The sequence below is a fragment of the Triticum urartu genome, chromosome 5, assembly GCF_003073215.2.
Source record: "Triticum urartu cultivar G1812 chromosome 5, Tu2.1, whole genome shotgun sequence".
NCBI classification, from domain to species: domain Eukaryota; kingdom Viridiplantae; phylum Streptophyta; class Magnoliopsida; order Poales; family Poaceae; genus Triticum; species Triticum urartu.
Genome location: NC_053026.1, coordinates 501,000,406 through 501,060,469, shown reverse-complemented (window position 1 = coordinate 501,060,469; position 60,064 = coordinate 501,000,406). Strand labels below are relative to the sequence as shown.

The 60,064-nt window shown below is 45.9% G+C and overlaps 5 protein-coding genes, 1 long non-coding RNA gene and 1 pseudogene across 19 annotated transcripts; 3 read left to right on the top strand and 4 right to left on the bottom strand.

Moving 5' to 3' along the window:
* The first annotated feature begins 2,471 nt into the window (after positions 1-2,471).
* Positions 2,472-5,639, top strand: LOC125510129 (wall-associated receptor kinase 5-like). The gene is made up of 3 exons (XM_048675219.1): positions 2,472-3,348; positions 3,984-4,124; positions 4,522-5,639. Exons 1-3 carry the CDS (start codon positions 2,472-2,474, stop codon positions 5,637-5,639), a joined length of 2,136 nt encoding a protein of 711 aa, XP_048531176.1.
* Positions 5,640-8,318: 2,679 nt separating this feature from the next.
* LOC125556451 lies at positions 8,319-9,884 on the top strand (annotated as a pseudogene).
* A 9,699-nt stretch (positions 9,885-19,583) lies between these two features.
* LOC125510128 lies at positions 19,584-22,491 on the bottom strand. 11 transcript variants are annotated; one of them, XR_007284514.1, is made up of 6 exons: positions 22,041-22,489; positions 21,612-21,747; positions 20,861-20,935; positions 20,701-20,778; positions 20,324-20,439; positions 19,584-19,879 (listed from the first exon to the last, which is right to left on the bottom strand). XR_007284514.1 is itself a non-coding variant. In XM_048675217.1 (2 exons), the coding sequence occupies exon 1, from the start codon at positions 22,365-22,367 to the stop codon at positions 22,041-22,043; it is 327 nt and encodes a 108-aa protein (XP_048531174.1). In that variant the 5' UTR covers positions 22,368-22,486; the 3' UTR covers positions 21,760-21,903. The 11 variants fall into 11 exon arrangements, 1 of the variants encoding a protein (XP_048531174.1); XR_007284510.1 differs by having other exon boundaries at positions 20,701-21,297; positions 22,041-22,491; XR_007284507.1 differs by having other exon boundaries at positions 20,861-21,747; positions 22,041-22,490.
* Positions 22,492-25,236: 2,745 nt separating this feature from the next.
* Positions 25,237-29,200, bottom strand: LOC125510127. Of its 4 annotated transcripts, none has more exons than XR_007284504.1 (6): positions 28,201-29,200; positions 27,964-28,083; positions 27,627-27,800; positions 27,370-27,530; positions 26,122-26,244; positions 25,237-25,564 (listed from the first exon to the last, which is right to left on the bottom strand). It is a non-coding gene; the product is annotated as an uncharacterized LOC125510127 (long non-coding RNA). The 4 variants fall into 4 exon arrangements; XR_007284503.1 differs by having other exon boundaries at positions 26,122-26,213; XR_007284505.1 differs by having other exon boundaries at positions 26,122-27,530; positions 28,201-28,330; positions 28,419-29,200.
* Positions 29,201-31,446: 2,246 nt separating this feature from the next.
* Positions 31,447-34,156, top strand: LOC125507237 (putative serpin-Z8). Its single transcript, XM_048671884.1, has 4 exons — positions 31,447-31,778; positions 32,457-33,492; positions 33,597-33,727; positions 33,835-34,156. Exons 1-4 carry the CDS (start codon positions 31,465-31,467, stop codon positions 34,154-34,156), a joined length of 1,803 nt encoding a protein of 600 aa, XP_048527841.1. The 5' UTR covers positions 31,447-31,464.
* Positions 34,157-34,321: 165 nt separating this feature from the next.
* On the bottom strand, positions 34,322-37,848 carry LOC125510125 (transcription initiation factor IIB). Its single transcript, XM_048675216.1, has 7 exons — positions 37,334-37,848; positions 36,507-36,531; positions 35,813-35,942; positions 35,585-35,715; positions 35,421-35,509; positions 34,755-34,831; positions 34,322-34,659 (listed from the first exon to the last, which is right to left on the bottom strand). Exons 1-7 carry the CDS (start codon positions 37,684-37,686, stop codon positions 34,526-34,528), a joined length of 939 nt encoding a protein of 312 aa, XP_048531173.1. The 5' UTR covers positions 37,687-37,848; the 3' UTR covers positions 34,322-34,525.
* Positions 37,849-39,078: 1,230 nt separating this feature from the next.
* Positions 39,079-42,804, bottom strand: LOC125510124 (ER lumen protein-retaining receptor erd-2.2-like). Its single transcript, XM_048675215.1, has 6 exons — positions 42,405-42,804; positions 40,864-41,063; positions 40,121-40,261; positions 39,977-40,057; positions 39,413-39,537; positions 39,079-39,322 (listed from the first exon to the last, which is right to left on the bottom strand). The coding sequence occupies exons 1-6, from the start codon at positions 42,625-42,627 to the stop codon at positions 39,274-39,276; spliced, it is 819 nt and encodes a 272-aa protein (XP_048531172.1). The 5' UTR covers positions 42,628-42,804; the 3' UTR covers positions 39,079-39,273.
* Between the last annotated feature and the right edge of the window lie 17,260 nt (positions 42,805-60,064).

Sequence of the window (60,064 nt, the reverse complement as noted above, 5' to 3'; positions counted from 1 at the left end):
CTAGGATTTAGGGTTACCAAACCCTATCCCTCCGTCGCAAAATCGCCAGCCCCGCTGCTAGCCATCCCGACCTCCAGCGTCAAATCTCCCTTAAATCCGCCGTTTTTCCTCAACCCCCATGGCCGGTGCTGCTCACGAGCGTGGCGGTCGTGGCACGTCGCCGCCGCGCAAGCTCACCCGGCACGACGCCGAGGTCGACAGCTCCAGCTGGCCCGCCATCGAGCCATGGCGGTCCGAGTAGGTGTGCGATCACAGCCGCCTCCCCCGTAGTGGTGGGTAGAGCCCGTGGGCCCGCTTTTACGAGATCCACGATGTCCTTTTCCTGCACACCCTAAGGTGCCGGGAGGTGGATGTAGAGTTCTTAGCTGCGGAGCGCGTGGTGGCGGCCGGAGAAGAAGGCACCGCCTGCCGCAAAGGAGGATCAAGCTTATGCCCACGCGTGCCGCAAGTCGGCTCGACGTAGAAGTTCTACCTTGGCATCGATGATTGAGTCGGTCTCCCCTAGGTTTACTTTGTAGTATGAACTTTGTATTAGCTATGTACGAACTTGGGGTGTTTGATGAACTTTGTATCATGAACTGGTTTTTACATTTGTTGTACCTCCTGCAAAATCATTTTAGGCGGAATTATACCGGATTGCTAGAGATGCTTTTGTGGGTCTAAGAGCATCTCTAGCAGATCCCGCAAGCCAGACGTGCTACAAGAACATATCCCGCATATGATACAAATTTAAACAAACTATTTCGTGTTAAAAACATGTCGCCGGAGTTCATCAAATCAACATAGCATAGCATAGCATACGGGAGTTCACACACATAGCATAGGTAGTTTTTAGTACAAACCATAATTAAACATAACGGAAATTTAAAAACACATACCTTGAAGATCTACTCGTCGCCGGAGTCCTCGCTGGAGCCGTTGTCTCTACCGTGGTTCGGCGGAGGCTCGTTGCCATGCAGAGTGTTGTACGTCAGCATGGAGTAGAGGGTTGCCTGCAGAACTCCTTCAGGAGCGCCGGCACACCCGCGACCGCAGCTACATCTCCGGCCGTGGCGTCCTCCTTCGCGTTGAACCACGCGACCACCATCTCCCTATGGCGTTGTAGTGCCGGATCAAAGATGTTGCAGAGGTGACGGAAGTTGGCCCAGCGCCGGCGCTGCGGGACTTGGCGGCGCGCAAGCCACGCTTGCGCGCCGCCTCCCTCTGCTTGTCCGACACGGGAGGGCGGAGGCCGGAGCCGCCTGCCTTGTCGTCGTTCCTGCGCTTGTGGGTGATGAAGTCGTTGCGGCCGCCGCCTCCACCGCGGCACCCAAAGCTCCGGCGGTCGCCGAAACCCCTGCCGCCTCCACGCTCCGCACTCGCCGTCGCCATCGCCGTGAAGATCCGTTCGAGCAAACCGCGGCAAAACGCTGCCGAAGAGGGATGATTTGTGGCGGAGATAGAAAGGGAAGAAATGAGAGGGATACCCTAAATTGGCAAGGCATCAGCATATATACCCCGGATGTGAGGGCGGTTTACTGACCTCCCGTAAACCTTTTACGGCCAAGCCGTTTTTGCGGTATTTGCTCGGGCCGAATTTTTTGGGCGGTCCCATAAATCGGCCGGAAAAACGTTGTTCGCCGGGCCTTAAGGGATTCGTTAGAGATGCTCAAATCTTTGCTTCAGTAGACCCCTTTCCGGAATTTCTCAAAAAAAAAGTAGACCCCTTTCCGGTTACGCAAAAAAAGTAGACCCCTTTCCATTTCTCTCTTCTACCCCTCAAAAAAGTAGAATCCCTCTTCTGCAGCCCTCTTCTACACCGCCGGTGAGGTCACACGGCCTCTCTCCCTCCCGGCACACTACCACAGGTCCGGCGCCTCCCTGTACAAATCATGCATTCGAAGCTCGCCGCCTCGCCATGGCGCCCTCTGCAGTGGGGCGGCGTCGTCGGCGTGTCCCCGGACACCCACGCGCATTTCCGCCTCATCGACACCGCATCCCGCCGCCGCGCTCCACCTTGCGCCCTCCCTCCGCTTCCCGCCTCCGAACGCTCTCTCTGTAGGTATAGCTCCCAATCTCTCATCCAAATCGAACAATTAATACCGCCAAATGTTTTCTTCTGAGTGTGCGTATTATTTTTATCTTATCGTGCAAAATTACTAAATTAGTGACGAGGGGCATAGAGCAATCCAAAAGCAAGAAACATCCTTGAATCTAGAAATATATAGAAATAGATGAAGAGACCTCTCCTAGTATATGTTGTTACCTGATATCAAGCCCACAAAATCTCTGACCAGAATTTTACCTAGCTTTGCATTCGCAAGATCACAGTCCTCATCCTCTGACATGTACCTTAAACACAGCTCAACACTGTTATAGTTTTCCAGGTTGTTTCTACGTACAATGTATGTATAAACAAAATAATACATAGAATTTCTCAGTTGCAAGTTTTAAAATAGTTAACAAATGACTGTTTTTTTCAGGGAATTAACATGGCGTCAGTGCTACTGCTCGGTGTCGTTGCGGTCATGCTGCACCTAGCGTCTATATCAGCGGCACAACCTGACCGCGGATGCAGAACACATTGTGGTGATGTCGAGATCCCCTACCCATTCGGCATCAGTATTGGCTGTGCTATGGGCCAAGGCTTTGAGATCAACTGCAGCAGGTCCGTCGATGGAAATGACAAGCCGTTCCTTCTTGGACGGGAGATTGTAAGCATATCGCTGTCCCGTGGTCAATCCCGAGCTTTATCATGCATCCCATCATATTGCTACAATCCTAGTACAAGAACAATGGATAGCAAAGTTTGGGATTTTGAATTAAGTTGGCCTTATCGGTTCTCAAACGTGGACAACAAGTTCGTTACCATCGGTTGCAACACAATTGGGTACATCTACAAGACCAACGGCATGACGAGGGATGCAACAGGATGCGTATCGGTGTGTGGGAGCCCAGAAGACCTGACAAATGGCTCGTGCGTTGGTGTTGGCTGCTGCCAAAATGTTGTCCCCAAGGGCTTAATGGGCTACAACGTCTATTTCTATGATGTGGATTATGTCAATAAAACAAATAGTTGGTACTTCAACCCATGCAGCTATGCCGGCTTGGTGGAAACAGAGGCGTTTATCTTCAGCTCCGATTATGTAACAACTACAAGGTTCAATGATACCTACCACGGCCGCCAGCCGGTGGTGCTTGACTGGGTGATTGGAAATGCAACATGTGAGGCGGCACGCAGAAACATGTCTTCCTATGCGTGCCGTGGCGGGAACACCGTTTGTGTGGATTCGTCCAATGGCCCAGGGTATCGTTGCAACTGCTCCGTCGGATACCAAGGGAATCCTTACATCTCGGGCGGATGCACAGGCAAGTTCCTCCTTGCTCAGCATGGATCTTTAGTTCGTAGAATTTTTTTAGAGCAATCTAGAGAACGGATTTCTGCAATGGACAGATGTGTATAATAGTATAAAAAAAGTCCTTCTCAAGCATGCAGAAAATCTAAATAGAGAAAGGAAGTTCTTAACAACGAAGGTTGCAGATCAAGTTATATATGTATTACGTCCGTCCAAATTTTTTTGCCTTAGATTTGTCTGGATACAGATGTACTGTATCTAACAATAAAATGTGAATAGATACATCCGTATCTAGACAAAGCTAAGGCAAGAATTTTGGGACGGAGGGAGTATAATTTTGTTGTAGTAGATCAGTAGATGTATATGTAAATGGGAAAAAAATTAGAACCAACTGCCAAAAGAAGGGAAAAGGAGAACAAACAATTATACTAACAACCTATTGTACTCATCTCATAATGATCAGTTTGTTATAGTAGACTCGATGTTCATTCCACTAGAACTGCAACCCAGTTAACTGAAAAAAAAGTCTAGATAAGTGTCATTTTATTGTAATCTACTGATACTCCAATGTTCGTATCTGTTTATCTTTATTATATTATCTTCGAAATACTCAAGTGGGACAGGTATTTTGTTTGATTTTCACTGTAGATGTCAACGAATGCCAGCGCAGTCCAAGCCCCTGCCCTGAGTCTGCATCTTGCGAAAACATAGCGGGAGGTTACCATTGTTCATGTCCTTTTGGCAGCAATTTTTCAAATGAAACAAACACTTGCACCAACCGGTTTATAGGTAAACCACCAGAAGTTAGCGCTTTGCTTTATTCATCTTACATCCACTGATGCACCGTTTTAGATTCTGAAAAATGATCTCCGTGCTGTAATCTGGTAAATATTTTGTGTTTTAGTGAGAACAGCAGAGTTGTCACTGTTATACTCTGTTGTGTAATCTGGTAAATATTTTGTGTTTTGGCAGGAGCAGCAGAGTTGCCACTGTTATGCTCTGTCACAGACGGAATTTCTTTTTTGCTTTAACTTAGACTGGGACAAGGTGTTAGTCCTTTGATTCTAAAAAAACAAAACAATGCAATTGCAACTATCACTGGCAACAAACAAACAAAAGATAAGTAGTTACATAGAAAAAGGGAAACTTGTATGCCTCTAACTATTATGTATGCATACTTTTGTAGGAATTGTTATTGGACTAAGCTCTGGTATTGGAGTTCTGTTTCTTGCGTCAATTTCAGTTTTGTTGGTTCAGAAGTGGAAGAGAAGTACTAAAAGGCGAGTTCGGAAAGCACACTTCAGGAAAAATAACGGCCTTCTCTTGGAGCAATTGAACTCATCCGATGAAAGTGCCGCACATAGCAGCAAATTATTTTCCTTGGATGAGTTGGAAAAGGCAACGGATAATTTTGACTCCACGCGCATTCTAGGCCTCGGAGCGCATGGTACCGTTTACAAGGGGATTTTATCAGATCAACGTGTGGTGGCCATAAAGAAGTCCAAAATGGTCGATCAAATAGAGATTGATCAATTCGTGAACGAGCTTGCCATTTTGTCACAAATCCATCACCGAAACGTGGTAAAACTATATGGATGCTGCCTTGAGTCGGAGGTGCCCTTGCTTGTGTACGAGTTCATCTCTAGCGGCACGCTCTCTGAGCTTCTTCATGGTGACCACCTGAGTGCTAGAAGCTTGTTAACCTGGGACGATCGTATCAGAATCGCTAGCGAGGCGGCAAGCGCTATTGCTTACCTCCATTCCGCTGCTGCAACACCAATTTTTCATAGGGATGTGAAATCTGACAATATACTCTTGACGGATAACTTCACCGCAAAGGTTGCAGACTTTGGTGCTTCAAGATCCATTTCCATCGACGAAACTTGTGTGGTCACGGCAGTGCAGGGTACATTTGGATACTTGGATCCTGAATATTACCATACATGCCAACTGACTGAGAAGAGCGATGTTTACAGTTTTGGTGTGATAATCGCTGAGCTCCTTACTAGGAAGCAGCCAATCTTCCTCAATTCCAGGGGTGAAAAGCAGAACTTGTGCCACCACTTCCTTCAAAGGCTACAGGCTAACACTATGATGGAGATCGTCGATGTTCAAGTTCTCGAGGAAGGTAATGACAGGCAGATCAGTGAGATGGCCGCTCTTGCGAGGGCATGCTTGAGGCACAAAGGTGAGGAGAGGCCTACCATGAAAGAGGTGGAGCATAGACTGCAGCTCCTGAGAGGCAAGATGTCAATGAAGAAAAACCATGAGTTGGAGGTGGACACTGAAGCCGGGCCATTGTAACCGTCGAATTATTTCACATATTTCACCATATGCTTGTTTTTTTGGACTGACTTACCTAGCTAGCCGAATTCAAATCAGACTCTTTTAGAACAATTTTTAGTATGTATCACGAATTGGATTGGTATATACCTATTTCAGTTGCAATTTACTGTATAATGCATTCGGACTCTGAAACCATAACCGACTTGGCCCTCCATATACCCGCCAGGTCGGAGTTTATTTTATTTTTTTGAAAACCACCTCATATTGATTAACCAAGATTGTTATTACAATCATTCATTACAAAATTCACCACGCGGGGCGGAACATTATTAACAAGAATACCATCCGATCTATTATCGAAACTAAACTTTGCAATCGTATGGGCCACAACATTAGCCGAACGATTAATCTTGGAGTATTTAAAATTATTTATAAGCTTTGATAAACTCCTCGCTTCCTTTTTCAAATCTGCCATTGGAGACATGTGTCCTAATTCATTTGCAAGGGACGCAACCACAAACGCACAGTCAATCTCCAAAATTATAGGATTGTGAAAGGTATTCCCTTCTTCCGGGTTTATTAGGCCTCTCAGCATCACAAGCATGTCCTTTTTTTATAAGGTCTTGCTTTGGAAAGATGCATGCATGCAACCATTTCATTGGTTGTATTGAAAGCCATTATTATTGGTGCCATGGCTGGAAAATTAATACACTTCATGCATATTTTTTCATTGGCTGCATGCATGTGAGAGAGTGCATTGGGAGTGGAATGGAAGAATTAATGTGAGCAAATTACTTTGTGTCTTGGTCTAAGAGAAGTTGTCTTTAGGCCTAATAAACCCGGACGGAGGGAGTAATACCTATATATAGACCCGCAATGCATGCTCGGAGTTCCGCCTCCTCCACGCTTTTACAAAGCCCAATGTAATCCCAAGAAGAGACGAGGACCTTCCCCGAAGAGTCCCTGACCATCACACCCACACTTGCAGCGCTAATGCTCTTCACATTGCTTGCATCGACATTGATCTTAATATACTACCTCCGGTCCTTTTTACTCCGCATATTAGAGTTGTGTCAAGTCAAACTTTGTAAACTTTGATCAAATTTATATTAAAAAATATCAACATCTACAATATCAAATATATATACTATGAAACTACATTTCATAATGAATCTAATAATATTAATTTGACATTGTGAATGTTCATACTTTTTTCTATAAATTTGGTCAAAGTAGAGATGCTTTGACTTCAGACAAAACTTATATGCAGACTAAAAAGGACCGGAGGGAGTACTCCGAAGGAGGGGGTTGCCATAACACCTGAGTTTCCATATGATTAGGAACAATTTTTAATCCAGACAACAGATCTTTACCTTTATTTTTGAGTCCACCTCTGGGCAGGATTGAATTGCGACAAATGACGACAAATAATTCTTCACAAAATTAGCTGAGGCCGAGACAAGTTCCTTCACCTTACCAAATATCAAGTCATTCCTCAAGTGCCAAGCTCTTCAGAAAAGGAAAATAATTTGGTTATGCAGAGTAGCATTCAATTGGTCCAAAAGAATAAGAAACCAATCAGACCCCGAATGCTTAAAAACCTCCTCCCCAGGAAGATCCCATATATCCCTCATTGTCATACACAACGCATATGCCTTAGGGCACTTGACTAGCGCATGAAACTTATTTTCATCTTCCACTCCACAAATAAAACATGTACTAAGAGTGGCTTGGTGGTGCAGGACTCTGTTTACCTGGACGGCCAAGCTGTTCGTAGCGACACACCAAGCAAAAATACGAATCTTCTGAGAAACATTGGCCTTCCAAATAATATCTTAAATCTTTCTCTCCCCCAACACCGCGTCACTATATTGCCCTTCATCTTCTTTACGTTCCTTTAAATTAAGCATAAGCATGTACGCGCTTTAACTAAGAATAAACCATTTTTCTCGAAATGCCAAGCTATAAAATCTGCTTCCCCTGACAACTAAAGACGTAGACTTAAAATCTCCTCTGCATTATGTGGATAAAATAAGTGCCTAACCAAATTCTAATCCCATCTCCTCGGTCCACTCAAAATTAAAGCAGACACCCATTTGATCTTGGTCCTGTTCTTTGCAGTAACCTTAAGACCAGAGATTCTTGGTAGCCAATTATCTCTTCAAATATTAATATTAGACCCATCACATACTCGCCAAATAACACTCGATTTAAGGAGGTCCAAACCATGCAGAATACCTTGCCAAGGAAGCGAAGTTGATTGTGGAAAAACAGTGTCAAGGATATGCCCCTGAGGATAATATTTCGCCTTCATCACCTTTGCGCATAAGAACTCGGGGTTAACCACCAATCTCCAAGCCTGCTTAGCTAGCAGAGCTTGGTTAAATAATCTGAGATCGCGGAAACCCATACCTCTCTCACCTTTAGGCCTAGTGAGTTTGTCCCAAGCCAACCAGTGAGTTTTCCTCCTATCCTCCTCGTCACCTGACCAAAAGTTCCTTATAATATGAGACAGCTCCTCACAAAGCTCTTAGAAATACCCATGGCATAAACTGGAAGAGACTGGAGAACTGATTTGATCAACTTTTCCTTCGCCCCACTAGATGCATATTTTTCAATCCAGTCCGATAAAATCTCAAGAGCTTTTTCTTTAGTTGATTCATGATCCCTGATCTCTGCCCATCGATGGAGTCCGGCATGGCCGATCTCGCCGCCCGCCTCACCAAGCGCCTCGCGGACGCGAACAGCGACCGCAACCTGGTCTTCTCGCCGCTCTCCATCCACGCCGTCCTCGCGCTCCTGGCCGCCGGCGCCGGCAGGGACACCCTGGAAGAGATCCTTCGAGTCCTGGGCGCACAGTCCCGCAGCGAGCTAGAGGCCTCCGTGGCGCTTCTCCGGGACGGGCCCCTTAGGGACAGATGGGAGTCCGGCGAGCCGAGCGTGGCGTTCGCGTGCGGCGTGTGGAGCGACCTGACGCAGCCGCTCAAGCAGGCCTACGTCGACGCCGTCGTCAGCAGTTACAAGGCCGATGCCGCCGCCGTCGACTTCCTAAGAGCTCCGGAGTAAGCGACGGCGCAGATCGACGCGTGGGCCGCGGCGGCCACGAGGAACCTCATCCGGTCCGCCGTCCCCCCGGGAGCCATAAACCAGGACACCAGGCTCGTGCTGGCCAACGCCATCTACTTCAGGGGCAAGTGGAGCCTGCCGTTCTACGAGCAGCGTTTTGACTTTCGGTTTGAGATTTTTTTTTCGCCCCAAGCCGAGATGGCCGAATTTCGGTCATTTTCAAAAATTTCGGTCAAAATTTGACCAAACTTTGACTAAAATTTGACCAAAATTTGTCAAATCGGACCAATTTCGGCCAAAGACAGATTTCGCCCCAGGCCGTGACGGCCGAAATCCGTTTTTTTCGGCCGAAAATGAAAACACAGTCTACGAGAGCTCGACCAAGAACAGGCCCTTCTACCGGCTGGACGGCACCGCCTCGACGTCCCCTTCATGTCGAACTACAACCGCCACTACATCGCCGAGCACGACGGGTTCAAGGTGCTCAAGCTGCGCTACAAGAGCAGCTCGCCGCCCTACACCAGCATGTGCATCTTCCTCCCGGACGCGTGCGACGGCCTGGGGAGCCTGCTGGAGAAGATGACGTCGTCGCCAGGCTTCCTGCGCGAGCACCTGCCGACGAGCATGGCCGTCGTCGTCGAGTTCGGGGTGCCCAAGTTCGAGCTCACCTTCGAGGGCAGCGTCACCGACGTGCTCAAAGACCTGGGGCTCGCTCTTCCTTTCGGCGAAGGCGCCAACCTCTCGGAGATGATGGAGGACATGCACGTGCAGGTGCAGGACGTCTTCCACAAGGCCGTCATCGAGGTGAACGAGGAAGGAATCAGAGCCGCCGCCGTCACGATGGCGTTCCCCGCTCCTGCGACGTGCTCTACGCTCCGGCCGCCGGTGGTGGACTTCGTGGCGGACCACCCATTCGCCTACTGCATAGTCAAGGAGGGGTCGCACGCGGTCCTCTTTGCAGGGCATGTTGTCGACCCCGGCAATGGCCACGTTCAAGCGTGCGTTCTTCGATGATGGCCCGGGGTCGCCGGTGTTGCCAATTGTTCCGTTTGACTGCCCGACGACATACCCAGGACCGCCGTATAGAAACCTCACCTCACAAAATCCAGCATATCCACGACCACCAAAAATGCTAGACTCGCGGGCCCCGTAAGGAGCTCAGCCTACGGATGGAAGTCACGGGATGAGGTGTTCTAAGTAGTCCTGGCCATGAGAAGTCCGGCCCGGCCCAACGCTGCTTCTGGGCCAGGCTCGGGCCTAGATTTTCAGCCCAATGGCCGGGCTTAGGCTCGTCGTTTTTGCGATTTCCTAAAAACCGGGCCCGATGGCCGGGCCCGGACCTGGGTTTTTTGCCTCGGGCTTGGCTAGGCCCCGGCCCGAAGCCCGGCCCGGCCTGAGGTTTGGTCAGGTATAGTTCTAAGCTCGATTGATAACATTTTGTAATGGTTAGTCCTACACTTACGGGGCATATGGCACGGGGGAGAGGCTACATACTAACTTGTCGGCTCCTTATTAATCCCCCCCCCCTAGAATTTCATTGGGGGCCTCACCACTAACCAATGATGGATTTACGCTTCAGTCCGTAACTCCTTCCGTGTCAAAACAGTTCGTAAGTGTAGCATTTCCTTTTTGTAATACAAAGGGAAGGGAGAAAGTGGTGGATGCCTCAGGCAACATTGCACTAGTTTTTAAGCACTAGTAACCAGTGACAGAGGTAGGAACCATGGGCATGGTATTCATTGAAATTTGTTTGTACTAAATACCAACAATATACAGTAAATATAGCTACAATATACACACACATCACCAAATCTTTGGTATTCATGTGAAGACCTAAGAAGACCCCTGATGCCACCCCTGCTAGTAACGATTTTGAACACTTTTTCTTTGCCCTACGAGCCACAACAATACATTGATAATATTTTCTTTTATCATAATTCCAGACTGGTTTTACTTCAGTATATAAGAATTCCTATAGTTGATCCATGGAGTCGGTTTTTGGCAAAATAATTATAGACAACAATGAAAGGCCAGCTGTGGAGGTTTTAGAAGAAAACCGCTGCTTTCCTAGGAGAAATCAACTCAAATTGGCTCAAAGAATTCTTTGTTGCAGCCTCCCGTCGGTGCCATCCCCGTTGCTGCCACCAAGCCCAGCCGCCCGGCTTTCTCTCTCATGTAGAAGTTATTTTGGTGCTCTGTTGATGCTTTTTTCTTTAAATCCCATGTACCTTTATTCAAACTTGACAACCAGTACATGCACAATATGCTTTGGATCATTAACTTAAGGAATTACATAAGTAACTCTTATGAATAAGAATCACACTGAAATCTCTCGGAGGCTTATTCTTCATGGTCACAAACTTTGCAATAAGAAATATTTTCAAAGACTCAATAAAGACACTGCAATCAGACCATCGTAATGGCATCGCCACCCATATACTTGCAGCAACTTCTCAAAGTTTCTGAAAGCCCATGAGCCGGCCAACCAAAAAGATGGGAAGCCGAAAAGTACTTGTATTTGAACCACAAAATCTCAACCAAAATATCATAGAAGCTCTCCAAATCCACGAAAGATCATAGAAAAAAAGCACCAGATACTAGCCCAAACTCATAACATGGGCATGAACACATTTGTGAGGACAAAAACTCAAATTCTACAAGATAGAACCTGCGGAGACAAGACATCCCTAGATCCATGATCGTTACCCGGTAAAGCAACATCACGGCAAGAGAAGAATCAAACGAAATTTGTTCTCAGCGGCATCACACTCTCCGCCCGAGCGCTGCCGACATAAACTATAAATTCATACTAATGTAACTTCTTAACGTGGAAAGAAGGACCCGAGTCCTCCCCGCCATGGTAGGTTGAAGGTGAGAGAGTCAGTTGAGATTGCAACAATCATAGTCGTCGCTTGTCTTCCGCCACCCACTTTAATACATCATTTGACACTCTCTCACAAGATAGGGAAAGATTACAACAGATGGGAGAGGTAAGAGGATGCGTTCTTTTTTTGGAAAACCGATAATATTGTAGTGCTTTCTTATATCCAACCACATGGGATAGGCCGGGCCCAAATAGAAGGAAATTGATATCCACTCCCCCCCCCCCCCCCCCCCCCCCCCCCCCCCCCGTGCGCGCGACACCGGGCCCATAAATCATGAGTTTTTCGCCCGGAGAAAACAACCCCCATGTCCACCATCAATTCTTCATCCAACTCTCCATCAACCCAGTCACACAGAACTATCTGACCAAAGGAGAATTCATCGGTGGAGAAGACACCATCATATTAATTGCTTCCGGATGCTGCCACACGACCTCTATGGCATCGTCGTAGGAGAGAGCCACGAGCCACACATCGCACCACCTCACGCCCGACCGACCATCGCTGCTTGTTGCCATAATGTGTTGCCACAGCTGGATGAGCCACACCGCAAATCTCATATCTAGGGCCATTGCCCCTAGGGCAGATCCAACTGTTTCTGATCCCTTTCTAGCTGATGTGGCCCTTGTCTCCCACGGCCGCGAACAAGAATGTCGCACCTGTGCCACGACACCATCTCCTTGGCCACCGATGGGTCAGATAGTGAAGGAAATATGCCCTAGAGGCAATAATAAAGTTATTATTTATTTCCTTATATCATGATAATGTTTATTATTCATGCTAGAATTGTATTAACCGGAAACATACTACATGTGTGAATACATAGACAAACAGAGTGTCACTAGTATGCCTCTACTTGACTAGCTCGTTGATCAAAGATGGTTATGTTTCCTAACCATAGACATGAGTTGGCATTTGATTAACGGGATCACATCATTAGGAGAATGATGTGATTGACTTGACCCATTCTGTTGGCATAGCACTTGATCGTTTAGTTTGTTGCTATTGCTTTCTTCATGACTTATACATGTTCCTATGACTATGAGATTATGCAACTCCCGTTTACCGGAGGAACACTTTGTGTGATACCAAACGTCACAACGTAACTGGGTGATTATAAAGGTGCTCTACAGGTGTCTCCAAAGGTACTTGTTGGGTTGGCGTATTTTGAGATTAGGATTTGTCACTCCGATTGTCGGAGAGGTATCTCTGGGCCCTCTCGGTAATGCACATCACTTAAAGCCTTGCAAGCATTGCAACTAATGAGTTAGTTGCGAGATGATGTATTACGGAACGAGTAAGGAGACTTGCCGGTAACGAGATTAAACTAGGTATTGAGATACCAACGATCGAATCTCGGACAAGTAACATACCGATGACAAAGGGAACAACGTATGTTGTTATGCGGTTTGACCGATAAAAATCTTCGTAGAATATGTGGGAGCCAATATGAGCATCCAGGTTCCGCTATTGGTTATTGACCGGAGACGTGTCTCGGTCATGTCTACATTGTTCTCGAACCCGTAGGGTCCGCACGCTTAAGGTTTCGATGACAGTTATATTATGAGTTTATGAGTTTTGATGTACCGAAGGAGTTCGGAGTCCCGAATGAGATCGGGGACATGACGAGGAGTCTCGAAATGGTCGAGACGTAAAGATCGATATATTGGACGACTATATTCGAACATCGGAAAGGTTCCGAGTGATTTGGGTATTTTTCGGAGTACCGGAGAGTTACGGGAATACGTATTGGGCCTTATTGGGCCATACGGGAAAGAAGGAAAAGGGCCTCAAGGGTGGCCGCACCCCTCCCCTTGGTCTGGTCCGGAATTGGACTAGGGAAGGGGGGCGCCCCCTTCCTTCCTTCTCCTTTTCCCTTCCCTTTCCTTCCCTCCTACTCCTACTACTTGGAAGGGCTCCTAGTTCTACTAGGAAAGGGGGAATCCTACTCCCGGTGGGAGTAGGACTCCCCTAGGGCACGCCATAGAGAGGGCCGGCCCCTCCCCTCCTCCACTCCTTTATATACGTGGCCAGGGGGCACCCCATAGACACACAAATTGATCTTCGTGATCGTTCTCTTAGCCGTGTGCGGTGCCCCCCTCCACCATAATCCTCGATAATATTGTAGCGGCGCTTAGGCGAAGCCCTGCGACGGTAGAACATCAAGATCGTCACCACGCCGTCGTGTTGACGGAACTCTTCCCCGACACTTTGCTGGATCGGAGTCCGGGGATCGTCATCGAGCTGAACGTGTGCTAGAACTCGGAGGTGCCGTAGTTTCGGTGCTTGATCGGTCGGGCCGTGAAGACGTATGACTACATCAACCGCGTTGTGCTAACGCTTCCGCTTCCAGTCTATGAGGGTACGTAGACAACACTCTCCCCTCTCGTTGCTATGCATCACCATGATCTTGCGTGTGCGTAGGAATTTTTTTGAAATTACTACGTTCCCCAACAGTGGCATCCGAGCCTAGGTTTTATGCGTTGATGTTATATGCACGAGTAGAACACAAGTGAGTTGTGGGCGATATAAGTCATACTGCTTACCAGCATGTCACACTTTGGTTCGGCGGTATTGTTGGATGAAGCAGCCCGGACCGACATTACGCGTACGCTTACGCGAGACTGGTTCTACCGACGTGCTTTGCACACAGGTGGCTGGCGGGTGTCAGTTTCTCCAACTTTAGTTGAACCGAGTGTGGCTACGCCCGGTCCTTGCGAAGGTTAAAACAGCACCAACTTGACAAACTATCATTGTGGTTTTGATTCGTAGGTAAGAACGGTTCTTGCTAAGCCCGTAGCAGCCACGTAAAACTTGCAACAATAAAGTAGAGGATGTCTAACTTGTTTTTGCAGGGCATGTTGTGATGTGATATGGTCAAGACGTGATGAGATATAAGTTGTTGTATAAGATGATCATGTTTTGTTGAAGTTATCGGCAACTGGCAGAAGCCTTATGGTTGTCTCTTTATTGCATAAGATGCAAGCACCAAATAATTGCTTTACTTTATCGCTATGCGATAGCAATAGTTGCATAAGCAGTAGTTGGCAAGACGACCATGTGATGACACATTGATATAGATCAAGATGATGGAGATCATGGTGTCATGCCGGTGACGATGGAAATCATGACAATACTTTGGAGATGGAGATCAAAGGCACAAGATGATGATGACCATATCATGTCACATATTTTGATTGCATGTGATGTTTATCTTTTATACATCTTATTTTGCTTAGTTCGACGATAGCTTTATAAGATGATCTCTCACTAATTATCAAGGTACAAGTGTTCTCCCTGAGTATGCACCGTTGCGAAAGTTCTTCGTGCTGAGACACCACGTGATGATCGGGTGTGATAGGCTCTACGTTCAAATACAACGGGTGCAAAACAGTTGCACACGCGGAATACTCAGGTTAAACTTGACGAGCCTAGCATATAACAGATATGGCCTCGAAACACGGAGACCGAAAGGTCGAGCGTGAATCATATAGTAGATATGATCAACATAGCGATGTTCACCATTGAAACTACTCCATCTCACGTGATGATCGGACATGGTTTAGTTGATTTGGATCACGTGATCACTTAGAGGATTAGAGGGATGTCTATCTAAGTGGGAGTTCTTAAGTAATATGATTAATTGAACTTTAATTTATCATGAACTTAGTCCTGGTAGTGTTAGCATATCTATGTTGCAGATCAATAGCTCGCGTTTAGCTCCCCTATTTTATTTTTGATATGTTCCTAGAGAAAACTAACTTGAAAGATGTTAGTAGCAATGATGCAGATTGGATCCGTGATCTGAGGTTTATCCTCATTGCTGCACAGAAAAATTATGTCTTTGATGCACCGCTAGGTGACACACCTATTGCAGGAGCAGATGCAGATGTTATGAACATTTGGCTAGCTCAATATGATGACTACTTGATAGTTTAGTGCACCATGCTTAAACGGCTTAGAATCGGGACTTCAAAGACGTTTTGAACGTCATGGACCATATGAGATGTTCCAGGAGTTGAAGTTAATATTTCAAGAAAATACCCGAGTTGAGAGATATGAAGTCTCCAACAAGTTCTATAGCTAAAAGATGGAGGAGAATAGCTCAAGCAGTGAGCATGTGCTCAGATTGTCTGGGTACTACAATCGCTTGAATCAAGTGGGAGTTAATCTTCCAGATAAAATAGTGATTGACAGAATTCTCTAGTCACCATCACCAAGTTAGTAGAACTTCGTGATGAACTAGGATATGCAAGGGATAAACGGAAACGATCCCCAAGCTCTTCGTAATGCTGAAATCGACGAAGGTAGAAATCAAGAAAAATATCAAGTGTTGATGGTAGACAAGACCACTAGTTTCAAGAAAAGGGCAAAGGGAAGAAGGGGAACTTCAAAAAGAACGGCAAGCAAGTTGCTGCTCAAGTGAAGAAGCCCAAGTCTGGTCCTAAGCCTGAGACTAAGTGCTTCTACTGCAAAGGGACTGGTCACTGGAAGCGGAACTGCCCCAAGTATTTGGCGGATAAGAAGGATGGCAAAGTGAACAAAGGTATATTTGATATACAGATTATGATGTGTATTTTACTAGTGTTCGTAGCAACCCCTTGGTATTTGATACTGGTTCAGTTGCTAAGAGTAGTAACTCGAAACGGGAGTTGCAGAATGAACATAGACTAGTTAAGGGTGAAGTGACGATGTGTGTTGGAAGTGGTTCCAAGATTGATATGATCATCATCGCACACTCCCTATACTTTTGGGATTAGTGCTGAACCTAAATAAGTGTTATTTGGTGTTTGCGTTGAGCATGAATATGATCTAATCATGTTTATTGCAATACGGTTATTCATTTAAGTAAGAGAATAAATTGTTGTTCTGTTTACATGAATAAAACCTTATATGGTTACACACCCAATGAAAATGGTTCGTTGGATCTCGATCGTAGTGATACACATATTCATAATATTGAAACCAAAAGATGCAAAGTTAGTAATGATAGTGCAACTTACTTGTGGCACTGCCGTTTAGGTCATATTGGTGTAAAGCGCATGAAGAAACTCCATGCTGATGGGCTTTTGGAATCACTTGATTACGAATCAGTTGATGCTTGCGAACCATGCCTCATGGGCAAGATGACTAAGACTCCGTTCTCTGAAACAATGGAGCGAGCAACAGATTTGTTGGAAATCATACATACTGATGTATGTCGTCGGATGAATATTGAGGCTCGCGGCAGGTATCATTATTTTCTGATCTTCACAGATGATTTGAGCAGATATGAGTATATCTACTTGATGAAACACAAGTCTGAAACATTTGAAAAGTTCAAAGAATTTCAGAGTAAAATGGAGAATCATCGTAACAAAAATAAAAGTTTCTATGATATGATCGCATAAGTAAAATATTTGAGTTACGAGTTTGGCCTTCAGTTAAAACCAATGTGAAATAGTTTCACTACTCACGCCACCTGGAACACCACGGTGTAATGGTGTGTCCGAACGTCATAACCGTACTTTATTAGATATGGTACGATCTATGATGTCTCTTATCGATCTACCACTATCGTTTTGGGGTTATGCATTAGAGACAGCTGCATTCACGTTAAATAGGGCACCATCTAAATCTGTTGAGACGACACAGTATGAACTATGGTTTGGCAAGAAACCTAAGCTGTCGTTTCTTAAAGTTTGAGGTTGCAATGCTTATGTGAAAAAGTTTCAACCTGATAAGCTCAAACGCAAATCGGAGAAGTGCGTCTTCATAGGATACCCAAAAGAAAATGTTGGGTACACCTTCTATCACAGATCCGAAGGCAAGATATTCGTTGCTGAGAATGGATCCTTTCTAAAGAAGAAGTTTCTTTCGAAAGAAGTGAGTGGGAGGAAAGTAGAACTTGATGAGGTAACTGTACCTGCTCCCTTATTGGAAAGTAGTTCATCACAGAAATTTGTTCCTGTGACTACTACACCAATTAGTGAGGAAGCTAATGATGATGATCATGTAACTTCAGATCAAGTTACTACTGAACCTCGTAGGTAAACCAGAGTGAGCTCCGCACTAGAATGGTACGGTAATCCTGTTCTGGAGGTCATGTTACTTGACCATGACGAGCCTACAAACTATGAGGAAGCGATAATGAGCCCAGATTCCGCGAAATGGCTTGAGGCCATGAAATCTGAGATGAGATCCATGTATGAGAACAAAGTATGGACTTTGATTGACTTGCCCAAAGATCGGCGGGTCATTGAGATTAAATGGATCTTCAAGAGGAAGACGGACGTTGATAGTAGTGTTACTATCTACAAAGCTAGAATTGTCGCAAAAGGTTTTCAACGAGTTCAAGGTGTTGACTACGATGAGAGTTTCTCACTCGTATCTATGCTTAAGTCTGTCCGAATCATGTTAGCAATTGCCACATTTTATGAAATCTGGCAAATGGATAAACAAAACTGCATTCCTTAATGGATTTATTAAAGAAGAGTTGTATATGATGCAACCAGAAGGTTTTGTCAATCCTAAAGGTGCTAACAAAATATGCATGCTCCAGCGATCCATCTATGGACTGGTGCAAGCATCTCGGAGTTGGAATATACGTATTGATAAGTTAATCAAAGCATATAGTTTTATACAGACTTGCGGTGAAATCTGTATTTACAAGAAAGTGAGTGGGAGCACTACATCATTTCTGATAAGTATATGTGAATGACATATTGTTGATCGGAGATAATGTAAAATTATTCTGCAAAGCATAAAGGAGTGTTTGAAAGGAGTTTTTCAAATAAAGACCTCGGTGAAGCTGCTTACATATTGAGCATCAAGATCTATAGAGATAGATCAAGACGCTTGATATGTTTTTCAATGAGTACATACCTTGAAAAGATTTTGAAGTAGTTCAAAATGGAACAGTCAAAGAAAGAGTTCTTGCCTGTGTTACAAGGTGCGAAACTGAGTAAGACTCAAAGCCCGACCACGGCAGAAGATAGAAAGAGAATGAAACTCATTCCCTATGCCTTGGCCATAGATTCTATAAAATATGCCATGCTGTGTACCAGATCTATTGTATACCCTACACTGTTTTTGGCAAGAGAGTACAATAGTGATCTAGGAGTAGATCACTGGACAGCGGTCAAAATTATCCTTAGTGGAATAAGGATATGTTTCTCGATTATGGAGGTGACAAAAAGGTTCGTCGTAAAGGGTTACGTCGATGCAAATTTTGACACTGATCCAGATGATTCTAAATCTCAATCTGGATATATATTGAAAGTGTGAGCAATTAGCTAGAGTAGCTCCGTGCAGAGCATTGTTGACATAGAAATTTGCAAAATACTTACGGATCTGAATATGGTAGACCCGTTGACTAAACTTCTCTCACAAGCAAAACATGATCACACCTTAGTACCTTTTGGGTATTAATCACATAGCAACGTGAACTAGATTGACTCTAGTAAACCCTTTGGGTGTTGGTCACATGTCGATGTGAACTATGGGTGTTAATCACATGGTGATGTGAACTATTGGTATTAGATCACATGACGATGTGAACTAGATTATTGAATGTAGTGCAAGTGGGAGACTGAAAGAAATATGCCCTAAAGGCAATAATAAAGTTATTATTTATTTCTTTATATCATAATAAATGTTTATTATTCATGCTAGAATTGTATTAACCGGAAACATAATACATGTGTGAATACATAGACAAACAGAGTGTCACTAGTATCACTACTAAGAAAAAGGCTACTAGCAGCGCGGGTAAAATGGCTACTAGCAGCACGGGTACCCGCGCTACTAGTATTGCGCTACAGCTAATAGTTAGTAGTAGCGCGGGGTAAACTCGCGCTACTAATAACATTTTACTAGTAGCGCGGATGTCACCCGCGCTACTACTAACGAAATAGTAGTAGCGCGTCTATAGTACCACACGCTACTAGTATCCTGAATACTAGTAGCGCTCCATTTCACCCCACGCTACTACTAACTAATTAGGAATTAAAAAAAATCCATCAATTCCATTTTATGCATACAATTCTAACAACTAAAACAAGCCCAGATTTATAATAAACTAGCAGCATTACACATCATTCCAAATCGAAGATTTATAGTAAACCAGGAGCATTAGAGCATATACATACATCTACACTTATTGCCTAGTCACTTATTCCCAGCTAGTGCAAACACAGTTGAAAGCAAACAAAAATGCATAAAAACACCAAACAGTGGTATTCTATCCCTCCAAATGATTTGCTCCCTCTCCATCCTTGCAATCATCATCTTCTCACTTATGTGCTTCTCCCATTTATGAATCCAAGATTTCTGTAAAGAGCAAAGAACAAATTAAATTAAATTTCAGCAGACATATATTTCCTTGCATGTTGTGTTGTACAGTAGCTACGGGAATAAATATACGAAGAGAAAAAAGTGAGTGATTTCTATTAACAAGAGATCGCCTATGTAATAGCTAGAAACAAATGAACCTGCTGCACCAACTCATATCATGTCTTACATTGATATTCTCCACGTGTTACACATATACACCATCAACTATTTGTCATAAAGTATTTGTCAATGACTAATTGGATTCTTTAAACTTCTAGGGGAAAGAAACATGCCATGGCCTTGCTCGCTGCTAACATGAATGGATGAAAAGGACATGCTTTGGAGTCTGGAGTACTTTGGAATGAATTTGAGAGTGTCACTTCCTGGATGCCACCATTTATTTTCAGTAATGTAACTGCAGTAATGGATGATCTCACTAACCTCTGTAACTTTCTTTGACTGCCGATTATAAGGGTTGTCGTCAGTTTTAAACATTTCCATCTGAGATGGGCTTAAGCCATAGAGGAATTGAGGAATGTTCTTGTAATTATCCATTACTGCAAGAAGGTTAAAAATAAAGCTTGAAGCCACTATAACCGGACCGTGAAACATGTGAATGGAATTACAAATCATAATAATAAATATTTCGTCTAGGCAAATTAATGAAGTATAGGATCCTGATTTCTCAACGAATTTAAGCATGTGAGATTCAGATCACAAACATTTTGTTTCTCGATGAATTTAAGCATGTATTAGACACAAGCACAACTTTTGCCAATCAGTGATGTGAAAATAAAAACGAGGAGCAGAGCATTTACCTGAGAATCTGAAGACGCAGTCCCCTGTATTCTCTTCCTCTCCTCCTTAGAAATCAACGATTCCACCAGAACATAGACCTGCAACCAGTGGCCGAGCGTGACAAGCAACTAAGAAGGGGTCATTTTTTAAAATGAATGCAAAAAAGGATGTGCAACTCACAACATGTTGTGCTGATAGTTGTTCTTGTTCAACACTTTCTTTGCCTCTCTTTCATTTGTAAAAGGACTGCATGTTCTACTATTTCAAAAAAAATGTTACTTCTCTAAATCAGGACATGGCTGACTGCACAGTACTGTGACTGACCGCTTGACAGATTTAACACCTTAATCAAGTTACTTTAATTTGTACAAACAGGTTAACCCCATGGCAATGGAAATTTACATGGCACGCAAACACATGGTTGAATGACTTAACATCTGATAATCTTAATCAAGTTCACAAGGCAATCAAAATCTGCACATCATCAGACAAGTGAGAACACTCGTCGGAATACCACTTTATCACTTGTCAGAACTGAACATTGCTTGCTCCTTCGGCAGCAGCCAACAGTTTACCGTTTGTCTGTTCATTGGCGCTCATCGCATTATGCGCTGGCCCTGAGGGTAGCGCACATCATGAGAAGGGGCATAATGCACATCACGAGAACTCTGCGCTCCTCCAGTTTTTACTAAAATATGTGCTCGTTAGACAGGCAAAAAAAGTGGCACAGATAATCAAAGTGCGCGTATACGAGTGCAGTGAAATGTGGCAATGGCAATATCAGCAACAGCAGCACTATTACTAGTGCCTGCTGTACTATCTTAATTAACAGTAATTTCACAGTGGCTTAATGAATTAAGACATGCACCACTCCCTCACTATTGCTACATATCTGTACTTACTAGGGTATGAATTATGTGCATGAGCATACCTTGGTTTTGCATCGTGTCTATATATCATGGGAAATAATCTCATCAGAATAAACCTCCCTAATTCCCTCTACAGGAAAGTCACTCCACTGTATCTCTAGTTTCAGTGTTTCACCACCGAATACAGATAATTGAGACCTGCAAAAGCCAACAAAAATTAGGACTCTACCATGAGAAATAATTTCTCAACAAACACTCCAGTTTCTTTTTCAAACTGATTCATAATGCAGTAGATGCAGCAGACGCAGCGGGCTGGCGTGCAGCGGCGATTCGCAGCCGGCGGGCTGCCGAAGCCTTGATGTAGCAGGATAGCAGCCGAGAACGGGAATTAGGATTTGGGGAAAAGACATAGAACTAAATCACCATTGACATTCAGAACCGGGCGCCAGAAGAACTACCAAACAGAATCAGAACAGAGGGAAGACGCATACCTACTGCATCTCGATGAGGCGTATCAGCTCCGCCATCACCCGTCCCCGCCGCTCCCGCACCTTCTCCAGCTCCTCTGCCAGCGACACCTTCTTCTCAATCGCCACCGCCGCCGCCCTGCTCTCCGCGTCAACCCTGGCAGCATACGACCTCACCGACGGCGGCGACGCGGCAGCCGCCGGTGCCTTCGCCTTCGATTTGGCAAGGACGGCGCCGCCCAAGGACAGGGAGGCCGCCGCGTTGCCGTCCCTCGGCTGCAGGGGGCAGCGGCGCGAGACGGGGAGCGGCGGGCGCGCGGCCGCCGGCGTGGCGCAGGCGGCGGGGGGCATGGGGGCGGACGGACGGAGGAGAGGAGGTGGAAGGGAGGCCGGCGGCGAGTGGGTTGGGAGAGAAGAGGAGGTTGGGGATCTGGATCGGGTCGCGTGTTTTTTTTTCGACAGACGGGGGGTGGGTGGTGTGGGACAGTTGGTGGGGTGGGAGTGTGGATCGGACCGGGATGGGCACGCTTAGTAGTAGCGTGGGGGTCTTATCTGCGCTACTACTACTTACTTAGTAGTAGCGCCGATTTTATATCCCTCGCTACTACTATCGCCTATCCCGGGGGCATTGTTGGAGACCATTTAGTAGCAGCGCAGGTTTATACCCCTCGCTACTACTATCAACTTAGTAGTAGCGCGGTTTTTATACCCCTCGCTACTACTAATTAGCAGTAGCGCCCAATTTTAAACCGCGCTACTGATAAACTTCTGTATATAAGGTTTTCACTATTAGTGTATGCCTCTACTTGACTAGCTCATTGATCAAAGATGGTTATGTTTTCTAACCATAGACATGAATTGGCATTTGATTAACGGGATCACATCATTAGGAGAATTATGTGATTGACTTGACCCATTCCGTTAGCATAGCACTTGATCGTTTAGTTTGTTGCTATTGCTTTCTTCATGACTTATACATGTTCCTATGACTATGAGATTATGCAACTCCCATTTATCGAAGGAACACTTTGTGTGCTACCAAACGTCACAACGTAACTGGGTGATTATAAAGGTGCTCTACAGGTGTCTCCAAAGGTACTTGTTGGGTTGGCGTATTTCGAGATTAGGATTTGTCACTCCGATTGTCGGAGAGGTATCTCTGGGCCCTCTCGATAATGCACATCACTTAAAGCCTTGCAAGCATTGCAACTAATGAGTTAGTTGTGAGATGATGTATTACGGAACGAGTAAAGAGACTTGCCGGTAACGAGATTGAACTAGGTATTGAGATACCGACGATCGAATCTTGGGCAAGTAACATACCGAAGACAAAGGGAACAACGTATGTTGTTATGCGGTTTGACCGATAAAGATCTTCGTAGAATATGTGGGAGCCAATATGAGCATCCAGGTTCCGCTATTGGTTATTGACCGGAGACGTGTCTCGGTCATGTCTACATTATTCTCGAACTCGTAGGGTCCGCACGCTTAAGGTTTCGATGACAGTTATATTATGAGTTTATGAGTTTTGATGTACCGAAGGAGTTCGGAGTCCCGGATGAGATCGGGGACATGACGAGGAGTCTCGAAATGGTCGAGACGTAAAGATCGATATATTGGACGACTATATTCGAACATCGGAAAGGTTCCGAGTGATTTGGGTATTTTTCGGAGTACCGGAGAGTTACGGGAATACGTATTGGGCCTTATTGGGCCATACGGGAAAGAAGGAAAAGGGCCTCAAGGGTGGCCGCACCCCTCCCCTTGGTCTGGTCCGAATTGGACTAGGGAAGGGGGGCGCCCCCTTCCTTCCTTCTCCTTTTCCCTTCCCTTTCCTTCCCTCCTACTCCTACTACTTGGAAGGGCTCCTAGTTCTACTAGGAAAGGGGGAATCCTACTCCCGGTGGGAGTAGGACTCCCCTAGGGCACGCCATAGAGAGGGCCGGCCCCTCCCCTCCTCCACTCCTTTATATACGTGGCCAGGGGGCACCCCATAGACACACAAATTGATCTTCGTGATCGTTCTCTTAGCCGTGTGCGGTGCCCCCCTCCACCATAATCCTCGATAATATTGTAGCGGCGCTTAGGCGAAGCCCTGCGACGGTAGAACATCAAGATCGTCACCACGCCGTCGTGCTGACGGAACTCTTTCCCGACACTTTGCTGGATCGGAGTCCGGAGATCGTCATCGAGCTGAACGTGTGCTAGAACTCGGAGATGCCGTAGTTTTGGTGCTTGATCGGTCGGGCCGTGAAGACGTACGACTACATCAACCGCGTTGTGCTAACGCTTCCGCTTCCGGTCTACGAGGGTACGTAGACAACACTCTTCCCTCTCGTTGCTATGCATCACCATGATCTTGCGTGTGCGTAGAATTTTTTTTAAAATTACTACTTTCCCCAATAGATAGAGCGCCGTCATGTGAGGGAGGAAGGGAAATGCGTTGTGATATACCTAGCGCCACCGCCTCGGCTAGCCTACACTGGTGAACTAACATCACGGTCCACCTAAGTTGCACTGCCCAAGGCTGCTCAAATGAGCAACACAGGGGTTACCCCCCACTATCGCCATTCGAAGAGCGGGCTTTATCGTTGGCTTTGTATGACAACAAACGGGGAGAACAAAGGACGAGGTGGAGGATGGTGGCAGGGGTGGCCAGGGGCCTAGGGCACCCATGCCGCCCTTGGAAGCGACCTGAGCCAGGCTACCTCCGACGGTTGGCATATCGTTGGAGCACATTAACATCAGGTGGATGAGGTTGCACCATTTTTAGCTACGACTTTGCGAGACTCCTCGGCAATGGCGATGAGAGCCCATCTTCAATGGTGTCGAAAGATAACTAAATCAAATTTCAATCACCATGTTCTTGATCGAAGCAAACTTTCAGTGTGTCATTGAAAGCAAAGTTGAGTAGCATTGGAGACAATTTTGTTCTGACGGGAGACAATTTGTGTTTCACAAGGAAGCAAACTATCTGATGGTGAAAGCACATTATGCTTATAATTAACTAGTAAGCTTGCACATGCAATGCACGTTTTGATAGAAATTCATTAGAAAATAATATTTAAATATATGAAACTTACATTTTTAGTTTACATATAGCAATATCTTACATGAGCAATGGTTTACCATACATCTCACATACTCTATGAATTTAAATCTTGATGTAATATGTACTTAACAGATTTTCCTAAAGCATATTGAAATTAAATCCGCCATCGCAGTTCACCAATCAAGAATAATCTTAATGAACACCCGAAACATTCTTCCTTCTTAACCCAGAAAAATACCTATTACAATCCAGACACCTATATGGGGCCTATCAGATCATCGCAACGAAAAAAATCGGATAGGTAAGTAAAAATTAATCATAATATATTTCTCAGAATATTACGACAGCTACAGTTCACCATCATATAGCTGCTGACACCATCGCCGGTGTTGCCCGAAAAAACACCCTCATAGCTCAATGTTCTCCTTGAGAACAATCCGCGGGCCTAATCCTCTTTTTCTGCATCTTTTAGCTCATATCGTTCCTTCTTTCCAGGCTACATGTTATTTCTAATCATAATCAGCAATTATAAAACAAATAATGTAAGCTCACATACATGCTATAGCATACATACTTCCATTGCAGCTTCATACACAAGGAATATAGTAAGCATGGACAAGCAATGCACGCCTCGACTGATGTTACAACCAGATATGCAAATTCTAAAGATATTATGATTACACTAAAAATATGACAACCAACCTATAATTTAAATGATTTTCAAGCAACTCAACAATTTAGCATCATATGCATGGAGTGAAGACACCTGATTACCTTAGTATGTCTTAATACACTAACCAATTCTTGTACAACATAAGGGGTGCATGTTGTATGCGGCTTCATTCTCAGTGTAGTTGATTAGATGCACCAAAATTCTTATCTCACAACTATACTTTAGGAGAACCACAGGTCATTATCTTTAGAGTTTTCATGAGGTAGAATAAAAAAATGAAATATTAAATATTCACCCTGCAAATTGGTTGGTTCAATTCTTTCTCGTTCCATGAGTGCACAAACCAAAAAGCAAAATAACCAGATAGACATGCTACGTACATTGGAAACCAATTGAAATCATGCAGTGTTGATTGCATGCTTGTTTGTCTATGGAACATCCGCCTTGAAAGCAATTCAGTGACAATTGTTCTCTGCAAAATCAACAGTTTGCTCGCTCCTTGTCTCAAGAGACAAAAATGAAATCAAATATATCTTGAGATAAGTAAATATAGAAATTTCATCTAAAAATATAATATAAAACCGATATCAGCCACATGAGAGTTCCATTTTGATTCCTACGACCTCATTTGAAATCTCAACAAATTAAAGTACATTATGCATATTCATCAATGACAAAATAATTCAAGTCTGTGTATGCTATAAAGGAACGAATCCGATCTATCTAAATATCATGAATAGAGAATCACAAACCTGCACACCCGCAAATATAGTATTTACAACAATAATTCCAAGGGAAAACAAGCTTTAATAAAAAAAAGGCTCCATCATATTTATCCTTCAAGTTCAAACAGAATCACTATATCAACACATGAACAAATAATCACTTCCTTTCAGATTTTCCATTCTGATTCATCACCACAGAACAAGCATATATTTCCAACATACGTGACCAAAACTACACTTATGAAATGAGGCAAAGTAGCATACGAATATTTTGCCAGGGTGTTTTTTGTGAAGGAGTATAAAGTCCTAATGTATAAGATTGTGCAAAACAAGCACCGGCGTGGTGGATATATGAATTCCTCTAAGGTTAGCTGATGGATGCAACTCCAAAAACCAAGCATGCTTTATTTTGAACAAAAGGTACATGCCAACTTTATTATAGACAGACATCAAGACAAGTGAATGATATGCAGACATTCATTGGAAAATAACTGCCAGTATGACAAGGCTTTTTGTCACTGGAATTTAGTCTTTCAACTTTATAAAGATTGGCATATAATTGGCTGCTGCTAACAAATGGCCCAGTACAGCTGTATAAATAATAATGTCGTCATCAAGTGTAGGTCCTAGATTGTTTAAAATGGCAGTACTGTTCATGAAACAGGCAACCCGCGGTTCAGTAAATCACCTAATTTACATTAAATCGAAGATCGGATGTGATTGATCTCTCTACATCTTACGGCTGAGCTGATCATAATTACTGAAAACAACATGAAATAATTTTTTAGTCTGGATCGAACACCACCAAACGATCTTCAGCAACGATAGCTAGAATGGATTTTATCTCCAGTAATATTGGAACAATGACTGCAAACAGAGGAGATGGAGCGGGACTTGCATTACCAGAATAATGCCAGTGTTGAGCTGCTGCCCCAGTGAGACGATGCCAATGTCATTCAACACGTCATGCTGGTGACGGTTGGGATGTTGACGGCAGCTGCCACATCCAGGCCGTTCGTGACGAGATGAGAGGACGTGTGCGGCATCACTGAACACGCAGATTGCTACCACAAAATAGTTCATCAATCTAAATTATCCTGTCTAGAGCTAGCTCCGAATGTCCAGTCAATTGCATCTAAGGCGAGCAGTCTTACACCAACCTGAATATCATGGAAGAGGCGTCCACTACTACATCTTAAACTACCTTCCGTTGCAGCCTGTTCTCTTCTCCTGTGTGCATCCTTTCCACCATCTCATATCTGGCCTTCTTGTACCCACAGCCAGTCCCTGCCCACAACGCCTTACTTCTCCTCCTCTCCCTGCCAGCACAAGCACTGCAAGGATTTTAATAAAAAAATTGATTGGTTCAGCATAAAAACATTTTTTGTTAATTCATCATAGTCAGAATATCCTCACTACTTCAATCAACCACTGAAACGGTACCATAAACATCACAAATTTGCAAATAAAAATTGGAAGGAAGGATAAGTGGAATACCAGTTGTGTGGCAGTGGAATAATTGAAAGTTATGGACCAAGAATAATCCAAATCGACCTTCTATCGTTCGTCATGTTCATCTCTGAATCCATACACCATCTAGTTTTCCAGACCGGGATCCTGAATAGAAAGACCAAACACACTGAAGCAAATCAACTGAAGGCGCAAAAATAAGTATGAGTCGGCTACTCAGAGTCAGAATTCAGAAAGTAACTTGTCTAGGGAATTTCAACGAACCTATAGACATGCTGTTTGAATTAGCACCTAAATAATTCTCTCAATTAGAAAAAGACTTGCCACCAGGATTTGGGCGTCACACTGACCGGCGGCATCCAAAATTTGCAGAGAACAAGAAGTTCGCAAAATACTGTTTAATGGAAATCAACGTCCATGGAAGCCTGATTAACAAACAACTTCAAAGTATGAATTAGTTCTACTATTTGAAATCAACATACATGGTTTAAAAGGAGGACTTGCCTCGCTGCCGGCCACAACAGATGTAGCCGCCGTCAATTGTCGAGCTAGATTGGGGCACCGGTTGTAGGTGCAGCTGACAGATAGGAAACAGGAGAAGAATGGAATGATGATGGAGGGAGGCACCTTGTTGCAGTACACCGCCTAATATAAAGCCTCTCACTGCCTTATTATTTGAATATGTGTTTGATTCGCGCAATTGTCTCTTTGCATGCTTGCGCTGCAATTTGTTTTTCTGGTTTTGTACAATCAGTGACTTTCTGCAGTATCAGTTTGTTTGCATGACACAGCTGCATGCTTGCTGCTACTTGGCCTCTCCTCTCCATGTCGTAAGATCAGTAAGCGGCAACATAAAAAAATCAGAAAATACCCTGATAAGTAGTTACAGATTGAACATGACAATTGTTAAGGATGATTACATGGGAAAGCATGTATATGAGTAAGAAGACATAGATATAGATGTAAGGGGGACATAAAATGCACCACGGGAGTAATTCAGAGCATAGAGTAATTTAGGATTGAATAAATGATGTGTACAACTATCTCTAGGCTTAGAAGGGAATTATTATAGATCATTGTTGTGCAGGCAAATGTTCAAGAGCTCATAATACAGAACAATATTAGAACTCAAAAGCTTGGAGAAATGAAATAATAGGACTCAAGCATTAAAATGAAAGAGGCCCAGCTGGCATAAAATTCACAAACCTATGGTTTGAAGGCTGCATATTATAGGGAGAGGAGTTTATACTTCACTACATCATATAGTTACCTTGATTCACCTCACATGCAGCCTGCTTGGATACATGATACATAAAAGGTCTTCAGAATTAACATGAGAGATGGAAATGGTTAAGTTAGCAAATGGTAATAATAAGGGTAAAACAAGAATCAATGTCCAAAATCATTGTAGATGAACCGCAGCAGCAGTAATCGCTTAGCCAAGTCTGTACCTATCCTGTGAAGAGGACCAACACTTTTTATCCTCCTTCTCTCCCTACAAGAAAAAATATCACCATGATGTAATCAGAATTTTCAATTTTGTGCCATATTTAAAAAAAACTTATTTGGAGTTAACTTATAGCCATAAGCATCAGAAAAATGAAAATAACTAAATATTAGGAAGGCCATCACCCAGAGTGATCTTTGTGGATACCAAGGATAGTTTTGTGTCAGTCGCATCACGGGGAATTAACTCGAGTGAAGTCATGGAGGGGTGGAGCATAATCCATATCAGCCATCTACAAGATGTGGTCTACACATCTGTCTGCGCAAGAACAAACCGACCCGAGGCAAGACGACTCAAGGGAAAGGAAACTTGCTGAGCATGCATGAAGCATCAACCCAATGAAGCAGATGTAGCTTGCTGAATTGTTTATGTAGCCATCGTATCAACGATACAAAATTGGCTACCCCAATCCCATAGGTTCAAACGTTCAGGAAGATTTCATAGGTTGTAACTACCCTGATCTGACAGGTTATAAATTCAGCAATATATCAGAGGTTGAAATAGTAGGCCATTCATCAGCAGGATTAAAAAAATCAAGTCTTATCAATCAGAGTTGGATTCAAATTTTATACTCGACATCTGTCTATTAGATAGAAGACCAAATAATTAAGCTACCAACAACCAAAGTCACAAGTTTGTTCACCCAGGGATATTGAATGACATAACCAAACAGATTCTGAAATCTTTGGAATTTCTTAACAAACCCCAGCAAATAAATCGTTAAAGAATGCATCCTACCGAGATATAAGAGGGAGAGGACTTTACCAGCAAATATGTCGCTGAGGTTCAGATTTGTTTTGTTGTGTGTCCTGAACCAGCGATGTAATGGGCTTGGCGAACATTAAGATGCAGGCACGAATCCTCCTCGAAGGCAGCGACGGTGGTAGAGGTGCCAACCGTACAGACACGACGACTCCGCACATCTTCGAAGAGCGTGGTGGCAGCATCCTCCCTGGCACACGCGTGTCCGATCCTCCCTTAAGACACACCTGGTGACGGCTGAACCAGAAGGAAGGGACGATCAGTGGCGATTTTTTCTCCTTCTTACGGAATGAATGGAGCAATCTGGAGTGGGTTCGTGGAGAAAGGGTTGGATGCCTGGATCTTGTATGGGCGGCGGGCGGCGAACGGCGCGACGGCGACCTGCAGCGGCTCCCGCGGGGCGCGACGGGCGGTGAATGGCGGCGGCGAACGGCGCGCCGGCGGGGCGGCGACCTGCGGCGGGCGGCTCCCGCGGCGCGCGACCCGCGGCGGGGGCGGGCTCCCGCGGCTGGGGAGGCTCCCGGCGACCCGCGGCGGCTTCCCGTGGCTCCGGCGGCGCGAGGCGGCGGTGACGGGCGCGGCTTCCTGTGGCTCGGCGCGAGGCTGCTGCGAAGGGCACGGCTGCGGGAGGCGAACGGCGCGGGAGGAGGAGGAGGTCGTGCGGGAGGAGAAGGAGTGAGAAATTGGATCTTTTGCCCCATTTTACTTCTCATAAGATCATTTGCCCCGGTGAAAGGCTACCGGATGGGGCCCGGGGCCACTGTTATTAAGACAATCACAGGATAAATTATTCAATCCTTTGTAAAGTAGGCAAATCATCCAATCCCTCGAGAAGGAGGAGGTCGTGCGGACGGTTTTCTCTCTTTTTTATTGCGAGGCAGATTAGCCATCGACCGATCGTGGCTTAACCCATGGTTGGTAACGTTAAACACAGAAGAATTAAGAGTCATTAAATTTTGACGATGAATAGATGTGATTGTTTGGATCTGATTCTCTTTTCTTTTTATAGTGATAATAGGTAGTAGATTAATACAGTATATTCTTTTATTTCCTTCAATTCCAGAAGAAAAAAACAGCAACCGCCAATGGTCACGGGGAGCAGTCAAATCACAGCAAGTCGCACGCCCGCACGCCTGGCAGATCGGGTTACTGCTGGATCGGGACTCCATGATCACGACCGACTTACGTGCCCCCCATAAATATCAGGCCGACCGATTGATCCCTAGATTGACACAATGGAGGCGCATGTGTCCGCCGGCATGGCCGATCTCGCCGCCCGCCTCATCAAGCGACTCGCGGACGCCAACAGAGACCGCAACCTGGTCTTCTCGCCGATCTCCATCTACGCCGTCCTGGCGCTCCTGGCCGCCGGCGCCGGTGGGAAGACCCTGGAGGAGATCCTCGGCGTCCTAGGCGCGCGGTCCCGCCTCGAGCTAGAGGACTCGGTGGCGCGTCTCCTGGACGGATCGTCGAATCCCGACGGCGGCGGGCCGAGCGTGGCGTTCGCGTGCGGCGTCTGGAGCGACCTGACGCGGCCGCTGAAGCCGGCCTTCCGTGACGCCGTCGTCGGCAAGTGCAAGGCCGAGGTCAGCTCCGTCGACTTCCACAACGACCCGGCGCAAGCGACGGCGCAGATCAACGCGTGGGCCGCGGCGGCCACGAGGAACCTCATCGGCTCCGCCGTCCCTCTGGGAGCCGTACACCGGGGCACCGACCTCGTGCTGGCCAACGCCATCTACTTCAGGGGCAAGTGGGACGTGCCGTTCTACAAGAGCTCGACCAAGAACAGGCCCTTCTACCGGCTCGACGGCACCGCCGTCCGACGTCCCCTTCATGACGTACCACAGAGATAACTATCACGACATGGCCAGCATTCGAGGCGGAGGGATGAGCAGCCGCATTCTTCCCACGGCCACAGCTCCAGCAGGGAGCATAGACGGGACGGGAGTAGACGAGTTGACAGAAGCGAGAACAGAAGAGAAGAAAGTAGATATTATCGAAGTGAGCGACGGGAGAAGATGAGCAGCCCGCGGAGAAAACATAGTAGTAGATATTATTGATATGAAGCACACGATGAACTAGGACGAATAGTTTCTTCATTTGGCAGTTGCATGCTTGAATAGTTGTGCACAAAAATTAAATTCTTTATCTTTACCTCTTTTTTTAATAATAAAAGACGGAGCGTTTCTTCCCTTTTTTTCGTTTGCGATGGGCCGCTGAAGCCGGCCTTCCGCGACGCCGTCGTCGGCAGGTACAATGCCGAGGCCAGGTCCGTCGACTTCCGCAACGACCCAGAGCAAGCGGTGCAGCAGATCGACGCGTGGGCCGCAGCGGCCACGGGGAACCTCATCCAGTCCGCCGTCCCTCCGGGAGCCGTGCACCGGGGCACGGACCTGGTGCTGGCCAACGCCATCTACTTCAGGGGCAAGTGGGACCTGCCGTTCTACGAGAGCTCGACCAAGAACAGGCCCTTCTACCGGCTCGACGGCACCGCCGTCGACGTCCCCTTCATGTCCAACTACGACCGTCACTTCATCGCCGAGCACGACGGGTTCAAGGTGCTCCAGCTGCACTACAAGAGAAGTTCATGGTACCCTCGTAGTCAGAACCACGGCATGTCCATGTGCATCTTCCTCCCGGACGCGCGCGACGGCCTGGCGAGCCTGCTGGACAAGATCACGTCGGCGTCCCCGGCAGGATTCCTGCGCGAGCACCTGCCGAAGAGGACGGTCTCGGTCGGCGAGTTCTGGGTGCCCAAGTTTGAGCTCTCCTTCCAGAGCAACCTCGTCGGCGTCCTCAACGACCTGGGGCTCCGGCTGCCCTTCACCCAGGATGCGGACCTCTCCGAGATGCTGCAAGAGCAGGACGGCTCCGGCTCCGGCTTGCCGTTCCTCGTGCAGGACGTCTTCCAGAAGGCCGTCATCCAGGTGAACGAGGAAGGAACCAAAGCCGCCGCCGTCACCATGTCATGTTTCTGGAATCCGTCAGCAGCCCCTCCTATCTTGCAACGACAGGTGGATTTCGTGGCCGATCACCCGTTCGCCTACTTCATAGTGGAGGAGGCGTCGCACGCCGTGCTCTTCGCGGGGCACGTCGTCGACCCCGGCAACGGCGCCGCGGCGGCGATCCCGTCCCCCGCCCCGTTCCAGGAGCGCGCCACCACCAAAAGAGAACCTGAAAACGAGGTGATGAACGAGCATACGGGTTATGCTCCCGTGTATTATGTTCCCAAACCCGTGTCGCCGGTATGCGATCCAGTATCGCCGGTATACAACCCAACGTCGCCGGTATACCACCCATATTGGCCGGCATACAGTCCATGTTCGCCGGTGTACAGTCCAGTACCGCCGGAATTTCAACCGGTACTTACTCCAGAATCGCCGACATACAGATACAGCCCTGTAGCTTACAGTCCGCAACCGCCGGCGTACAAGCATCACCGCCAGAGTGCAAGAACCTCTCCCCATGCAGTCCAGAGGAAGCCGCGACGGGGGAAGAGGAAGTGCCCTCGGAGAAAACAGAGTAAGTAGATATTATGGAAATGAGCCTACGTATGATGGAGCACACGATCAACTATGAGGGGTGGATTCTCCAATAGTTTCTTGATTAGATGCTTTATAATTTACCAGCTGCACTGCACGCTTGGACTACTTGTCTGATCTCAAACAAGGGTTTCAACTCTTCGTTTCGGATCGTACAATCTCCGACCAAGTTGCAGCCGGAAACCAGGCAATCATCTATGCGCCGGTCACCGCCAAAGCCATTAGAAAAGCTTTCCGGCAGGCAATGCCGAGAGAGCAGACATCGATCTTCCTCCTGTGCCAGCTCGGCCGATCTTTAAGCGACCTGCCTGACCATAGTTTCTTACCATCTTTGATCAGCTCGGTGTCTCTGCTATATAAGCTCCCCCAGCTCAGGGAGTTAGAAAATGACCACATCGGTCGTGTATAACCCAAATATTGCAGTAGTGCAAATCCAGGATAGTATGGACATTTTGCTAGAACCCCACAGAATGATCACTTAGACTTCGCTGCCGTATCATGATCCAAGTCCCCTGGCACTGCAATACAATGCAATGTACAATAGTACACAGATTGAAACCATCCTCTGCATCAGTTTACCAGAAAGGAAAGCCAGATCTTATAACTTAGCTTCGTCCCGAATCCGACAGGTCCATGCACATAAAATTAGGCGGGGGATATACATGGGCCTGGTGAAGCACTCGCAACAACGAAACTCCCCTCCGACAAATCTAATTTTCAAAAGTTATGTAACAAGAAAAAGAGCGAGAGAAAGGAAGAAATGGCTGCCACTCGGCTCCTATGGTGTGCACAGGTTCTTCAGGTCTTCCTCCTTGGCGTACGAGTTCGGGATGAGCCTCGCGGCGTAGGGGTGCAAGTCCTTGTACGAATTCCTGATGGTGCCTTCTGCCACTCCGGTGGCCAAGGAGATATCTGCAAAGTGCAAGCATCCGAGAGTTAAATGTTACCTCGGCGACAGTGACAGGCACAAGGAGAAAGTAAATGACGGGAAGGGTCAGCGTTCAAACCTTTAAGCGGCTTTTTGTCCTCTGAAAGCTGGGTTATCATATAAATGACAGCAGCCGCTATTGAAATAGGACTCCTCCTGCACGGCAGATTGGAATGAAGTGTAAACATATCTTTCTAGGTCAACAAGTGTGCACTAGGAAATTGACATGCAAAAGCAGGTTCATGTCTAAAGAGTCAAATACTATGACTATTAATATTAGTTACATACATCGCATCTACCAAAGCATGCTACAAAGGGTACACATTAGCCACATTTGTAATTAACTTAAGACTAGTTATATTCTTTATTCTAATAGTCTATGACTCCTTACGTCACCCTGCATGGAACCACCTCAAGCATGAATCTACTCCCTCCGTTCCTAAATATAAGTCTTTTAAGAGATTCCACTATAGACAACATAAGGAGCAAAATGAGTGAACCTATACTCTAAAAGGCATCTATATACATCCAAATGTAGTCTATAGTGAAATCTCTAAAAAGACTTATATTTAGGACCAGAGGGAATAGATGCCAGTGATTGAGACTTCCAAGGTCAAAAGTAGACCTGGGACTAATGTTGAGGTTAACTAGAAAAACTTTCATGTCTCATTTAAATCAAGGTGGGAACATGATAGGATCATAGGACCAGTCAATCTCCTGTGTACAAGGTGGAAAAAGGCCTAACCTTATATCAAGCTCCTCTGAGCGCTGAACTGCCTCCTGAGCTGCTTTAACAGCAGTATTGTTCATCCCAAGAGTTGAACAGAAACGCCTCTGCAGATTTCCAAGCTTATAAGTAATCAACTTCCGATTGCAAGTTTATATATGCTAATATAAGTAGCAACAAACCAGGAAATCTCCAGCATGGATGGTTCCCATCTCCATAGATTGGCCCATTTCAACTTCCAGTTGTTTCACTATGAACTCTTTTGCTCGACCAATCTCTTTCTTTGTTGCTCCATTGGCAACTGAGCAAATTTCTGCAAAAAGCAAATACAACAAAGAATGGCATCATATCATGAATTCTGACGGGTTCTAATGTCTACAAAACTAGAAATTTGCTGGAACATCATGTACCTTTTACAGTCCTAGGACGATCTTCTTGTCTACAAGCAATATACAGACAAGCAGCTAATATAGCATCTTGATTTCTTCCCCTGATAGACTTGAGATCTTCCACCTTCTTATAGATTTCATTGGCCCGGTCCTTCAGGAAGGCAACACAAAAATAATAAAATATACTCAGTATACAGTGGCAACAAACCAGTACGATGTTACTGTATAGGGAAAATCTTGAAAATAACCCCAAGGAAGCAGCAATGAACCTTGACAATGAGTACATGGACAAGTGTTGTGCAACACACCATGTATTCAGCATACTGCTAAAGTGCTAATTTTTCTTACAATAAAACAGACCTTGCTACACTACGAAACATGGACCGCTGCTCTTTTAGCATATATGTTTAGGATAAATATAAGTTTGTAAATTGCTCTAGAAATAATCTGATAAACTATGTTTAGGACAAATAAAAGTTTGTAAATTGCTCTAGAAACAATCTGATAAACTTTAAACATTCATTCAATGCGAGCATAAAGACCTGAGCTTTCAGTATTTTCAGGACAACCCTGGGTGTCTGAATTGATGGCATACCAAGCTAGATGCATTTAATTCATTCATCAGTTCTCGCATGCAAGTATAACTGTAGTAATAAGTATTTTCGGTTTCCAGCTGTCAACATAATAATGGACAAAAAGACATCAGATTTCTTACCTTAATAGTAGCCACAAGACCCAACCTGCACAAGAGATGTGAATGTATGGTCAAAATCCAAATGTTAGAAACAAAAAGACCCACATAAACTACTTATGTGGTGACAACTTCCCATTTCAGATATACTGGTAGAAGAGGAAACTATCACAATCGCAAATGCCTTGTCAAGAAAAGGATCCTCGGCAGTTCATCAATCAATGATTCAAGTTTGCCATGTTGTAGACACCAGCTTGCTGTTGCTACTTGCTTAGGCACCTATGTGGCTAATATTATGCATGCTTCAAGAAACCAGGTGTTAAATGGTAACACTATCATTCGAGGGCGCGACGAGCCTGACATGTCTGTACCAAACCTATTATACTCACAAAAAGAAATATCTACTAGTAGGATTTTACAAGTATGTAATGAGATCCATTGTATCAACCCAAAATTCTAGATATTTCTTGAGTAGAACCTCCCTCTTCCAGATCCATGTGAAAGGCACGCACCACCTACCCATAAGATCGGTACCCATACTTACTACAGGATAAAGCACAAGCCCTAACAAACCCCCTCCACGGCGCAATCACACGTTCCGAATCTACAAACAAAACCGACTGAGGCGAGCCAGCAGAGATAAATCTATCACTCGTGGGTTCCTAAATCCGGCCATCAATCAAATCAAATCAAATCAGGACAGGGGCCGGGGCACGGGCGAGCGATGGATTGATCCCGCTGCTAACCAGTAGTACTAGTAAATGAAATCTGAGGCAAATCGAGGCGCAATTGGATCGGATCGACCACACATATAAGACGGCATGGGAATGGGGGCAGAGGAGGAAGGGGACCTGTCGGCCATGTTTGCGATGGTGCGGAAGGCGAGGATGAGGGAGCGGTCGGGGTTGGAGCCGCGGTTCTGCCAGCGGCCGAGGGAGGAGGAGAGGAAGTCGCCGTGGGCGCCGTTGGGCTTGGCGATGACGGTGGAGAGGCCGCCGTCGGTGAGGAGCGGGTTGGAGGGCCCGCCGACGCGGACGGGGTCGTTGTCGTTGGACTCGTTGGCGAAGGTGCGCCACTCGGAGGTCTCGTCGACGGAGTGCGCCTCGAGGACGAGGCCGCACTCGGTGCACACCGTGTCCCCCGCCGAGTGGTCGAAGGCCACCTCCGTGTGCTTCTTGCAGTCCGGGCAGAACGTGTCGCTCATCTTCACCGCCCCCCCTCCCGTCCGCCGCGGCCTCCGACGGCGCCTCCCTCCTCGCCGGCGGTGGAAGGCGTGCGCTGCGGCGCGGTGGCGATTTGGGGGGAGGGGAGAGGAGCACGGGGGAGGGGAGGGGAGGGGAATGGGGGTGGGGTGGGGGGGAGGATGGTTCGATCGGTCTGTCGGGTGGGCGGCGGGGCTCTTATTGGGCCGGGGGAGGGGAGGGCGTGCGGTGCCGTGGCGCCGTGGATGGGAATGGAAAATGGATCCATCTGCTGCTGCTACTGCTACGTGTTGTAGCTGCTGCTGGTTCGACCCACTCCGGCTTCAGTTTCGGTTTGGGTTTCGGCTTGGCTTGGGTTTTGGTTGGGGTTGGATTTCTCTTGAATTTTTCTGCAGAGCACGACAGCGAAGTATTTTGGACTACTACTATAATAAAACATCTTCTTTTGAGAAGAATATGACGATTTTGTTTTAGGTGGAAAACTGTGGGCTGGGCCCCACCTGTCGGCTAGATATTATGAGATATTTGTTGCGCTTTGCACGCACTCGTCATTTGGGAAATGGGGAGCTAGCCCATGCGTGTCATTGGAGATACTTGAGTGCTTTTTTTTTTCTTTAATAACACGGTATAGACACATACCCTTATGCACTCGCCCGTATGAATGCATGCACTCATATCTCAACCCTATGAGCACCTTTGAGAGACTAAGCGGCACGTTGTCTTGAGATTGACAAAGTCGTCATATACGCCTTCATAGTCAAATGGAACATTTCTCCCGCTAAATGCACTCTGAAATGTGCTAGTTTTTTGTTAAATACTCTTAGAATGTTATATTTCTTTCAAACATGGATCCATGGCTCTCACATGACGTCGACGGTTTCAGTTACTGCTTGCTATTTCTAAATATGGATCCACGGGCACACGTGTCACCGAGGTCACATGCAGTCGGTGCTTTCTGAAACCGGCGTAACTTTCCTGACAGAGACAAAACGGCCAGCCAGGGTCCGTCCCTATCTTTCCGCTTGGTCCTTTTCTCTTGTTCTGTAGTCCAGCACGAACAGGGCACTCCTATCCGGGCAAAGATGGCCAACTGCTGCATGGTTTGGCCCCGATCAAATTTCTGCACCACCTGCGGCGCTTGGCCGGTTCAGTCAACAGAGACCCGAGGATTTTGCTTGCACACACACGGGGCCGGTGTGAGACGCAGGCCACAAGGCGTGATGCAACGGCCCGCGCATCACTTCACCAGGCTATGATACTTACTATATGGTCTTTCTTCCTCTCATCATAATTTCCACAGGTTCCAAGAAACGAGGGAATTACCATCAATCACGTCATAGTAACTATCATCGGCTTCCCCCTTTCTTTTCCAGAATAGAGGCGACAAACAAGCATACGGAAGCTAAAATTAACTCTCAAGTTAGGTCATACACATACGCTGCTGTTACCAGTCTCTCTCACACACACACACCGACAAACCTATGTCTGCTGCTGCAATTTTCTCTCACTAATACTTGTAAGCTGTAACTGAAAATATCCTCCTCTGATGGGTGACCCGACGAGTCGTTTCTCCCGTCGCAGACATCCTCCTACACCACCCCGGAGGGTAGCCGTAGCACCAGCTGCCCGCCGACCAGGCTGCACCGCCACAAACGCCCACCGTATTAAGCAATGTGCTTCAGGGTCAGATTCTGACATATGTGCATAGTGGATAGATGGTGAACTTACCTCTTCACATAGTAGTAGCAGAAATCCGCGAGGATGAAGGTCTGCACGATTTCTGACAGGAGAACCATGGATGGCCACAGCCCGTAGCCCAGCGCAGTCAACAGACGCCCACGGGAGTCCAGAACCTACACAATTCACACAAGCGTCAATGAGGGTTCTGTTTTCGGAAACTCGCCGACAAGAAAACTTGCAAATGCACATGTATAGCCGTAAATAGAATTTTTCCTGGCATGTTATTAACCATACAAATTGCACTTCTTGCAAGGTGAACAAGAATGATGGAACATGTCCAGTGAATAATGATGCCCCCCAAAATACACACATTGAGGAAACTAAGACATAATAACTCATACCACGTGACGCATGTGGTAAGCAATCTAAACAAGTCAAAATAAAACACATAATAACTCATCACAGACAACGGTGTAAAGACACAGTTGACAGCAACAAAAATGAAATGAAGACAGAATGCCACCATGCAAATCACACTTACGAGATGAGCAACAAACATGACTCATATGTACTGCATAAAATAGGCTCGGGGAATCTTTTCAGAAGACAAACCTGGAGAACCCAGTGGGCACAGCTAAGAAACCTCGCAACCCCCAGCGCAAACACATAGTGAGCTGTGAACGGTTCCACAATCTGCACAAGATGGTTTGTCAGCAAACTTCACCTCGAGTAAGGAATTGCATTTTTATAGTTTACCTTGGTATTTTGCATCAAACGCAGTTGCGGCAGCACTGAGACAGCTTCCAGGTAAACACAGAACGCCCAGCTAAACCGGTTTGCGATGTTGTGAGACGTTGAAGGATGAACAACTAGTGCCAACACAGCACAAGGTATCACCTACAAATAACGTAAAATAAATGGGAAAAAAATTAAGTCCGCATGTATTACAAGTTAAGAGGAAGAGATTTGCAACTGAATAAGCAAAACAATCTGGTAGTTGTTTCAGCGCTTTAAGTTAGTTATACATGGTTTTCTTAACACTTCTACTCCTACTACCCATTAACCAATAAGATTTTACCACCACAAGTCATCCAGGGTGAGAGCCCATTAATTATCTTAAAACATTTTACCAGAAGATATGCAGATAGATCGGGCAAGATTATCACACTATGTTAAAGATGAAGGTGCCTGTATAGCACTATGATTTTCTAACTGAGCGCAAAGCTTACAGATAAGAAAGGCAGCAGACCCAGTAAAACAAAAAAAAGGAGTGATGCAGAGCACAAGTTGGAATAGTTCTATCTTTCATGCAAGGAAGCCACGGAAAGAATATAAATAGCAAATTGAATATGCAGAGAAGTAAGCAACTAATTAGCTGAGCATTGGTAAGTCAATTTTTAGCTTATTTATCAAGCTGCAACAAAAGTGTGAACATCACAGCCCCAGCTTATGAAAACCCAAATTTACAAAATTAGGTAAAGGAGTTTGTGTATTCTTACCACATAGTACAATGCAAAGTTGTCCTTGTCCACCATATAAGTTGACCTAAGTTTGAACCGAATCATGTAAATAACAAAAAGTGTAGCCACAAGTGTAGCAGTATCCAACACTGTATGGATGTCATATTCCATGACAAAGCTGCAGTATAGTCTAACAGCTAGAAACAATGCAGTTAAATCCTGAGTCTTAAGGGATAGTCCTGCAAGATTTAAGAGAGAGAAGTCATCAGATACTTAGTAAAACAGAGAGCGCAAGTAACACCACAAAGAAACACATAAATCATAAGAGTGATTATAAATGCTAGCAGGTTTATACATTATAATATTACCTATCTCACGTGTTTACATGTTTGAAAAGAGAAACTTTTCTGAGTAAAGCAAATACCGTACTCACAAAAATGTAATATATGGTCACAAACCATGTAGACAAAGCACAATAAAACATACACATGGCTGAAGAAAATTACGGAAATTTTGACAGAAAAACTATTTCTAAGTTGGGATCAGAAACTAAAATTTTGATGATTCCAAGCTGGCTTATCACAATCATACCAACCATCAAATGTAAATTTATTCATCCACGTGCCAAAAAAGTATGCACATATTATTTGCCAGTTGAGGATTGAAGATAGCACTGAAAATTTGTACATTAACAAGGATATGGTTGTTACAAATCAACTTCCTTTTCTACAGATTTAAGTCCAGATGGACCCAAAATGCACTCAGAAGTCAGCACATTACCTACCAACCACACATATAGAACTAAAGAAAATGTGTACGATGCAAATTAAAATTGTAGACTAGTACATTGATATTGCCACATATGATAATTCTAGGAAAAAAGGATAAAGCAGTTGGCTTTGCATACCAACACCAAATCGACCGTAAACATACGGACCTTGAAACAAATCTACATAGTTTCATTGTAAAAGATCATGCAAACACAATTTCAATACCAAGGCCTCTAAGCAGAAGAGGCTAGAAAAATCAAAAGCTGTAAAACAACATAATCGGATAAAAGGAGACATTTTCTCCATCTTGCATCGGCATTGAATCATTGAGCATATTCCCTCTAATTCCGTGCATAACCAAGCCAAATCATAGTATCATATACACCTTAATCAAATGCATCCTCGCAGCCATGATTGTTATCACAACTTTCCAACTTTCTAATAGTATACCAGATCAGTAATTAGCTTCTTCTTATACACCAAAATTCGAAACCAACAGGGTGCCTACGCATCACTCCAGCTCAGTGAAGAAATCAAATCTTAGGAAATTGCCACTACCAAACGCGAAATTCAGGCAAGGAAATACTAGATCGAAATAAAATTCCAATCTGGGTGGCTGCCACCACCTAGATTTCACCAGGACAAACCACCAATCCGCCGATTTTCTTTTTCCTCTTACGAACTGCGCCGGAGAAACGTTTCCGAATCGCGCGGCCAGTCAGAAGGCCCCTAAAAAAAATCACGAGCGGCGTCCACGGATCGATGCGCGGCCGTGAACGGGAGCGGCAGGGGAGGGGCGGGGGCACTAACCGGCGCAGGTCCTCTCCTTGGTGAGCTTGTAGATGAGCACGGCGATGCCGAGCGCGTGCACGGCCTCGGCGGCGACGAAAAGGTTGTCGTGGTCGTGGACGATGAAGCGGATGAAGACGAGCGCGGCCATGCCGGTGACCACGGCGAGGAAGGCCTTGACCTTGGGCGGCTGCCGGCGCACCCACGCCATCACCACGCCGAGCGGCCGCTTCGACGCCCTCATCGTCGCCCGTCGCCCGTCGCCGCCTCCGATCGGAGAACACGGGATTTATTTCCTTTTTCTTTTCGTTTATTTTTCCACCCTGCCTTCGCTGCGGCGGCGTTCGTACGCGTGAGTTATTTTTGGAGGCTACGGGGGGGAGGAGGAGGAGGAGGAGGAGAGGGGGATAGATCGGGCGCAGTTATGGCAGGACTTCGTAATTTCAGCGTTCCGGACGGTATAGGGGGAGGAAATTAATGGGAGGCGTGAGACATTGACGATTTTGGCCCTCTGGTTTAATAATTCCTCCTTTTATGTCACGATTGTTTGGAAGAAAAAAATTGATAAGAACGCAGGCTTTATTGATGACTTAAGGGCATCTCAACAACGACGGCCCGCAAATTTTCTTCCGCATCCATCCGCCGATAAAAGAGGGGTCAGTCTGTGGACATGGATGCGGGAGACGGCCATTCAACATTGTCCGCATACATTTGAACAACAATTCAAACTAATTGGACGAAATTCGTTCAAACACGACCGGATTTCATCACATTTCGGATATACTTCAACTAAATGTGGTGCTCGTCCGGCTCTGGAGGTATAATTAATTAACCTAATCTATGATCGCCGGTGCCCGTTCCCCGTGTCCGGCCATGAGCCCTAAGAACTGAAACTTCGCCTTCTTCAGTTCTGCCTCGGCGCTCTTCAGCTCCGCCTCTGGAGCCACGGGAAGTGAAGTTGTCCGTCTCCACGTCGCCGCCAAGCGGCAAATCGGCCGACGATGTTCAGCCCACCAAGCTTGGCTTCCACACGAGGGGAGGAGCTGTGGCCTTCTTGGGACTCGAGCGACGGTGACTGTTGGGGATATTACTACTAGACGTAAACTGGCCAGGAGTAGCCGGATTAACTTTATGAAGATTAGAAGCCCATGAAGACGTAAGAATGATGGCGCTTTATGAAGGCCCAAGGCCCAAAGACGAGTTAAAGCTTGTAGATGTAAACCGACCTTATTATGTAACTTGCATTGTAAGGTAGGAAGTATAGAGACCGAACCGGACACATTTATGATCCGGCTTCGGGACTCTGTAAACCGGCGGGCGTCAACCTATGTATATAAAGGGACGACCCGGCAGCGGTTTAGGGACAACACACAACAACTCGAGAGCCAGTCAAAGCGGATTCGCTCCCTGGTCATCGAAACCCTAGCAATACCAATCACAACTAGACGTAGGCTTTTACCTTCATCGAAGGGGCCGAACTAGTATAAACTCTCCGTGTCCCCTTGTCCGGTTTAACCCCTTTAAGCTAACCCATTGCGATGGCTTCACGAATAAGTCCTTTCACAAGGACATCTGCCGTGACAAACCCACGACAGTTGGCGCCCATCGTGGGGCTATCGCATGATGGTTTCAAGTTCTTGAAGGGCAGCTTTGATGGACTCAAGGGATACGCTGTGGGCCGGATGACAAAGATCCGTCGCGGCAAGCTCTACATCGACAACGCGGGATGGGGCCCCGAGGCCGATTCAATCGAATACGGGTACCGGGTCCCCTTTGGTGGGATTCACGTCTTCATCGGCAAGATTGGCGAACCGGGCCCTGAGCCGGACACCTGCACCGACATCATCGAGACGGCTCAGCGTGCAAACCCTTCCTCGGTTCAGCCCATGGCAAAGCATGTTTTCGTAGGTGTCATCCACGGAGCTGAATATGAGGACGGACCGGTATCCGATGGAGAAACCGTTGTATGCTCCGACGACGAGTCCTCTGGAGAAACCGAATCGCTCTATCATTTGCAGGATGGTCGGATTAGTGGAGGTTCCGAGGGCAACAGTATTCCGGACTCCCCTGATCTGCCAAACCGGGCCGCTATCTTCATGGCCGGTACACAATCAGCGCCCCACTCATCAACCGCCGCAGCAATGCTCTCCGGTTCAGCAACAACCACGCCGGTAGGGGCAGGGAGCTCTGCGCCACCTCCGGCTCAAGTTCTGTCTGACTTGTTCGACGCTTTGGCAACATTGATGGCCGCGAAGGTGGACGCGGCAGCCCGGGATCAGCACAACGCGGAGATCGCAAAGGTGAAAGATCAGATAACTCAGGCTAAAGCGGACCTAGCGGCAGAGAACGCTAGGATGGCTACAGAACGGGCCGAGTTGGAAGCTCAGGCCTACCGGCTTAGGCTGGATCAGAATGCTTCAGAAGAAGTCATGAGAAGAAGATACCGATCGCATCTCCCGCCGAGTTATGAGCCAAGAAATCTCTTCAACACGCCAGGAGCAGGAACTAGTATCCAGCCAATATTAAACCGGACGGAGGCGCCAGGAACAGGAGCGCTGGTTCAGCCGCGCACGATAGACCCGCCTCGTCAGAACAACATTGTGCCATAGTATGTTCCAACACCCCCCGGGCATTACTCCAACCCGTTGGACAACATTGTGGCCGCCGCTTCACGGTTGGCAGCCCTCCCAACCGACGGCGAATCACCAGTTGCGATTGAGGCACGACGGGCCAGAGATCTCCTTCAAACAGCTCCAAACCAGCAGCAGGCATATTCACACAGTCGTGAGAGGATTCATTCCACCCCCCATCCAAGCCAGAGCTACAACAGGCATGTTGAGGATGAACCGGTCGTGTCAAGCAGTGCACGTCGCCGTAACTCGCCGCGAGGGCACAACCCGGCACGGGGAGGTGCTAATGCGCAAGATGTGGTGGATCATGGTCGCGCAAGTCGAGAGGCCGAGTTAGCAGCTCTGCACGGAGCCCGTCAACCTACTCCGGTTCACCCTACCACTTCAGTAGAGCTAGGTGTGGTATTCAGTTCCTTAGGGGTGCCGTGTCTCACCCCCGCTTTGCGTAATGTGCGATTGCCCAAGGATTTCAAAGGACCTCGTAAGGTACCCAATTACACCGCCGATCTGCAACCAGAGGCATGGGTTGAAAGCTACGAGATGGCAATGGAGATGTTAGATGTGGATGAAGCAGTATGTGCTAAATACTTCACCATGATGTTGGAAGGAACAACTCGTACTTGGTTGAAAAGCTTACCAACTAACTCTGTCGGATCATGGGCTGAATTGAAGCACCGGTTTATCCAGAACTTCAAAGATACTTGTAAGCAGCCCATGTCAATTGTGGATCTGGCCGCTTCTGCATTCATCGGATCGTAGCAATGCAGATACCGCAGTGCTAACGTTGGAGGGCAATTGCCGTTTTCTGCCGCTCAAACAGAAGTTAGGAAGACTCAAACGTCACTGCAATGATATGTCAACACTTATGGCCGCTTTGGTTAAGTATGCTGACTCAGATAATACCAAAGACCCTGACTCAAAGGAGGACAAACTGGGGAAAGGAAAAAAGAATGGCAACACCAAGGGTCAGCAGCATAATCTGGCAGGCCATGGGAATAATGGTAAGCGCAAAGCCGACAACAGTTTGGACTTTGTGGCTAACACCAATGCTCAGGAGAATGGTCAGCGCCGTAAGAGCAAGCAGCCGTAGAGGGGCGGAGGTCCAGGCTCCAATTTGGAGCGCCTGTTAAATCACCCATGTCCAAAGCATGGATCAAAGGAGAAGCCAGCATCGCATCTTTGGAAGGATTGTTATATTATGCGAGATTTCAAGAATTCCAATGCGTTTCAGTATGATAATGGCCCGCCCGGCGGTCCAGGAGGTGGTTTCCACGGGCCGGGTTACGGAGGCGGCAACTCCGGTTCAGGATTTCAGGGCAATCAAACCAGACACAACAATCAAGGGAACCAGGGCAACCAGGGAGGTTACAACCATCAGGGGAACCAGCAGCAGCAGCGACAGTCGGGTTATCAGAGCAATCCTAAGCAGTTAAATAGTGGGCAATATCATGTCTTCACCACTAGCTTGTGTAAGCGTGATCAGAAGCTTCACAAGAGGGCGGTGAACTCTGTTGAACCGGTGGTGCCTCAGTATTTGCGCTTGTCTGAGCAACCCATTTTATGGAGTAGAGAGGATCACCCGCCCCGGGTTGACAATCCGGGTCATCTAGCCTTAGTGGTGGCCCCTCAAGTTGGGGGATATAAGTTCACTAAGGTACTCATGGATGGGAGAAGTAGTATCAACATTCTATATTATGATACCTTCCGTCGTATGGGGTTGACAGATAAAAATCTTAAACCATCAAACACCGTTTTCCATGGTGTGGTGCCTGGTAAGTCTGCATATCCAGTGGGCAAGATAGCCTTAGAGGTGGCTTTTGGAGATGATCATGATTCAAGATCAGAAACATTGACTTTTGAGGTGGTGAAAATCAAAAGTTCGTATCACGCTTTGTTTGGGCGACAGGCTGATGTCTACTACACAACCTTCTTCTTGTAGACGTTGTTGTGCCTCCAAGTGCAGAGGTTTGTAGGACAGTAGCAAATTTCCCTCAAGTGGATGACCTAAGGTTTATAAATCCGTAGGAGGCATAGGATGAAGATGGTCTCTCTCAAGCAACCCTGCAACCAAATAACAAAGAGTCTCTTGTGTCCCCAACACACCCAATACAATGGTAAATTATATAGGTGCACTAGTTTGGCGAAGAGATGGTGATACAAGTGGTATATGGATAGTAGATAAAGGTTTTTGTAATCTGAAAATATAAAAACAGCAAGGTAACTAATGATAAAAGTGGGCGTAAACGGTATTGCAATGCTAGGAAACAAGGCCTAGGATTCATACTTTCACTAGTGCAAGTCCTCTCAACAATAATAACATAATTGGATCACATAACTATCCCTCAACATGCAACAAAGAGTCACTCCAAAGTCACTAATAGCGGAGAACGAACGAAGAGATTATGGTAGGGTACGAAACCACCTCAAAGTTATTGTTTCCAATCAATCCGTTGGGCTATTCCTATAAGTGTCACAAACAGCCCTAGAGTTCGTACTAGAATAACACCTTAAGACACAAATCAATCAAAACCCTAATGTCACCTAGATACTCCAATGTCACCTCAAGTATCCGTGGGTATGATTATACGATATGCGTCACACAATCTCAGATTCATCTATTCAACCAACACAAAGGACCTCAAAGAGTGCCCCAAAGTTTCTACCAGAGAATCACGACGAAAACGTGTGCCAACCCCTATGCATAGGTTCATGGGCGGAACCCGCAAGTTGATCACCAAAATATACATCAAGTGAATCACGTGGTATCCCATTGTCACCACAGATACGCACGGCAAGACATACATCAAGTGTTCTCAAATCTATAAAGACTCAATCCGATAAGATAACTTCAAAGGGGAAACTCAATTCATTACAAGAGAGTAGAGGGGGAAGAAACATCATAGGATCCAACTATAATAGCAAAGCTCGCGATACATCAAGATCGTATCATCTCAAGAACACGAGAGAGAGAGAGAGATCAAACACATAGCTACTGGTACATACCCTCAGCCCCGAGGGAGAACTACTCCCTCCTCGTCATGGAGAGCACCGGGTGTTGGGGAACGTAGTAATTTCAAAAAAATTCCTATGCACACGCAAGATCATGGTGATGCATAGCAACGAGAGGGGAGAGTGTTGTCTATGTACCCTCGTAGATCGGAAGCGGAAGCGTTAGCACAACGCGGTTGATGTAGTTGTACGTCTTCACGGCCCGACCGATCAAGCACCGAAACTACGGCACCTCCGAGTTCTAGCACACGTTCAGCTCGATGACGATCCCCGGACTCCGATCCAGCAGAATGTCGGGGAAGAGTTCCGTCAGCACGACGGCGTGCTGACGATCTTGATGTTCTACCGTCGCAGGGCTTCGCCTAAGCACCACTACAATATTATCGAGGATTATGGTGGAGGAGGGCACCGCACACGGCTAATAAATCTCAAGGATCAATTGTTGTGTCTTTGAGGTGCCCCCCTGCACCCGTATATAAAGAAGCAAGGGAGGAGGAGGCCGGCCCTAGGAGGGGGCGCGCTAAGTGTGGAGTCCTACTAGGAATCCCTAGTCCTAGTAGGATTCCACCTCCCATATGGAATAGGAAAAGAGGAAGGGAAAAGAAGAAGGAAGGAAGGGGGCGCCCCCCCTTCCCTAGTCCAATTCGGACCAGACCAAGGGGAGGGGTGCGACCACCCTTGAGGCCCTTTTCCTTCTTTCCCGTATGGCCCAATAAGGCCCAATACGTATTCCCGTAACTCTCCGGTACTCCGAAATATACCCGAATCACTTGGAACCTTTCCGATGTCCGAATATAGTCGTCCAATATATCGATCTTTACGTCTCGACCATTCCAAGAGTCCTCGTCATGTCCCCGATCTCATCCGGGACTCCGAACTCCTTCGGTACATCAAAACTCATAAACTCATAATATAACTGTCATCAAAACCTTACGCGTGCGGACCCTACGGGTTCGAGAACAATGTAGACATGACCGAGACACGTCTCCGGTCAATAACCAATAGCGGAACCTGGATGCTCATATTGGCTCCCACATATTCTACGAAGATCTTTATCGGTCAGACCGCATAACAACATACGTTGTTCCCTTTGTCATCGGTATGTTACTTGCCCGAGATTCGATCGTCGGTATCTCAATACCTAGTTCAATCTCGTTACCGGCAAGTCTCTTTACTCGTTCCTTAATACATCATCCTGCAACTAACTCATTAGTTGCAATGCTTGCAAGGCTTAAGTGATGTGCATTACCGAGAGGGCCCAGAGATACCTCTCCGACAATCGGAGTGACAAATCCTAATCTCGAAATACGCCAACCCAACAAGTACCTTCGGAGACACCTGTAGAGCACCTTTACAATCACCCAGTTACGTTGTGACGTTTGGTGGCACACAAAGTGTTCCTCCGGTAAACGGGAGTTGCATAATCTCATAGTCATAGGAACATGTATAAGTCATGAAGAAAGCAATAGCAACAAACTAAACGATCAAGTGCTATGCTAACGGAATGGGTCAAGTCAATCACATCATTCTCCTAATGATGTGACCCCGTTAATCAAATGACAACTCATGTCTATGGTTAGGAAACATAACCATCTTTGATCAACGAGCTAGTCAAGTAGAGGCATACTAGTGACACTCTGTTTTGTCTATGTATTCACACATGTATTATGTTTCCGGTTAATACAATTCTAGCATGAATAATAAACATTTATCATGATATAAGGAAATAAATAATAACTTTATTATTGCCTCTAGGGCATATTTCCTTCACCGGGATGATGAAGATGTCCATCGGAGAGGGATTCCCCCTCCGGCAGGGTGCCAGAACGGGTCTAGATTGGTTTTCGGTGGCTACGGAGGCTTCTGGTGGCGGAACTCCTGATCTATTATGCTCCCGGATGTTTTTAGGGTATATGGAGATATGTAGGCGGAAGAAGTACGTCAGGGGGGGCACGAGGGTGGAGGGCGCGCCCAGGGGGTGGGCGCGCCCCCCTGCCTCGTGGCCTCCTCGCAGGTCCCCCGACGTGCACTCCAAGTCTTCTGGGCTTCTTTCCTTTCAAAAATGAGTTCCGTGAAGTTTGAGGTCAATTGGACTCCGTTTGATTTTCCTTTTCTTCGAAACCCTAAAACAGGGTAAAAACAGAATCTGGCACTGGGCTCTGGGTTAATAGGTTAGTCCCAAAAATGATATAAAAGTGTATAAGAAAGCCCATAAACATTCAAAACAGTAGATAATATAGCATGGAGCAATCAAAAATTATAGATACGTTGGAGACATATCAGCATCCCCAAGCTTAATTCCTGCTCGTCCTCGAGTAGGTAAATGATAAAAACAGAATTTTTGATGCGTAGTGCTACTTGGCATAATTTCAATGTAATTCTTATTAATTGTGGCATGAATATTCAGATCCGAAAGATTCAAGACAAAAGTTCATATTGACATAAAAAATGATAATACTCCAAGCATACTAACTAAGCAATTATGTCTTCTCAAAATAACATGGCCAAAGAAAGTTCATCCCTACAAAACCATATGGTTTAGTCATGTTTCATGTTCATCACACAAGAATGCTCTCATCATGCACAACCCCGATGACAAGCCAAGCAATTGTTTCATACTTTAGTAATCTCAAACTCATAAACCTTCACGCAATACATGAGCGCGAGCCATGGATATAGCACTATGGGTGGAATAGAATAATGAGGGGGTTATGTGGAGAAGACAAAAAAGGAGAAAGTCTCACATCAACGAGGCTAATCAATGGGCTATGGAGATGCCCACCGATTGATGTTAATGCAAGGAGTAGGGATTGCCATGCAACAGATGCACTAGAGCTATAAATGTATGAAAGCTAAACAAAAGAAACTAGTGGGTGTGCATCCAACTTGCTTGCTCACGAAGACCTAGGGCACTTGAGGAGGCCCATTGTTGGAATATACAAGCCAAGTTCTATAATGAAAAATTCCCACTAGTATATGAAAGTGACAACATGATAGACTCTCTACTATGAAGATCATGGTGCTACTTTGAAGCACAAGTGTGGTAAAAGATAGTAGCATTGTCCCTTCTCTCTTTTTCTCTCATTTTTTATTTGGCCTTCTCTTTTTTTATGGCCTTTCTCTTTTTTTGGGCCTTCTCTTTTTTATGGCCTTTCTCTTTTTTTTATTCCTCACTTGGGACAATGCTCTAATAATGATGATCATCACACTTCTATTTATTTACAACTCAATGATTACAACTCGATACTAGAACAAAGATGACTCTATATGAATGCCTCCGGCGGTGTACCGGGATATGCAATGAACCAAGAGTGACATGTATGAAAGAATTATGAATGGTGGCGTTGCCACAAATACGATGTCAACTACATGATGATGCAAAGCAATATGACAATGATGATGCGTGTCATAATAAACGGAACAGTGGAAAGTTGCATGGCAATATATCTCGGAATGGCTATGGAAATGCCATAATAGGTAGGTATGGTGGATGTTTTGAGGAAGATATAAGGAGGTTTATGTGTGACAGAGCGTATCATATCACGGGGTTTGGATGCACCGGCGAAGTTTGCGCCAACTCTCAAGGTGAGAAAGGGCAATGCATGGTACCGAAGAGGCTAGCAAGGATGGAAGGGTGAGAGTGCGTATAATCCATGGACTCAACATTAGTCATAAAGAACTCACATACTTATTGCAAAAATCTACAAGTCATCAAAAACCTCGGCACTACGTGCATGCTCCTAGGGGGATAGTTTGGTAGGAAAAGACCATCGCTCGTCCCCGACCGCCACTCATAAGGAGGACAATCAAATAACACCTCATGTTTCAAATTTGTTACACAACGTTTACCATACGTGCATGCTACGGGACTTGTAAACTTCAACACAAGTATTCCTCAAATTCACAACTACTCAACTAGCACGACTTTGATATTATTACCTCCATATCTCAAAACAACCATCAAGCATCAAACTTCTCTTAGTATGCAAAACACTCATAAGAGAATTTTATTATTAATCTTGTATAACTAGCATATTAGGATTTTAAGCAAATTACCATGCTATTTAAGACTCTCAAAATAATCTAAGTGAAGCATGATAGTTCATCTATTTCTTCAAAATAAAACTACCAGCATGCTCTAAAAGGTATAAGTGAAGCACTAGAGCAAATGACAAACTACTCCGAATGATAAAAGTGAAGATCAATGAGTAGTCGACTAATTATGCAACTATGTGAAGACTCTCTAACATTTAATAATTTCAGATTTTGGTATTTTATTCAAACAGCAAGCAAAACTAAATAAAATGACATTCTAAGAATGGCAAACATCATGTGAAGAAGCAAAAACTTAGGATCAACCGAAACTAACCGATAATTGTTGAAGAAGAAAGGTGGGATGCCAACCGGGGCATCCCCAAGCTTAGACGCTTGAGACTTCTTGAAATATTATCTTGGGATGCCTTGAGCATCCCCAAGCTTGAGCTTTTGTGTCTCCTTAATTCCTCTCATATCATGGTCTCACTAAATCTCAAAAGCTTCATCCACACGAAACTCAACAAGGACTCGTGAGATAAGTTAGCATAACGCATTGCAAAAACCTTATCATACTCTACTGTAGCAAATCACTAAAATTATTATTCAACATTGCATACTAAATGCCTCTGCATATTTAATAGTCCTATCCTCAAATAGAATCATTAAAGAAGCAAACGTATGCAAACAATGCAAACATAACAGCAATCTGCCTAAACAGGACAATCTGTAAAGAATGCAGCAACATCCATACTTCCCTAGATCCAAAAATCATGAAAGAAAATTCCCACTGTAGTAAATTTATCAGAGCTTAATATTCAAAAGGTTTCAACATTTTATCACATTCTCACTTTTCTAGGGAATTATTTCAACAGCGGTAAACTTTCTGTTTTCAAACAGCAACATGTGGACTTCTAAAATAGGCATAGTAAAGGCTATCAATGCCACTTTTATTGAAATAAAAGATGCAAAACATTGTTCTAAATAACAGCAAGCAAATCTTAACAAAATAAATTGACGCTCCAAGCAAAACACATATCATGTGGTAAATAAAAATATAGCTCCAAGTAAAGTTACCGATGAACGAAGACAAAAGAGGGGATGCCTTCCGGGGCATCCCCAAGCTTTGGCTTTTAGGTGTCCTTAGATTATCTTGGGGGTGCCATGGGAATCCCCAATCTTAGGCTCTTTCCACTCCTTGTTCCATAATCCATCAAATCTTTACCCAAAACTTGAAAACTTCACAACACAAAACTTAAAGTAGAAAATCTCGTAAGCTCCGTTAGTATAAGAAAATAAAACACCACTTCAAGGTACTGTAATTAACTCATTATTTATTTATATTGGTGTTAAAACTACTGTATTCCAACTTCTCTATGGTTTATAAACTATTTTACTAGACATAGATTCATCGAAATAAGCAAACAACACACGAAAAACAGAATCTGTCAAAAACAGAACAATCTGTAGTAATCTATATCAAACGTATACTTATGGAACCCCAAAAATTCTAAAATAAATTGCTGGACGTGAGGAATTTATATATTAATCATCTTCAAAAAGAATTAACTAAATAGCACTCTCCAAATAAAAATGACAGTAATTCTCGTGAGCGCTAAAGTTTCTGTTTTTTACAGCATGATCAACAAGACTTTCCCCAAGTCTTCCCAAAGGTTCTACTTAGCACAAACACTAATTAAAAGCATAAAACAACATCTAAACAGAAGCTAGATGAATTATTTATTACTAAACAGGAGCAAAAATCAAGGAATAAAAATAAAATTGGGTTGCCTCCCAACAAGCGCTATCGTTTAACGCCCCTAGCTAGGCATGATGATTTCAATGATGCTCACATAAAAGATAAGAATTGAAACATAACAAGAGCATCATGAAGCATATGACAAGCACGTTTAAGTCTAACCTTCTTCCTATGCATAGGGATTTTGTGAGCAAACAACTTCTGGGAACAAGAATCAACTTGCATAGGAAGGTAAAACAAGCATAACTTCAAAACTTTAAGCACATAGATAGGAAACTTGATATTATTACAATACCTACAAGCATATATTCCTCCCTCATAATAATTTTCAGTAGCATCATGAATGAATTCAACAATATAACCAGTACCTAAAGAATTCTTTTCATGATCTACAAGCATAGAAAATTTACTACTCTCCACATGAGCAAATTTCTTCTCATGAATAATAGTGGGAGCAAACTCAACAAAATAACTATCATGTGATTGAAATTAAGATCAAGATGACAAGTTTCATGGTTATCATTGTTCTTTAAAGCATACGTGTCATCACAATAATCATCATAGATAGGAGGCCTGCTTTCATCATAATAGATTTGCTCATCAAAACTTGGGGGACAAAAAATATCATCTTCATCAAACATAGCTTCCCCAAGCTTGTGGCTTTGCATATCATTAGCATCATGGATATTCAAGGAATTCATACTAACAACATTGCAATCATGCTCATCATTCAAATATTTAGTGCCAAATATTTTATAGATTTCTTCTTCTAGCACCTGAGCACAATTATCCTTTCCATCATACTCACGAAAGATATTAAAAAGGTGAAGCGTATGAGACAAACTCAATTCCATTTTTTTATAGTTTTCTTTTATAAACTAAACTAGTGATAAAACAAGAAACTAAAAGACTCAGTTGTAAGATCTAAAGATATACCTTCAGGCACTCACCTCCCCGGCAACGGCGCCAGAAAAGAGCTTGATGTCTACTACACAACCTTCTTCTTGTAGACGTTGTTGGGCCTCCAAGTGCAGAGGTTTGTAGGACAGTAGCAAATTTCCCTCAAGTGGATGACCTAAGGTTTATCAATCCGTAGGAGGCGTAGGATGAAGATGGTCTCTGTCGGTGTCAAAACTGGCGGATCTCAGGTAGGGGGTCCCAAACTGTGCATCTAGACCGGATGGTAACAGGAGGCAGGGGGCACGATGTTTTACCCAGGTTCGGGCCCTCATGATGGAGGTAAAACCCTATGCCCTGCTTGATTAATATCGATGATATGGGTAGTACAAGAGTAGATCTACCACGAGATCAGAGAGGCTAAACCCTAGAAGCTAGCCTATGGTATGATTGTATGTTGTGGTTGTTGTCCTACGGACTAAAACCCTTCGGTTTATATAGACACCGGAGAGGGTTAGGGTTACACAAGGTCGGTTACAAAGGAGGAGATATCCATATCCGTATTGCCTAGCTTGCCTTCCACGCCAAGTAGAGTCCCATCCGGACACGAGACGAAGTCTTCAATCTTGTATCTTCATAGTCTAACAGTTCGGCCAATGGAGATAGTCCGGCTGTCCGGAGACCCCTCAATCCAGGACTCCCTCAGTAGCCCCTGAACCAGGCTTCAATGACGATGCGTCCGGCACGCAATATTGTCTTCGGCATCGCAAGGCGGGTTCCTTCTCCGAATACATCACAGAAGAATTTGAATACGAGGATAGTGTCCGACCCTACAAAATAAGTTCCACATTCCACCGTAGAGAGAATAATATTTTCGTAGATCTAATTTGCTGGCTTGTTTCGGCAGCATGACGTTACGTCATGGCCCGGTGATTATTCGAACCGTTTCTTTTAACCAGCCCCGCACATAACGCGAGGCAGTTTTTCGACACGTCTTGTCAAAGCAGAGATCGTGTCCCCTTATTACGGGATTCTCATCAATACGGGCATGGGTATCCCAACCGCGCCATCAATTGCGGCGCTTGGGGGATAAGCGAGTTTTACCAGGCAAGTGGGGACGCTTAGTTTCGTCCGCCCATATAAAGGGATAAGGATTCACCTTTCTATCCACGCCTTCTTCCTCCCTTACCCATCCTTTTTGGCACACTCGAGCTCTAGCGCCCAAGTCCGCACTTCCCACCTCGACATTCTCCAATCATGTCCGGAGCGGGAGGCAGGTGGATGGTCTCCTCCATCACGGAGGGAGACATCAAGAAACTGAGGAGAGCCGGATACCTGCCCGACGACATCACGCACCGGCTCCCAGATGAGGGGCAGCTCATCCCCACCCCCAGGCCCTATGAGAGGGTAGTATTCCTCACCCATTTCCTCCGCGGACTGGGATTCCCTCTCCATCCCTTCGCCCGGGGGCTCATGTTTTATTACGGCCTGGATTCCCACGATCTGGCCCCGAACTTCATCCTCAACATCTCGGCATTTATTGTCGTGTGCGAGGCCTTCCTCCGCATCAAGCCCCACTTCGGCTTATGGCTGAAGACCTTCAATGTCAAGCCGAAGGTGGTGGGCGGCCGCCAGGCGGAGTGCGGAGGCGCCATGGTGGGCAAGATGCTCAACGTAACATGGCTCGAGGGATCCTTTGTGGAAACCATAAAGGGGTGGCAATCGGGGTGGTTCTATATCACCGAGCCGCGCGACCCTGCATGGGCAGCGGCCCCCGAGTTCCGATCTGGCATCCCCACGCGGCTCACCTCCTGGAAAGAGAAGGGCCTGTCCTGGGGTAGTTCGAAAGAGCTGACTGGACTCCAAACATGTATTCAAAACATGGTGGATAAGAAGCTCAAGCTTGTCAACATAGTCCAAGTTATGCTCATCCGCCGGATACTCCCGTGCCAACAACGGGAGTTCAACTTGTGGGAGTTCAATCCGGCGCAGCATCGAACTCTGAACAGACTCTTCGACACGACTCATGAAGACGCCTGGAGGGTGTTGTTCAAAAGTGTCGAGGTCCCCCCCTATTACTGAGGATCGCGGATTTAGCACGAAGCGCCAAGCCAGTGCGGTAAGCTGCTTTACCTTTCACAGGATACTTATTTTTTATATAGATTGACTCTATGCGGGATCTAAACTCCCGTACCTTTGACAGGACTGGCAGAAGATGGCTGGACAGATCGACTATCCGGCTCCTTTGCCCAAAGGCCCCGCAGACGCTCTTTTGGCGAAGATGTTGACTCCGGCCCCTTATACGGTGCCAGAGAAGACCAAGAAGGCCAAGGGAACCCGAAAGAGTTCCCGACGCCAGGCGTAGTCGGACTCACCGTTCGATGACTCTACGGCGCACTCTTCCCTCGAAGATGAGGAAGAAGAAGAAGAAGATGCTCCCCCACCGACTGAGGGGAGACAGGAAAAGGAAGGCCGCCCCAACCGAGGATGCCGGAGGGTCCAAGAAGGGAAGGACTCTCCTTCCGAACGGTTCCACCGCCGCCGACGAAGGCAAAGACGAGTGGTTTCCCAGGGTCAAGCCCTCAGGGAGATCGTAAGTATTCGGATACCAGAGTAACTCATAGGATTCCTTTGTCACACTGCTTTCCCTAATGCCGAACGCAATTATGCAGGCCGCCACGAGCCAGTATCGATGTATCATCAGACGGCTCCTTGGGCTTGTCGGACATGGACAGCGATCCAGTCCCAACCGCCACCTCCCCTCATCCTACCAACGACGCCGAGGTGTTGTCTCAAGAGGCACCGGATCGAGGGGAGATAGTCCTGGAGGCGCCTCAAGGCGACCTTCCGGACTCCGGGAGCCGAGGGGACAGGGCCCCTGAGAGCTCCGAGTTCGGCCCTCAGCCGAACACCGCGCCGGAACCTCCAGAGGTTCCAGGCTCGGGCAGGCTGCCTCCTTCTAAGAGGGGCAAGACGCCTATGCCGGTGACCTCTGTCCATCCAGAGGCGCCGGACAATCTGCTGGAAGCGCTTCCATCGACGAGGAGCACCGCACTATCATGAGTGTGGTGATCCAGAAAGTTCAGTCCGCCAAGAGCGGATTGACTGAAGCCTGTGCCAGCCTTCTAACAGGCTTCGAGGTAAGTGTTTTAAAATGTAGTAGAAATATTACCGCATAGACAGTAGCCCCTGATGCTTTGTTCGGTGTTCACAAAGAAAAGCCAAACAAAGGATCAAATAATATCGCAGGAGTCTAATATAAGTATGTCAATATGCATATGCAAGCTTCGCTGCTGGCGTCCGCCGCACTAACTGCGGAGGTTGCCGTACTGAAGCAGGACCTCGAGGGGTCCAGGAAAGAGCTCGGCCTTGCCAAGAGGCAGCTCGAGGAGAACAAGGGTAAGTAATACCCTGTCTTATGTGTATATATATATATATATATATATATATATATATATATATATATAAGAGGACGCGATTGCAAAATGACAGGATCATCGTATGTTTGCCAGGGGCCACGACCGAGGTGGCGACCCTGAAGCAAGCACTAACCAAGGCCGAAGATACAGCGGCCAAGGAGCGCACCAAGCAAGAGAAGCACGAGACTCGGGTGGGCGAGGTGCAGCAAGAGCTCCAGGCTCTTGTGGCGAAGCACGAGGCGTTGGAGCTTGACTCCAAGATGCGGGAGTATGAGCTTGCCGCGGCCCTCGAGAGTGTAAAAAGTGCCAAGGCCGAAGCCCAAAAGGCCCTCCAAGAGATCGACGCGATGAAGAAGATAGCGGCGGGTAAGGCTTTCTATATGCAAAGCAAGCATGTAAAAGTAAATTACCGATTACTTACCCGGATCCGGAGCTCTTCAGGAGCATTCGCAGATTTGCCCCGCAGTGTGTCCGATGACGCACAATTTTACCAGGCCGAGGACGGAAGCTCGACGGAGAAGCTGTTCTGGTCTCAGTATGCTGAGGCCGAACATCCGGTGCCAATGAGCGACCAGCTGAAGCAGATGGCCGAGCTACATAAGGCGGCCGATCAGGCCATGAAGAGCTTTATAGTCCGACTGTGGCCTGGCGACGCCCTTCCGAACAGCTTCTTTGGCCTGGTGAGGCGGCTTGTGGATGCCTGCCCGTGGCTGGAGGTCGTCAAGCGATCTGTCTGCATTGAAGGTGCACGCCGGGCTTTCTCCCGTGTGAAATTGCAGTGGGTCAAGCTAGACGCCGTGAAGCTGATCAAGGAGGGGCCGCTAGAGGGCAAGGAGCACCGCCACCCCGAGATGTACTATGAGGGTGTTCTGCCGGGTGCCCGTCTCATCGCGGACGAGTGTTCAAAAGATGTAATATTTGAATGAGACTTGCTCGTTTTATCCTGTATGTATGAAAACTTGTTTCATATGCGCTATGCAACGCTTGTTGGAATTTAAAAGATTACCTTCTGTTTGGCTGTTTATCCAATCTGAGAGATGGCTAGTCCTCGGCTTCTGCCCCCATGCCACGAGTGCTGGGGTGTTCGGGATAAACCTGAGCACTCTTGTTCCCATGTTTGGGTCCTTCGAGGGAGGTGCTCAGCACAGCGAACATGGCAACCAGACTAATGATGCTTTATCACTCTCAGTTAGCCATAGAATTCTATAATTTTAAATTTCGGCGAAGCCCTTGGTATTTCGGAAGGCCGAATTCGGGGCGCGATATATGCCTTTAAGCCGAACAGGGCCGGCCCCTCGCTCTAAGCGGCATAAGTCTTTAGGGACTTGAAAACCTCGCCGAACAGCGACCAGTCTCTTGCCTTATCATGACAGTCAGTTTTAGCTTTCTCTACTGAGGTACTGAACCCAGCAGAACCGGGGCACAATCGCAGTAGTTCTCCTAGCGCTACCTTAGCCGATAGAGCGGAACGTAAGGTACCAAAACATAGGAGCCGGGCAAACCCAACATTTGACCAAAGACATGATACGGAGTTGATGCATATAATGCTATAAGTTCGGGGTGCCGCACTTGTGAAAGTGTTCGGACTTTTCACACCGCATTGTGGGGTACGTAAGCCCCTGGTGTGTTGGCCGTACCATAGTGTATGGTTGCAAGGCGTCATTAATGAACACATAGATATATATGTATATAACAAGAATGCAATAATAGTCATAATGTCATGCATTGTTTATTAAAAAATTGCGTTAAAGCAGAGTGATACAGATAGTGCGATAAGCAAAGAGTAGGACTATGTCCCTTCCAAGGGCAAGCTGAGGAATGATGTTAAATTGAATATTTCACTCGTTACTGTAATCAACCTGGGAATTCCGTGGTATAACGTAGCTGTCTGCCTCCTTGGTTGCTGCATCATGTGTTCGGCAATAGTGCTGCCGG

Coding starts and splice junctions, on each gene's coding strand:
- LOC125510125 (XM_048675216.1), bottom strand. CDS start 37,686: ATGAGCGACACGTTCTGCCCGGACTGCAAGAAGCACACGGAGGTGGCC. Junction 35,943..36,506: donor GTCTTGTGGCTACTATTAAG/GTAAGAAATCTG, acceptor GCCTTCCTGAAG/GACCGGGCCAATGAAATCTA. Junction 35,716..35,812: donor TCGTCCTAGGACTGTAAAAG/GTACATGATGTT, acceptor TGCTTTTTGCAG/AAATTTGCTCAGTTGCCAAT.
- LOC125507237 (XM_048671884.1), top strand. CDS start 31,465: ATGGCCGATCTCGCCGCCCGCCTCATCAAGCGACTCGCGGACGCCAAC. Junction 31,779..32,456: donor CGTGACGCCGTCGTCGGCAA/GTGCAAGGCCGA, acceptor CGTCGTCGGCAG/GTACAATGCCGAGGCCAGGT. Junction 33,728..33,834: donor GTGCCCTCGGAGAAAACAGA/GTAAGTAGATAT, acceptor ATAATTTACCAG/CTGCACTGCACGCTTGGACT.
- LOC125510129 (XM_048675219.1), top strand. CDS start 2,472: ATGGCGTCAGTGCTACTGCTCGGTGTCGTTGCGGTCATGCTGCACCTA. Junction 3,349..3,983: donor CATCTCGGGCGGATGCACAG/GCAAGTTCCTCC, acceptor TTTTCACTGTAG/ATGTCAACGAATGCCAGCGC. Junction 4,125..4,521: donor TTGCACCAACCGGTTTATAG/GTAAACCACCAG, acceptor ATACTTTTGTAG/GAATTGTTATTGGACTAAGC.
- LOC125510128 (XM_048675217.1), bottom strand. CDS start 22,367: ATGCCCCCCGCCGCCTGCGCCACGCCGGCGGCCGCGCGCCCGCCGCTC.
- LOC125510124 (XM_048675215.1), bottom strand. CDS start 42,627: ATGAGGGCGTCGAAGCGGCCGCTCGGCGTGGTGATGGCGTGGGTGCGC. Junction 40,262..40,863: donor ACTTTGCATTGTACTATGTG/GTAAGAATACAC, acceptor CGTTATTTGTAG/GTGATACCTTGTGCTGTGTT. Junction 39,538..39,976: donor GTGCCCACTGGGTTCTCCAG/GTTTGTCTTCTG, acceptor TGAATTGTGTAG/GTTCTGGACTCCCGTGGGCG.